Raw genomic sequence first — 72089 nt, 5'->3', positions numbered from 1 at the left:
CAGACAGTGATCTACACAGCTCTGCATTCTCCTCTACATTTACAACCGGAACAAGCAAATCCATTTTCGGAACCTCTGTATTTATGCTAGAACATGTAAATATCTGCTGAAAAAAATTCACTTCCTCCGTATGTATTTGTTCAACAGAATCAATCACTCTACCGTCCTCCATTACCATTTTCTCTACCTTATTTTTCAAATTCTTTACTTTCAATGCAGCATGAAAAAAATTCGAATTAGAGTCACCTTCCTTTAGCCATTTGATCCATGACTTTTGACAAGCCAATAATTCCTCCCGATGAATCCATAGAAGATGTGACTGCTTAACATTCAGCAACTCATTCTCAGCCTGAGTAGAGTACGCCCTTACCACCTCCTCTTCCAACATAAGAACACGATCTCCTAGCCTCTGGATTTCCACATCCACAAGGCCAAAAACATCTTTATTCCATCTCATCAGCTCATCTTTTAGATATTTAAGTTTTTTACTGATCCACACCATAGCACTTCCCTCTATGCTACCCTCCCAACACCTCCTTACTAATGGAAGGAAGTCTTTATGAGTACCCCACATCCGAAGAAACCGAAAAGGCTTCGATATATATTCTCTTTTTCTGCAAAAATTTACAAACATAGGTAAATGATTGGATGAAGTATGAGGGAGGTAACTAGAACTGACCCCATCAAAACTGTTGAGAAAAAGCAAACTGACCAAAACACGATCTAATCTCGCCCAAATTCGTCTCCACCAAGACATCCGCTGCACCATGACAAACAATTCCCTTTGAAAGGTAAATCAATCAGAGCACAATCATGAATAAATTGATTAAATTCAGCCTTTGCTCGAGGAGCCTGAAACACTCCCCCTACTTTTTCTCTATCATTACGAATAATATTAAAATCTCCCCTAACCAACCATGGAAACCCCTGAGAATTTTGCATCCTTAGATGTTCCCATAATTCGAACCTTTTTTCACGGAAGCAACTGGCATACACAAATGAAGTAAAAACACATCTCGGCCCAAAAGAGAACCACCCTGAAATGGCTTGATCCAAACAAGAAGATAGCTCGAACTCCACTTCCTCCGCCCAAAACAACCAAATTTTCCCTCCCACATCTGAGTTATTCACAAAGAATGGCAACCGCATCTATCTAGCCTGCCAGCTACATTTATTAGCATTAAGAAAAGGTTCTAAAATAGCCACCACCAACAGATGACTTTTATTCAAAATACGTCAAAGTCTAAATTTTGACGAAATCATAACCCTAAAATTCCAAATGAGAACAGACATAGAGATCAAATCAATTTTTGGAGCGAGTACGACGCTTCAAAACAACAATAGACTTTTCTTTTCTCACCCCCTTCACTTTTTTCAATGGAATATTCATGTCTGGGTAAGAATCAAAATTTTTGCAGCCAACTCATTCAACTCACCTTCTTGTTCTCCATCAGAAACTGCCCTGGAAGGTGCTACCACGTTCCTCCTATCAGACTGTACAAAAGCATCTTCTCTAGCCAATCCACCAAGCTCAAACTCGAACGCCTCATCCACCATACGTAGCATACTTCTAGCACTAGAATCTACCATATCCTGTTCCATATCAGACCCAGACGTATCCTCGTCAACCATGTCACTCCATTTTCCCGAACTATTATCATGATTATACACCGGCAAAATAACCTCCAACACTCCATCCTGTTCCACATTCTTCCTACCCCAATCCAAGATATTTTTTTAGGTGCACGAAACAGAGGGAATGATCCCTGGAAATTCCTACACCGATCCACCTGGTTCTGTTTCACAATTCTCCTCCTCACAATGATCGTAAGCCACACCTGATTCGGAAAGAAATAGAAGAGGCTCAACACCCCCGAGTCCCTCCTTTTTCCGTTTATATATTTTTTCCAAAATCTCTGCACGCCGAGACGTAGATGTCTTTCCTTTTTCAACCTGCGACTTCCACATACCTTCCTTCCTCATTATATTTGTGACCTCCTTCCAGGCCATTTTTCCAGATTTTTTATTTCCCCCAATCACCGACACATCTTTTTTCTGTTTCAAATCTCGTACACTTTTACATTTAGATTCTTGGTGTCCCTGTCTCCGACATAACCCATAGTAACTAGGAACTGTCTCATAAAACACCTCTTGAAAATGACTAGATCTTCCATGAGGAGGACCCGAATAGAACGACTGTCTCAATGGACAAGAAATATCCATTTCCACACAAATGCGAGCCATCTCAGGTCGTGTAACACAAGCCGTAGCATTGTCCCTCTTCAAGAATTTCCCAAACCCATCCCCAATACTACGTATTACACAAGCCGTAGCATTGTCCCTCTTCAAGAATTTCCCAAACCCATCCCCAATACTACGTAAAATCGATTCTTGAAAATAAATTGGAGGAAGACCAGGCAACATCATCCACACCGGGACCCGAGGCGAATCCTCCTCTTCAATAAAATCTGGAGACCAATGAAAAACTCGGAACAGAACACCAAGGATATCAGAATTTCCTCTCGCTATAACCGAAATAAAATCATCTTCCTAAACCATTCTTACCAAAATATTACGAGGATTTTGCAGTTGGCCAATAATCGGTATTGTTTTAAACCCCATCAACCTTGTATAAAGCCCCTAATCTGATCAAGAGATGGCCTTCTCCGAAGAAATTTTAAAACAATCGAGAAATGGAATGGTTCATCCGACAATTGCACTTCTGTTTTGGAAAAAACAAAGAACATTTCTCCATCTTGGAATTTCGAATCCCTATGGAATATGAACATGTGGAAGCATCTGTGGATTTGAACCCACCACTTCCGCGAAACGGCGCTCTATAGGCTTCTTCCTAGTCTTTCCATCCTTTTCTGCTAGACCCGTATGATTCTCACCTTCCTTCCCACAGCCAGCCAAAGATGCACTACAACATTTTGTGACTTTTTCCACGATAAAAAGTGGTCAGAAAAAGCTAAGATTAATGGCAAAAAAGAATTTTCCGACCAAAATTTTTCATGGGATGTTGGTGGCATATAATAAGTGGCGAATACTATTTTGCCACCAAATTTTTTTTTCATGGGAAAAAGATAGATTTTTTTCCACGAATCCAATTTGTGATAAAAACTAATTTAGTTCGTGACAAAAGCTGTTTGGATTAAGCCTTTGTGGTCTTTTAAATTTACTTACCCACTAATCTTTTGGTAGAAAATAATACAATTCCCACGATAATATTCATTAAAAATATGGTGACATAAAATTTTTTGTGATGTATATTGTTGTGCCAAAAACATGTTTGTAATAGACTTCGTGGTGCCAATTATATCACGAAGGTATACAATTTTGTGGCAAATATGCATTAGCTAGTGAGCATATAGTGGTAAAAAGTATTTTCCATTAGTTGCATTCATAGCAAATGCTCAGATATTTTACAAAAAAAAAAAAAAATTGCAAAAAAAAAAAGAAAGAAAAACAAAAAGAAAAGAAGGAAAAAGAGATTTAGCCAAAAATAATCATAACAAATAGTCTAATATAGGCTTAAATAAATATATTCCAACATTAGAGATTAAAATTGACACTTATAATAATTTAAAAAGAAAAATGGCCAAACTTATCCATTCCCAATACATTTGTTTTTACAAACTTATCAATTCCCAATACATTCAAGTTTTAGACACCAATACCAAATCCTTTACAAACTCAAAACTGCTCCATCACTTAATCCCAACACTTCAAAATAATTCATCTTTATCCAACTCCATTCCATGCTCAAACATCAACACAAATGAAGCCAAATTACCTGTAAAATAATGGGTGTCTAATCAACTTGACCTACAAATAACTAAAGTTCAGCATTTATCAATAAAAAAGAAACTAGCAAAAAATGAACACTATTGTAATATCATTCTTAATGAACACTACTGCAATGAACACATTCCAATGAATACTACTACAATGAACACATATTCCAATGAACACTCCTTCAACCACGAGTAAGCACTTTAGCAAAAGGATAAAAGGATATTATCAGTTGAATTAGGGAGCAATTATGGTCATAACCTGATAATATATATGAATTATATACATAACAAAATAAAACCATTTACAGATAATATTCATATGCATCTCAAAATAAGCTAATATACACATCAATCACAGTAATATAGATTTTAAAATAAAACAAAATAATCATGTATGTTACTATGCATCTCAAAATGAAGGAATATATGCATCCATTATAATAATATACATACCAAAGTAAAATCTCACATAATACATTTCAGTAGCAACAAATACTTGGCTGAATTTATTGACTTTCACTTATTAATATACAATCAATACATGGGTGCTAAAAATCCTCGCAGCAGTGGCCAGACAAACAGAAAGAAAAAATCAGAAGCACTGGAAATTAATTAATAAAAACAAGTTTATTAAAGAATAACTAACCAAGAAATGATGCTTCTCAAATGGTAACTGGTAATGGGAACAGCTTGTCCAGCTTGTTATTAGAGAGGAAGTGGAAGAATTTAAAAGATGGCATTCTAGCTGTCTTCACAACATGACCAGAGAGGAAGAAAAAGAAAGAACAGATGCCCAAGACACTGTTCTAGGAAATAGTAGTATGGATGACCAATGCATGCTTACCCTAACCATTAAATCTTGTAGCATGAACAAGAGCTTTGGAAGAATTCAAAGTACCAACGATCCTCAAGATTAAAAGAAAAGATATTCAAAATATTAAGGAATGTGAAACCTTTGAGGTAAACGGATCTCGAACCAAGGGAGGATGTGTGTGTGTGTGTGTGTGTGTGTGTGTGTGTGTGTGTGAGAGAGAGAGAGAGAGAGAGAGAGAGAGATTTTAGCGATTTCTTATAACTAGTTCTGTAATATCATCTTGTTCATGTGCCATCTAATTTGAAATTGAAACCTGGAGGTTATGAATTGATTTATTTTGAAATCAATCAAGGCCCACTCTGTATTTGCAGCATAAGAAATAAGACAATTGGAAACCCTCTTACACAAAAATAAAGATATTAGAGGCAATCAATATAATTGTGCAAGCAGTTTTAAGTAACACATTGCCCAGCAGGTCATACCTACACGTTCTTTCTAACATTTGAATCCTCAGAACGTCCAACTGCCGAAAGCCTCTGCAGTTTCTTCTCTGATCTCTTTATAATCCAGTGATCTCTTGTGAAAGAGACTCGATCAAACGTTGATCTTCTTTACCATCTCCAAATGAAGGCATTAAAGCCTTTGCATGAGCCTTGGCTAACTCAGCCATTCTAGTTTGTGCACGCTGGACATTTGCCGCAATTTCTTCATAAACATCAACCCAAGCTGGAGGTAGACCCACAGTAAGTGCACCCTTACTGCAGAAAAAGAAGAAAAAAACATGATTTTCCAGGCAAAATTTGATGCACAATCAAATTCGAAAAGAGGAAAGTGTAAAGCAGTAAACGCTTTTGAGAAAAATAAAGGGCCAAAAAAAGAAAGAAAAGCTTAACTGGAACCTATGGTTGCACTCTAATAACACTATTCATGCTACTTTAGAAAGCTTTTGGAACTCCCACAACATCCCTTGGTCTGCATCAGTCTCCAGATAAGCAATCCGACAGCTTACTTCAACTACTATTGGTCCTTCATTTCACATAATCGCGCTCCAATTGCTGTATGAATCAATGTATCTCTTCTACTACAATATTGAGAGGTGAGACTTACAGCCACTACAAAACTACCAAAACTTTCCATAACCTTACCCAATGATGTCTCATCACAGATATATATTGGACCAAAACCAATCATGGAAAAACTCAATACAGTGCCTTCTCCATTTATGGACCTGAAACCTTGGAACTTTCAGAACACATTCCAAGTCATTTCCCTAATCAAAATTGCGTTATTTTGTATTTTGGTACATGAGGCTGATGACGGTAGTGGAAGAATTCTTCTGTTATTTCCTTTCTTTGGCGTGCATCCATTGTAGGAAGGTACATGATTATTGATTATACCAACATGTTCCACAATAAAAAAGTACACATGGATATTTATCTTTATAAATAATTTCACTCCATTCCATTAAACAGGATTATACTAAATAGGTCCCCAAAAATATGAAACATATAGCTAATCAACAATAATTGCAATGCAAAAGTCAGTGGTTATTTATTTAAGTGTATAGAATACAAACGCAAAATTAAAGGAAATTCTAACCATGACAAAAGCGGCATAGGAGCTGTAAAATACAAACATAACGCCCCCAATCACTTTCATAGCAATATTGATTGCAACTATATGTCAAACCTATTTAGAAGTTCATATAAAAAAAAAAAAAAAAGCCAAACACAAGCTAGATGACTAAAAACAATTTATCTAGAGAGAGTGAGAACACCAAAAGGCTCTTACATCAACATCAGGCACCCAGACCCCCAATTTGGAAGATAGGATTTTTTGGAGAATAGTAAATTTCATAGCCAACTCCTTTGCAGCGAGTCCACCATTGGTACCAAATTCAAATCTGAAATACCAATTAATATAAAGGTGTTTGGTATACCCCAGTATGTCAGCTTCATAGTAGAAACAACCAATTTCCTCTTCTAAATAATAATCATAATCATAATAATAACAACAATAATAATCATAATATAAGCAATCATCAGGACTTATTTATATTAATTGGTCCAACAAATGGCACCAAAACTTGTTAAATGACAACCCCATATTGCTAACAGTTACTTCAAATCCATGTAATTTCAACAACAACTACCCAAACCTTGCTAATCAGCAGAAGGTGCTCAGCTATTACTAATATAGGGTAAAATTGTTTAGTCACAGAACAATGTTAGAAACTGCTTTACCACTGCATGACCATGCTCATGCCATCCTCTCTATCTCATATTTTCTAAAAACAACCCTTTTTATCAGTAAAACAACCATGTTTTTCATTGATGCAAGTTGACAATATAGAGAGAAAATTTAATATCCAAGCATTAGCTTTTTTAAACTACCGGGCCTAGTATTTTCAGCAATTGCAATGGCTTCTTATTTCTTCATTAAAAAAACATTATTTTTTAAATATAGATATGATAGAAAATATTAAATTAGCAAGTCCTAGTGTAAAACTTGGTTTCTAGAGATACACATCAATCAAGTTAAGTTCTCATTCTATGAAGCAAATTATGTCAAAAACCTCACCCCACCCAAAAACAAAGGCTTCATTCTCATAAGAGGAAAAGCAAAAAGTTCTCACAACACAAAAACCCATACCAAGTAACTTTTCAATGTCAGAGGAATTAACCATAGCAATGAGGAAAACAACTGAAGTGAGCATATTTCTAAGCTTTTCTTTTTGTTTCTTTTTTAATTCCATTTTTTATTCTTACAAATATGTGAATTGAATTATAATTTTTTTCAACGGACACAAAATGAGATAAATTAAAACCTAGATACAAACCAAAAATAATACAATGAAATTTTCCTATGAGGCTGCAGGAGCCCAGACGACATCATGCAGGGACATTATTTGATCTCTGTAATAGCAAGTGCAAGTTATTATCAATAGCACAAATACTTTGATATTTATATATACGGAATATTTTCAGACACTAGCATCAATTTTCATACATCAATGGCACAAATATTTTCAGACATCAATGGCAAAGAACAGAGATCCACTATCTATTGCAAATAACAAAGATTAGTGAAACTCACAAATGCCTACAAAAACTAGGGTTTTGAGTTAGTAAGAACATATCTCAGTGCAATGCAACCAAGAAGAAATTCAAATACGTACAACCAAGGACAGATCTCAAATACATACCCTAAATCACAAAATGAATCTCATATGAAAGCATATATATGACGGTGGCTTGAATGCGGGTTGCGACAACGACGTGGAGAAGTCGAGAGGGAATTATTGAGGTATCCAACCATCTACACAAAAAATTAAAATCTGAAAACCAAGCTCTTAGTTAATCAGAAAAACTACAAGGGGCTCTTATAGAGATGAGAGAAACAGAGAGATGAGGGAGAGACCGTGGGGTATCGGGGCTTGAAGAGGGAGAAACTTGAGTGGATGTGAGAGAGCTTCTTGCACGGCTGAGAGGAAATCGATGTCAGTGGCTAGGCTTGCGACAGCGCACGATGGCAAGGAGGGGGAGAAAATAGAGAAATAGAGAGGGAGTAGAGTATGTGTTAGGGCGCAATGGTGGACGGAGAGAAAGGAGGGGGAGAGGGAGAAGTGGTTCGGCGACGGCGTCTTGGTGCTGTCGACGGCGGCAGCGCGGGCTAGCTAGCGTGGTCACGGGACGGGCCGGCATAGCTGGGGGGGAGGGGGGAGGCAAGAAAAAGGAAATGAGAGGGATTAGAGTTTTGGGCGCCGGGGGGCGGGGGGGGGGGGTTTGTTTTTGTGAGTATTGGCGCCGATGCTAATTCATTGAGTATTTAAATTTTAATTGCGATTAATATTTTCATCGCTAAAAATAGATAAGCCACACTAATAAGGATACAAATTAAATATTTTTTTGTGATGACTTTATTTTATGATAAAAAGACAATCTAACTCGTCACAATAATTATTTTTTCACTAAAAATCTATATGCTGCCTATGTTTATTATTCAAGAAATAAGTTAGTCACAAAAATTACGAAGGTGGTAGGAAAAAATCTTTTGCCATTAAATATTATCGACCACAATAATCTCATGGGAAAATGTATATGTTTATTCTCTCCAATAATTTTAGTGGCAAAAGGTTATTTTTTCTTACGATATTATGCCGTAGAAAAAGAACTCGCGGCAAAAGTCCCAATTTGTTATAGTGATGGCTGAGGGCCGGTACCCAACACCATGTACAAATACCTAAATCGCCTCAAAGTTTAAGAGAAAAATCCCTAATGCCACGTCATCCCTCAAAAACGATGTTCCAAGATTTGCAACCCGATGGGTACTGATGGGTGCTGAATGGTGACGAATGGTCAGTAGGTGTACTTGTAAGCTAGACATATTCGATTAATAAAGCATAACGCCGATAATTCCGAATGTCAGATTCATTATGGACTAATCCTGCATGCAATTTAGTCAAATTTCTAATACCATTAAGTATATGTAAAAAATGATTAATTAGTTGGTATGAACTATCTACATGCAATGATGTACATAGTGCGGTGGCTCTACGACCACAGCTGGCCTTTGCTTGATTTTGTATTTTTTATATGTATTTTTTAACATTTAGAAAGATTATAATATTATTCAAAAATATTTATTTAACTCTTCAATAAAAATAAAAAATAAAAAGTCAAAGTGATTTTATCCAACAAGAAGAATAAAGTGTTAAGAGTAATTTTGTTTTTCCAAATAATAGGCCACATAGGTAGCTAGGTTTATTTGATTATAGGGAGCGGCTACTATGCTGCCTGGATCATACCTATGAGTGTGCCGTCTAGTTGGTTTTTTTTCAATATTCTTTTCATGATATTTTTTAAGCAATTTCTTTATTATTAAGTAAAAAAATATATTAATATACTTAAAATTATTTTCTTAATTATTAAATAAAAAAAATTCTTGAACGGTATACTTAGACGGTACCACTCAAGACTTTTCTCTTGGTTATATATTATATGAGTGCTGCTAGGCCCTAGGGTGCCGCCAAGTAGTGATTGGTATGCCCCCTTGACAAAATTTATCATTTTATTTTTTATTTTATTTTTTTTAGTCATATATTTTTAATATTTTTAAATATTTTTAAAAATATAAAAAATATATATCAATATATTAATAGTCACTTTCTTAATCAATAAATCACTATAAGAAAAACAGGCAATTGCGACTAATTTATAGCAATGAAAAAATTATTAACAATTAAAATTAGTTGTTAATAGTCTTTTCGTTGTTATAAATTAGTCGTAATTGTCTGTTTTTTTTTTATAGTAAATAAAATAGATTTTAAAAAAAATTAAAAACCGATTAAAATGAATGGATAAAATAAAAAAAAAATAAAGTAGCATTGTTTATATTATTTGTTGCTAATCAAATCAAAATTGAGTTGTTGTATCGATGTTGGGAACAAAATCAAAAGTACTCGATATACAAAACGACAAACAAAGGTACTCTTCTTTAAATATGTAAAGCGGTCAGCAAATTAATTTGGACATTCGGATTAGTTGGATGGGGAAGAAATCGATTAAAAAGGAATTAATATCTAGCTAGTAGATCGGCGGTATGTACCTACGTCTCTTTCTATATATGTCCTTAATTTTCGGCAGGAAAATGCTACTATATAGTTTGGATTTCTCCTTTTATTTGAACTGTTTATGTATTTATATTTTATTTAATTTTTTCCTTAATAATTAAGAAAATAATTTTAATGTATTAATATATTTTTTTATTTTTTAAAAATATTTAAATATATTAAAAAATTTTTAAAAAAATTATATTAAGCTACACGCCTAGCTGTTATTACTGGAAGTAGCACCCTTTTCTGCGTGTTAATTACAGTGTTGCAGTTAGCTAGCTAGAAAAAAGGATTTGCGGAGTGATCCACACGTCTCTTGATACATATATATATATATACTAGGTGGGAGTAACGTGCAAAGCACGTTTGTCTAATTTTATGAAATGATTATTTGTAAAAAATAATATATATTTTATAAAAATTATTGATGTCACTTAATAATTTAAGGCATATTGGAGAAAATAAAAAAATTAGTTCAAAGTATCATATAATCCAATACATGTTTATAACATCTATAATTTTAGCAAAGATGTATATGAAAAATTTAATAAAAGTCTAACATAAACGGTAGTTCAAAATATGTGTCGTTTGATGTTTGTATTATATTTCATCAATTTATGTCATCCTGTAGACAATCAATAGAGACAACATTGAAATTCTTATTTTGTTGTTGGTTGAGTCGATCAGGGACAACATAAAGTTAAAACATAATCTTTTTATAAAATTTGTGGTATAATATTTTCTATATATAGCATATATATAAATCATAAAATATATTTTGAAATTGTTGGCCGAATTTACTCTTTCTTGATTAGCTCAAGGATCACGGCGTTTGTCACGTGCCTATCATAGCAAGCCCACGTATGGAATATGACTTAGCGAAAGCTATGCCCTACTACCATGGGGAAAAAAAAACACTTTGATTAAACACACTTATATTATATATTAAATGAGATTTTTAAATTTGAAATACTCAATAATTTGAGTTAATGAAACGTATAATACACGTATATTATATTTAGGGATTCACGTCTTATGCACTTAATACACGTGTATATGTTAAGGAGAAAGAGAAAAATATAATAACTAATCTTTAATTACTTATTATTATATAAACTATTAATATTATAATTATTGAGATTAATAAATTATATAACAACATTGAATGCTATCTCTCTCAATATTTATGTCTTCATTTTATGTGCCAAACCGTTAAAACAAACGGTGTTAACTTTAACGGAAAAACAAGATTTTCCGTTTCATACACACTTTTTATATATAGAAGATATATACACACTAGAATGTTTCTTAATATTCTTTTCTTGACTTTGAACGTGTGAATCAAGTTTTCTAACTCTGCATGATGTCGACGACAAGATAGATTCCAAGCGCGTAGGTGCAACAAAAGCAGATCAACTGCAACACATATGGCTTTTTGCGACAAGTTATTCTCGCCTCAAAAAGCCTTAAAATTGTGGATAAATGTCTGAAGCCACGTTTTCTTCTTCGCAAATCAAACGCGGCAAAATCAGCGTGACACTAGCATTGAATACCGCTGCAACCTTCATCGCCGAATACACAACTCCTTTTATTGCCGATTTAGCCGTCGAGAAGTGAGCCACCCTAACTGCCGCAAACAAATGTCATCAGATCCATCTCACCGCCGCAGAATCAAGAGATCAGCTCACGAGCTGATGTTCGTCATGGCTTTCCCCAAAATCTTCCGCGCGAGTTCTTATTCGCAGAGGATGATTTCTGCAGTGCATCATCCGCCAGTATGATTCCCAAACCTACCTCGGCGTTTTCAATTATCGCAACAATTGATTTTGTTTGGGGTAATTTTCTATTTGGTTTGGGGACCCAATAGGGATGAAAATTTGACCTCGATTTGGTGCCGTGGCTAACTTGATTATCTACTAGATTCGATCTTATAAATCTAGATGACCATTGAAAACACATAAAGGAAGATCTAGGGCCGACATTTGAGCCATTTGATATCAGCATTATATATAGAAGTTTACACTCAAATGTCGATGCAATTTTCCAAATCTGTCATCAATGGTGCTTAATTCATTAGCTACATCCATATGTAAATGGAACTGGTTGAAATATTACAATTGAATTTGGCTACTTTGAAGGCTCGAGGTTTGACACCTTGAACCTTTACTACTTTGTTCCCTTTACATAATTTGTTATCTCCGATCCATTGGGCTTGCACATGGGGGTTTTCACACTATAAAACAGAGTATCCATGTCATCAACAAACAGAGTATGGTTTCCCATGACTGAATGTGGTGCCGCACATGATTTGGTGTGAATATCAATAGGCATGCATATTAAATCGACTGTATACCTAGCTTTTACATTACAGTCAATTATATATATAGCAAACAAATATATATAAATATATATTTATATCAACATTCCACCAACTCACTGTAGAGGCATGTAATGATAGTGTCAAAACAGTCTTTGTCAAATAAACCACATCTAAATTACTTTTTAATTTATATAAGGTTATAACTTAGTTTAGCAGTCCCACAATGCATTCATACTTGGATTTCCACTATATGCCAACAATCCTACTATCATATCTACATGAACATGTACCAAATCAAGATTATGATATGTCTTGAATGGAGGAGACTTTTGGGTCTGACTAGCACAACCAGTTTAGCTTTGCCCTTAGAATCTATAATATTGGTTGACCTGTTGCAAAACCAAAACAATAGCATTAACTCATCAACATGTTAAATATCAGTAGCATAAACTCAGACTATATTAACAAATTGAATTAGCATAAACTCAAACCATCAAGAAATTTTATATGAATGTTTTACCCTACATCTTGAATTACAACTAAACATAGGGAAAAAGTATAACAAGAATTATATGGCTCTTGTTCTCCCTAAAATAGAAGATGAAAAAATTTACTATATGACCTTAATGTTTTGGTCTCATTTTTTCATAACTAGCTGTTGAGATTTTATCCCTAGTTCATGTTAAAATCAATAGCCAAGTTAGATACTCAGTAATATAGCTGCTGAAATAAAATAAGAAAATTGCTAACCCACATACAGATGGATTTTTATATGATACGCACAATTGGAAACCTTACCATCACATAATTTGTATGTTTGCGAGAACACTTAATTTCAAGTCTTCTCATTTATAAAAAAAAACCAACTCAATCATGAATGCAAAAGATGCTGTCATATATTATAACATTAAAGTAAGTTATATGAGCATGCATGTTAACTGTCCTTTTTTAACTAAATTATCTCTCGTAACTATTCACTGCAACGTTAACAAAACCCATTGCTAACATCCCTTCACTATATCTCTTATATATATAATATGTATAAGTATATATACATATTACTTATGTATACATACTTATATATATTGGCAACTAACTAATCTTCATCTGAATATCTTTGGACAGCAGAATTATATATTATATTCATATAGTTAATTAGGACAATATTTGTTTATAGTCCAGTACTCCCATATCCTATGCTAAGTTGATAGAATATCTTTTCAATAGCAAGTTGCAAAGTACTAGTTTATATACAAATCATTGACTCACTTGCATGACAGACCAATTGTTTTACTAATTCATCATTTACAAACAATTGTATAAACAAAATTACCTGCTACTCCTAAACCCTTTCCAGCAAGACATCTTTAATAGGGCTGACCAAAATTCAAGACTACTAAATAATCCTCCCCCATGACCACCTCCATCAAAAGTGTAGCAAAAACTGGTTGTCAAAATTCAAAAGTTGAGCACTGCTGGCATGTTGCTAGCTAAGGCATTGTTCGAGTCTCTCTCTGAGACTCTAATTCTGTCTCAACTCCTGACATACGATTGTTTACACGTTCCTCATACTCCTCCATATGGTCCCTTATAGCCATGAAACCATTTTGTATCTTTTCAAGTCAATTTTTATATGTCTCCGCAATTTTCTTATTTTCTGCATTTTCTGTTGCAAGACGTTCATATTCCTCATTGGGCACTCTATGCAATTTAGGAAAATCAGGTAAAACAGAGTGTCCTAGCCCTCGAGAATAGCCTGACCTATGTCCCAAAACCTCTCTAAATATGGTTGCTGCATCTTCATCTATTTGATCGTCTGGCTCCTTTGCATTCATCATTTGAACCATCTCATCCTATGGAATGAAAAGCATTGGCCATTAGCATGATACAACTAATAACTCATCTTCTACCTAATTCCTACTGTCCCAAGGCTAACATATGGAAATTACATCCTGAAATGAATTATAATACACTGTTTATAAATGTCACCACATTCCTATATAAAACTAATGGCTTCAACTATTTAATTGTTTGAATATACTTCAGTCGCATGTAAGCAATCAAAACGCTAGGGAATGTTTTTTTCAATGCATTTACCTTTGTATATGCCTACATGGACATAATTATCAGATTGAACAATATTCTGGACCCATAACCTTAGATGTAAAAAATATACATCTTGACATAAGTATATTTCAGATGGTTATGCATGCACTATTAGCCACTCACATAATTCTCCTTGGTAGTTGGTGTGATAAATCTACCCCTTTTATTCAACCAATGCGAATCTCTATAGAAATCAATCAGATTCTTCTCCTTCTACATTTGAACATAAGCAAACCTTATAAATATAAGCCATCGTGTTGCATTTCAAATAATCCATTTACTTTAAAATTCACAACCTCCAGAATCAGCCATACCTTTCTTTTCATTAGTACAATAAATGACGTCCTTCCGCTTGTGTGGTATCGCCATTTCAAATAATCCCTCTAGAGTAGTACTGATCATCTATATTGCAGATGCTGATGAGGATTTTAGGCATCGCCATTGAGCTTCAATTATTATATATATGTAGAAGACTTGGCTTGAGTTGATGTCCTTGTGGCTTGCAGGCCACCAAGCCACAATGTTAGACTTCGTGTTCTAATTATCAGTAGAAGAAAAATTGATAAGGACAACAAAACAATATGATATATAAGAATTCCTACATTTTTTTTAAGAAATTAATGATTAAAGCTATTTTTTAGATGTTAAAAATATATCAAATTATCTATAAATAGTAGTAAAATAATTTGTAAATAGTTATGAAACAGTTTATAGCTGTGTGTATTTGGAAAGAAAGTGAGTGGACAAATGTAACAAGGAAAAAGTACTTTATTATTTCTTTATGAGAAATATTTTAGTCACAAAATAATTATACAAAAATAAATTTATAAATTCATTAGACTTACTGTACATTAAATAATAAAGTTATAATATATATTGTTTAACTTTCATTTAATAATAATGAAACTGGGAGCAATTGTATCTAATAATTATTAGCATTAATACGAGGATATATGTACTTAACGATGTAAGTGCATGGCTTAATTCGTAAGAGTAACTTCATCTTGTTTTGAAAATTATATAGTATATATAATTAAATAACTAACATTATTAATTTGTTCTCTTCATCATTCATACAAACTTGCTATATTTTCAACAAGTCAAATGAACCACATGATGACTTTATGACAGCCAAATTTATAAAAAATAACACGCACGACCTAGTTATATATAACGAGACTCGATCGAAAAGGATCATAGTGAAGCCCCTCCTTGACCATTCCTATAAATAACACGTAAGGCTAGGAGCACTGCAACGCCGTCACCGTTTTGACTATTCCTAAAGTTATGAAGCCCGTCCTTGCTTCTCTGCAAATTTCACAACACCAAACACCTTCTGTGATGTTACTTGATACCCCGATTCAACGTCAACTCACCACATCATAAATAATCATCGATCGTATTCATGTACTCATGTTTCACACTCGGACAAATGTGAAAAGGGTGAAATATATATAGCCATGCAGAAGATACGTAAATCACGGCCACTATGTATGATATATTGTGACCCAGACGCTAATTGCTTAAAGTGGCAGGGCATGCAATATCTTTGTTTGCTAGCTAGCATACATGGCATGGCATCTACAAAATTACAGATAAACGTTCCCATTCTATATGTTATGATTGGCATGACAGAAATTATCAACCTAGCTAGCTCGATGGCCTACGCCGCTCTAATGATCATTCAACGTCGTCTCATGTGTGCGCAGTTAGATTCTTTGCCGAGGTTTTAAACCGTAATTGCGTGCTACGTACTATACCTGCATGCATGTACGTACGTACTAGATGCAGATTGGAAAGTAGATGTACTATAAGCTAGACATGTTCAATTAATAAAACATAAAGCCGATAATTCCGCATGTCAGATTCATTATGGACTATTCCTGCATGCAATTTAGTCAAATTTCTAATACCATCAAGTATATATGAAAAATGATTAATTAGTTGGTATGGACTATCTACCTGCTATGATGTACATAGTGGGGTGGCTCTACGGCCACAGCTGGCCTTCTGCTTTGTATTTTTTTTTTATGTATTTTTTAATATATTTAAATATTTAAAAAATTATAATATTATTAAAAAATACTTATTTAATTGTTTAATAAAAATAAAAAGTCAAAGCGATATTATCCGTCGAGAAAAATAGTATTTTCTTTAGTGTTAAGAGTAGTTTTGTTTTTCCAAACAATAGGCCACATATGTAGCTAGGTTTATTGGGTTATAGGGAGCGGCTACTATACCGCCTGGATCATACCTCAGGGCGTGCCGCCCAGTTTTTTTTTTTTCAATTTTCTTTTCATGACATTTTTAATCATTTTCTTAATCATTAAGTAAAAAAATATACCAATACACTTCAAATCACTTCCTTAATCACTAAGTAAAAAAAAAAAATTCCTGAACACACTTGAGTGGTACTGCCCAGGCAACACAGGGACTTTTCTCTTGGTTATATATTATATGAGTGCTGCTAGTAAGGCTCATGTGCATGTCCAAAATTTTCGATTTCGTCCGACCTCCACTCTGACTCCGTCGGAGTTTTGGAAATCGAAGTGGTTTCAACAAGTGAATCGGAGCTCGGAGTGGGAGTCAGAGTCAAACTGGACTCCAAAATCCGAACTCCAATTAATTTTAAATAAAAATAGATGTAAAATGACGTCTTTTTGCATCTGTGTTTATTTTACAGTTTTACTCCTAACTTAAACGACACCGTTCCATTTAAATAGGAACAACATTGTTTTGCTCCTTTCCAATTCCCTTTGGCCCTTTCTTCTTCTTTCAGTCCCTCTCGCTCTCACTCTCACTCTCTCCATCTCTCATACGCACCATCGCAGACTCGCACATCTCACGCCTCTGACCATCACGCCTTTCTTCTTCGTTTCTTCTTCTCTTAGAGTCTATTTTAGCTCTTCGAGCCCCAGTGCCACCAGCCACTAGATTTCCGTCATCCTGTCGTGTTCACAGTTCACACCGCCATCAACCGGTAATTTTAGGATTTTAAATTTATGCCTTTTAGTTACATGGAATTATATTCTGTATATGAATATGGTTATTGATTTTGGATTGTGTAGATTGTAGGAATATATTTGTATTAAGGAAATGGTTGTGAATCTATGATAAATTTTATCATGGTTCTTGATTTTGGACAGTGAACAGAAGGGGTTTGTGGAAATGTCCATGGGAAAGAATTGCAAAGCATTTTCTTCATAATTCATTTTATAGTCTGTTTTCAAGCTCTAAAAACTGCCATATAAATCTATGATAGCTAGTTCTAATAACTTTTAGATCTCTAAAAGTTCACATATATGACGTTCTGACTAAATGGAACTTGACATATATGATGTTGGATGTGGCGCAAAAGTACGAAAGAGCTTTCCAGGGTCTGAGGTATGCTTTGATGGAGTATATTGGTGGGAGAAGAGGGCTTGGTGCGCCGGATGCAGTTAATTAGGATTGTGTGAAGTCTTTTGTTGATTTTTTTGAAATTATTTTATGATACAATTATGCGGATATCTGGATCCAAATATTGTACTGCGAACTTGTACTTCAACAAGCTTTCAAGGATTCATGAACACTTGCAACTGAGTTATGCTAACAGTGAGTGATTGTTATTTGCTACGGCTTTGAGGATGAAATCCAAATATGATAAATATTGGAGGATATTGTAAAGATAAATAGATTATTACTTGTGGCTGCAATCCTTGACTCCCGATATAAGTTGAAAATTATACAATTTTTCTTTATTGACATCCTTGGGAAGAGAAGACTGAAAAGTTTATTAGAGAGCTGAGAAAGAATATTGATGACTTATATAGCCACTACAACAATAATGGTCATCCTACTCCAACAAGTAGTAGCCGTAGCTCCTCACACCCCACCAGTTCGACATCTTCCTATAATTACACTACTTTTACTGCAGTTATTTCATCACCATTGGTACAGCGATATCATCAAAGGCATGCATCGAGGAATATTATACAGTGTAGGTCCGAGGTTGAGCGCTATTTGATGGAAGATGTCGAGTCACCTAGTGATGTATTTCAGTTATTAACTTGATAGAAGGTTCATTCAACCAAGTTTCCTATTCTTTCCCGAATAGCTTGAGATTTGCTAACTATTTCTATGACTACGGTTGCATCTGAGTCGGTGTTTAGCACTGGAGGTAGTGTGTTGGATGCTTATCGGAGCTCATTATCAGCTACAACTATGGAGGCCCTCATTTGCACACAGAACTAGCTATGTAAAATGCCTATTGGAGTAGATATCATTGATCCCGAGAGCTATAGGATTGAATCAGGTAACTTTATAGTTTATATACTTTTAAATGATAATTTAAATATTTGTAATGTTTTAATTATTCAACTTCTATTTTTCATGATTTTGTATATCTATTTGTGAACCCCATCATAGTTGCGGATGAGTTACAAGTTACATGGATGAGGAGTTGTGTTCATGTGTTGTAGTGATGCTATTTAAGTACTATGTTAGTATTTTTAAATCATTTAAAAACTTATTGACCATTTCATAATTCATAATATATTTCTTTAAAGTATTTTCATATGTATTATTTTGCAGATAAAAGCTTACAAAAACAAATGCCTAAAGGTAGTGGCTACTGGCTTTAATTTCAAGAATCAAGACTTTGTTCCATTCTCAATGTTCAAGAATCAAGACTTTGTCAATGTTCAATTACTAATTTACTACTCTTTGGTTTTGTAATGTATGATTGTATGGAATTTAATCAATATCATTTGTATTTAAGTTTTTTTTTTTAACATCATTTTTTTTTTAAAATTGGAAGTCAATTAGGTAGTTGGACCTTGGATTGAGCATGAGCCTTCAGAGGTGGGCCGAAGCCCAATCATACTCCAATCGGAGTTCGGATCGGATTTCCAACCTATATCTTTCTAATTTTTTTTTCATTTTTTTAGCACTTTTAAATATTCTTAAAAAATATAAAAAATATATATCAATACACTAACAGACACTTTCTTAATCAATAAATAAAATAAATTTTAAAAAAATTAAAACATGGTCAAAATAAATGGACAAAATAAAAAATAAAGTAGCATTATTTATATTATATTGTTGCTAATCAAATCAAAATTGAGTTGTTGTATCGATGTTGAGAACAACATCAAAAGTACTCGATATAAAAAGCGACAAATAAAGGAACTCTTCTTTAAATATGTATTGATTAAGAAAATTTATTAGGACATTCGAATTAGTTGGATCGGGAAGAAATCGATTAAAAAGGAATTCATAAAGCGGTGCTATCTATTAATATCTAGCTAGCAGATCAGCGGTACGTACCTACGTCTCTTTCTATATATGTCCTTAATTTTCGGCAGCAAAATGCTGGTATATAGTCTGGATTTCTTCTTTTATTTTAACCGTTTATATATTTAAATTTTATTTAATAATTAAAAAAAATATTTTAGTGTATTAATATTTTTTATTTTTAATAAATATTTAAATATATTAAAAAATAAAAAAATAAAATTTGTGTTAGGCGGTACACCAGCTATCATTCTGGGAGGCAGCACTCTTTTCTGCGTGTTAATTAAAGTGTTGCAACTAGCTAGCTGGAAAAAAGGATTTGCAGTGTGATCCGCACGTCTCTTGATCTATATATAAATATATATATACACACACTAAGATGTTTCTTAATATTCTTTTCTTGACTTTGATCGTGTGAATCAAGTTTTCTAAATCTGCATGCATGATGTCGACGACAAGATAGATTCCAATTAAGCGCGTAGGTTCAACACAAGCATAGTAGTACTGATATATATTGCGGATGCTGATGAGGATTTTAGGCATCGCCATTGAGCTACATTAATTATTATATGTATGTAGAAGACTTGGTTTCAGTTGACGTCCTCGTTGCCTGCAGGCCACCAAGCCACAATGTTAGACTTCGTGTTCTAATTATCAGCAGAAGAAAAATTGATAAGGACAGCAAAACAATATGATATATAAGAATTCCTACATTTTTTTTTTTAAGAAATTAATGATTAAAGCTACGTTTTAGATATTAAGAATATATCAAATTATCTATAAATAGTAGTAAAATAATTTACAAATAGTTATGAAACAATTTATAGTTACGTGTATTTGGAAAGAAAGTGAGTGGACAACCGTAACAAGGACAAAGTACTTTATTATTTCTTAATGAAAAATATTTTAGTCACAAAATAATTACAAAAAACTAAATTTATAAACTCATTAGATGTACTATACATTAAATAATAAACTTAAAACGAGAATGTTAAAAGAATACAGATAAGTTATAGAGATGAGAAGAAGATTTAATGCAGATTGTATGAACTTTAAGACTACTTTTATAAAGATAGCATAAAAAACAAAATAAACTATCATCAAAATCAAGGAACAATGTGATTTCTTTTTGGTATCCAATGGATGAAAATGATCATTTTTTCAACAATATAAGCCGATTTTTAAAATCTCCAGCCACACTAAATTCATAGAGTTAGTCCTCAAGGTTTTGCAGCACTTCTCAGGTAACGGACGACTCTAATTTTTCAACTCTTTATAGTTTCTACTAACACACCGTTTTCTTCAATCTATTTACTTGGTGCGGATCCTTTTTAATAATGTCAAAAGGGGGAGAAGTTTTATATTAGAACATTAACATTGTTTGAATTATTAAACTTGTTATATATGCTTGGAATTATATTTATACTTTTACTTGAAAAACTAACGCACATTCTCAGTAGGAGTTTAAGCATTAATATAAGTTTTAGGTTCTATCAAGTATTTGTCATCAGAAAAAAAATTGGAGATTATTGAACCCAATGTTTCAAATTTCGTGTAATTATATATCTACACATTGATTTTGATGATAATAAATGAATTCAAAAAATAAATGAGTCTCAAACTCAAGTTGTCTACACAATGGAGTCAAGCACATCAAGAAACCAAGCATGAACAAGAAGGGAATAATTTCACATTAAATCTCATATAGTAATGTTATAAATCTCTTAAAAATTCGAAATTAGAATTAAGACTCAAAATTAATATTTCATCATAAAACATTAAAATACATTTTTCACATGTGCATGAAAATTTTGAAAGATGATTGATTGCTTTATTTGAATATTTTCAAAAATGATTGATACTCTTTTTGACTTATGCAAAAGATAGATGATTTTGTTTGAAAATTTTGAAAAGTAAATAATACTATTTTTGTCATATCCGAAAAGTAAAAAGATTAGGTTTGAAATTTTTGAAAAGTGAATGATGTTGTCTTTGACAAATGAAAAAGAAGAAACTTTTATTTGAATTTCTTAAAAAGTGAATGATGTTGTCTTTGACAATTGAAAAAAAAGAAACTTTTATTTGAATTTTTTAAAAAAGTGAATGATGTTGTCTTTAACATGTGAATCTTTTTAAATTTGAATATGAAGTCACATATGCCTATAAATAGATCATTTGAGAGCTTCAAATTCACTACATCAAGAGCATACAACATTCATTCAAAGTTTTCATTCTCGCTTCTCTAATCATTAAGCCTTAAACCTTGTTCATTTTAAGAGATATATAGTTTGTGCTGTATTATTCTTATTTCACTTATTGATGAGTGTTCTCTGATAAACTATTTACTATCAACTCTTGTATCAGTAAAAGGGTGTGTATAACCCTTTTACGTGTAGAAAGTGTTCTACATATGGAATAGTTAAATTATCATGTGTAAGGTGATTGCAAGTAAGCCTGCAAAATACCCGTTGGGCCGCACAACCCGGTTGGGTCGAACCTGCTAAAATCGGGTTGGGTACACGTCGGTTTCAACAACCCTCCAATCCGACTAATATCGGACGAAATTTGAACCCGACTCAAAATCTGAAAAATCTCTCGTTTCTCACTTCGGCTTCTCTTACTCTGATTTGAATGGCTTGATTGAAGATCTGAACTCACAAGCCTCAGGGTTTCTCGTCTTTGGCATTTTAATCGATTCTCTGTCAAACCGAACAGGTAAATGAAGATAATGAAATCATATAGCCTACTGCATGCAACAACAATTTACATACTGATACTTGCACGGATTTTGCAACCAGAGCACAATATGGCAAAAAAGATGGTAATACCTAAAGATACGGGCACTGAAACCTAAATAACCTTATTATTTATTATATACATAATTCTTGTATACCATCTTTGAAAATTGCAGCAGCAATTCCTAGGCTGAGAAGAGAGATTTTGGGGGGCAGACAAACACGCCTCAGAAACCTTAAATCTCTCTGCAAGATCAAGATTTTTTTTTTCCTTTTCCTTCTTTTATACGTGTATTGGAGTTTTCTTTTGAATTCCACTCTCGTGTATTTCTGAATGTTCAAGGCTTGAATTTTTCATATGGAGAAGCTATGATTTCGATCGGGTATTATTAGGGTTTTGGAGAATTCTGCACAGCAAGTACCTAGTTGGGTTTTCTCAGATCTCAGTTGTAGAGATCTCCACTAGCTTGCTCGGTCTTGGCAGTCGTCTCTGGCTGCGGCATTGCGTGCACCATCTGATGATAAGGATGTTGTATATGGCTAGAAGCAAGGTCGCGATTCCTATCACCACCAGGCCATAATACAAAGTGGGTAAAGGATTTTCTTGGAAGAAGAGGATGTGGCTGTGGGAAAGGACGCAAGTAGCTAAGATAAGATATTGGGTTTTGGAACTCTGCAAATGAAGGTATCGAAAGCAGAGTAAAGAACAGGTTTGACTCGACCTGTAAATTTTGGGTCGAGTCAATCCGCATTTGTTGGACTTTCCCTGCTGTTCGAACCAAAATATGGGCCTGTCGGGTTGCTGTGCAAACCTAATTGTAAGTGTAGAGGGTGTTCTACACCAATCTTTTGTAGCGATATTGTTTAAATATGTAATAGGTTTCTATCTCTACTTAAAAAAGATTGAATAGTAAATTTAAAGATCCTCAAGGGATAACTTGAGGCGAGGACCTAAACAATGGAGCCGAATCTCGTTAATATACTGAATTTACTTTTCTCTTACTCTTACTCTTTATATTTATTATTGTTTTATATTTTATTTATATTTTATATTATATATTTAATTTTTAATTATTAATTTTTAAATATAATCCAATTTTCCCAACTTGTATTGGACATCCAACAGTATCGATGTTGAGAACAAAATCAAAAGTACTCGATACAAAGCGACAAACAAAGGGTACTCTTCTTTCAATATGTAAAGCGGTCAGCAAATTAATTAGGACATTCGGATTAGTTGGATGGGGAAGAAATCGATTAAAATGGAATTAATAAAGCGGTGCTATCTATTAATATCTAGCTACTAGATCAGCGGTATGTACCTACGTCTCTTTCTATATATGTCCTTAATTTTCGGCAGGAAAATGCTACTATATAGTTTCGATTTCTCCTTTTATTTTAACTGTATGTATTTATATTTTATTTAATTTTTTACTTAATAATTAATAAAATAATTTTAGTGTATTAATATATATTTTTATTTTAAAAAATATTTAAATATATTAAAAAAATAAAAATAAAAATTGTGTTAGGCTACACGCCTATAGCTGTCATTTATACACACACGTGGATTCTTAATATTCTCTTCGACTTTGAACGTGTGGATCAAGTTTTCTAAATCTGCATGCTGTCGACGACAAGATAGATTCCAAGCGCGTAGGTACAACACAAGCAGAGTAGTACTGATATATATTTCGGGGATGGTGCTGGAGCCACCGCCCCCGCTGCATCACCGGCAAAAATTATTTTTTTTATTTTTTTAATATTTTTAAATATTTTAAAAAATATATAAATAATTTATAATAATATTAAATAATTTATAGAAAAAATATAGTTGTAAACGTAATAGTGTACTAATCTGTACATCAACTTGATGTGATTGGTCAAAAAATAAATTTTATTAAAAACAGTATTAATTTAAATTTTAAATATGAATGAATTAGTATTGATACGTAAATTAATACGCGATCTTATTTGTATATAATAAAACTCTTTTTTATATTGCGGATGCTGACAAGGATTTTACGCATCGCTATTGAGCTTCAATTATTATATATGTAGAAGACTTGGTTTGAGTTGACTTCCTCGTGGCCACCAAGCCACAATGTTAAGACTTCGTGTTCTAATTATCAGCAGAAAAAAATTGAGGACAGAAAAACAATATGATATATAAGAATTCCTAAATTTATTTTAAGAAATTAATGATTAAAGCTACGGTTGGATATTAAAAGTATATTAAATTATCTATGAATAATATTAAAATAATTTATAAATAGTTATAAAATAATTTATAGGCGTGCATTTGGAAAGAAAGTGGGCAACCGTAACAAGGAAAAAGTTATTATAAAAAAATTACTTATTTACAACCAGTTAATTTTAGTAAAATGATTATTTTTGGCAAAAATTAATTCTAAATAGTCTTTTCATTATAATAAATTAATCACAAAAATCTATTTTTTTTGTATAGTGAGTACTTTATTATTTATTAATGAAAAATATTTTAGCCACAAAATAATTATACAAAACTAATTTATAAATTCATTAGACTTACGGTATGTTAAATAATAAAGTTATATATATATATATATATATATATATATATATAATATTGTTTAACTTTCATTTAATAATAATGAAACAGGGGAGCAATGTATCTAATAATTAGCATTAATACGAGGAGATCATATATACTTAACGGTGTAAGTGCATGGCTTAATTCGTAAGAGTAACTTCATCTTGTTTTGAAAATTATATAGTATAGATAGATAACTAACATTCTTCATTTGTTCTCTTCATCATTCATACAAACTTGCTATATTTTCAACAAGTCAAATGAACCACATGATGACTTTATGACAGCCAAATTTATAAAAAATAACACGTACGTCGACCTAGTTCTATATATGAGACTTGATCGAACAGGATCATAGTGTTATGCTTTCACTTAGTTGGTTTTACTGCAAGTTGTCCTGATCTGCCCACTTGAACCAGTAAGTGGGCTAAGGTTTCCCATCTTCACCATTGCATTGGCAAAGTCTGTTCGGAAGCTTGTTGGATTGGAGATATAAGCATTAACTTGAGCGTCTGTGGAACCCCCGCTGAAGAGCTGTTGGTCTGAGTGCAAGAGACCCTTTTTGGCCACCAAATTCTTGAAGTAAGCATTGTCAAAGGATGCCGGACTCGTAACATCAAGAGGAGAAAGGTTATTGTCTCCTCCCGTGCTTGGACATTTGGATTGCAGCGATGTTGCGAACGAGGAATCTATGTCGGTTTCATTGTAAATCCTTGTCCTGAAGGTTATGCACCTTGCTTGACCTATTGTGTGAGATCCTGCATGCAGAAAGAAATCATATATATATAGCGAATCATTGTAGTTAATTAAAAACTAATGGATTAAAATTAATTAAGTAGGGATAAACATTTAACCCAGCGCACCTGAAAGAGCCACCATTTCTTTGGCAGTAAAACCTTTGTTTGAGAAGGCACTAATAAGGCCACTAAGACTCAATGTTGGAGGAGGGAGATCGCTATTTGCCGTAGCTGCACTTGCGGTTGTGGAATCTCTTCTTCCCAATTGAACTGTCCAACTAGGTCCACCCAGCTGAATGCAATATATAAGTAATTATTCGATATTATGAGGAAAATTCAACAAAAGGATCGAACAAGATTTTGAAATGTTATAAATATTTTAGCTAGCTTTAAAGGAATAAATTTATTATTATTATTATTTTTAATTCCTTACAGCGACGACGGAGTCTCTTGCAGCAACTGCTACAATATCAGCACAAGACACAACACCAGGGCAGATTTTCTCCACTTGAGATTTGATGTTGTCTATTACTTCATATCCCCTTACTGAATTGGCATTAGGCCCCGCAGTTTTCTCTCCTCCCGCGTCCAACAGAATCGATGCGTCACACCCCTGTTACAGAAAATAATATTAATATTACTCAAACTTGTTGTGTATAATTTTCCTTGAATTTGAGGAATCCTATATATATAAGTGTTACGATTCAAGTGTCGTCTCACATATATAGTTTTATTAATGCAAGTTTATTATAAATTTGTTCTTCCGTGTGTGGCTATATTATATATATAACTTATAATAAAGTCTAGTACACAGCATAATCAAGAGTTAATCTTTATTTGATAAAAGCAATGCATGAAAAAAATAAATAGCACCGACAATATTGTATATACGCGATATACAGGGGCGCGCGTGTCCAATATTAATAGCTATATATATTCTTCTTTAAGTTCTTCTTCTTCTTCTTTTCCCTTCCTTTCTCCTTTAATTCAAAGTGTAAAATGGAAAAAGAATATTGGGAAAGCGGAGATCGATCACCTTTCGGCCGTGTCCCTGGGTTGGGACCAAAATTATTCAGCTTACCTTTTTGGTCTGTGTCTAAATTTTGGGAATGGCGTGCTGATTGAAAAGAGATATTATCATACACTAGGGATTTTTCATTTTCATTTCTTTTCTGTCAAGCTTACAAGATAGGAGCTGTATAGTTGGAAAAGTCAAAACAGATCATGAGCATGCAATTACTGAAAACAAATCGAAGGTCGTGCACTACTGCTATTTAATTACTATATCGCTGACTTTTTTAGATAAAAACCTCTTTAAGTATCAGATAGATGCAGATACTTACCAAACTTGGTGAACGGATGTAAAGACTGTACAGTGAAACTAAATAAAACAGGTTCAAAATATCTTACAGACCCAAATTTTTGCAGCTTAACCATAAAATAAAATGGTCAAGAAGTCACCAGTAGTCACTTTGTTGCATGCGCTCTCTCTCACACACCCCTCCTCACGCAACAGATCTATGCAGTCTAAAGACTTATATGCTGATAATATACTAAATAAAGTTTAAAAAAAAAAGGGAGAAAGCTGTGAGAGAGATGACTTGCATTAACAAAGCAGTCATGAAAATGAAGACGTAGCAATGATGCTCCCATGCGTTTCTCACTTGACACAGCAGAGTCAACGCCTGATTTAATGGTGGAAAGGGCTTTGGGGCACGAAGTTGCATAGAAATTAGAGGATAACTGAGCAGAAGCCATTCCCACAACAAGTGAAAAGAAAAGGCATAGTTTAGTGGCAGTGGCTGGAATGAAGGCCGAGGTGGGATGATAGCAAGCCATGACTAATGATTTGGTTGGAAGAAGAATATATAGGAAGAAGAAGAAGAAGAAGAAGGGCTTTCGCTTGGTGCGTGGATATACATGGTATAAGAGGTAACATGTATTTATAGGGGAGCTGATGATCTGATAAGACCCGCGTGGACGTGTATGCATTTTCCTCATGCATTAAATTTAAGTCAGCGTTAGGAGCAAGCAGAATTTAATTAAAAAAAAAAAAAAAAAAACTCCATAAATATTTGGTAATATATGAGCTAGGAGGTATCCATATAAAAATCAGTCTATATTGTCCCATAAATTATTAAAAGAACCGTTAAACTTAATTGTCAAAATTTTTTTTTATATTCAAGTGCTCAAAAGACATCAATTATTCTTAGAAATTTCAAGTAAATTAATGCATGCATACACTATTGGCTGGCCAATGGAATTCGCAAAAGAGAAATTGATATGGAGCTATCGAAGAACGTAGGATAGATGACTCGGTGCTAGTCACTTTCACTGCGTTATCTACTTTGTGATTAGTTTCAATATTACTGTTCCATCAAGTTAATTAATCCATGATTCCATATGCTTTATTAGGTTGGGAAAAAAACGCGTCCGCGTAGAAAAAGATACTGAATTTAGGTTCGACTGGGCCAAGCTGCCAGTGTTTGTCGAGATGGATCATAGCTAGCTAATATTGTTTGTCGGATATCCAATCAACAGAACTGTTTATACTTTATAATCCATCTTCAAACCGTATATATATAAAATAATATAGATTTTAGTACTCCCGCGACTAAGGAAAATAAACAAAATCCTTAACTAGGTTTTGATATTGTAAATTAAAGTTCCTAATTTTAATGTAAAATAGATCATATGATGTAATATTTAGGGCCTGTTTATAAATTATATATTACTCTTTTTTTAATAATTTTCTTTATGTAGACTTCCGTAATTTCTATTGTAAATCTCTCTAGCTATATATATGATGAATCTTCCTGTCCCACATGCCATTAGAGACATTCCAGTCCATAAATGAGTACTAATCATGTGTTTGCAGACAGAAACGACAACGACAAGCTGGTTAAAGCTGGTTTTGTGTCTGAATTTCTTGGCGGTGACAGTGGTCCCTTTTTTCCAGATCAAATAATTAATATATGTATAATCTAGACTGGTTTACTCATCAATGGCGTTGATCCATGCAGCTAGCGTTGATCGCGCGAGTACCTTTCCTTGAAATATTATTTTTCCTTGTTAAGTTATAAATAAGAATAAAAATATTTTATTAAAGAGAGAGTGATGAGAGAGAGAACGGAAAGGTCAATATATATATATATATATATATATATATCATTTATATATTCATTTGCAAAATTAAGTGCCCTTAATATGTTGTATAGCTAACTGTGTTCCAAGTAGATTGATCATGACTTGCTAAATTTGATGCATGGAACGAGCTGGGGATTCAAATCGATCAATGAGTATATACCCATATATATATATATATATATTATCACTAATCTCTATTTAAGAATGCCAGTACCCTTTGACATTACGTACACATGCAAGCATTTCTAAAAACAAAATGAAAACGACCGTGGATTTATTTGTAATGCTTCATGTTTTTACTCGCTCGTTTGAGTAGGAAGCGAGCACATACAAAATCTGATCAATAGATCATCATGAATCGAAAGAGACCTGTATGAAGGTTTGATCAAAAACCACCACACTTCAATCTTGATGAGTATACTTCTATATATATTCAATATGTGCATAACGGTTAATTACAACATAGGAAACTAGAATCAATTATCAATTTGTACAATATAATTCCTAGAATTAAGCTGGAAGATATGAAGCCTTGAATCAAGGCATAATTTCCTTAACACCCCCCCGCAAGCTGAGTGTCGGATTGGAGCAAACATGAAGCTTGGAGCGAAAAAATTCAAAGAGAGGGCGAGGGACACTTTTGGTGAATAGATCAGCAACCTGTAGATGAGAGGGCACATACTGAGTCCAAAGTTTGCCGGCGACAACAAGTTCCCGAAGGAAATGATAATCAAGTTCAACATGCTTAACTCGTTTATGAGAGACAGGATTAGAGCTTAAGAAGAGAGCACTTTTGTTGTCACATAACAGAAGGGGCTTGTGTGATAGAGAAACCCGAAGATCCTGAAGAAGATACATGAGCCAGAGAAGTTCAGTTGCAGTAGTCGTGAGAGCACGATATTCAGATTCACAGCTAGAACAGGAGACAATAGGTTGCTTCTTAGCACTCCAAGAAACCAAATTATCGCCAAGATAAATAGAATAACCAAGACCAAAGTGAAGAGTGCCCTTGACATAACGAAAAATGCGCTTGATTGCAAGGAAATGATCTGTAGTAGGAGCATGCAAAAACTGACTGACAAAGTTGACAGCATGAGCAATGTCGGGCCGGGTGATGGTCAAATACTGGAGGGCACCAACAAGAGATCTGTAGAGAGTAGGATCCGAGAAAGGGAAACCAGTGCCAGTCAAGTGGTGGGAGACCACCATGGGAGTGGGAACGGGCTTGCTATCAAGCAACTGAGCCCGAGTAAGGATATCCCGTGCATACTTCAGTTGACTGATAAAAAGACCATCATTAATGGAGGTGGCTTCCAAACCAAGAAAATAGCTGAGGGAACCCAGATCTTTGGTGGCAAACTCGGAATTGAGCTTGCGAGTAAAGCTGTCAAAAAGAGAGGAGTTGTTGCCAGTAATAATAATGTCATCAACATAAAGTAGCAGATAAATAATGTCTGAATGCTGATGAAACACAAACAGAGAAGTATCAGCACGGCTGCAAGAAAAACCAAGTGTAATGAGAAAGGTACTGAAGCGCTAAAACCATGCACGAGGAGCCTGCTTGAGGCCATAGAGAGCTTTTTGCAACTGACAAACATGATCAGGGTAGCGAGGATCAACATACCCGGGAGGTTGCTCCATATAAACCGTTTCAGTGAGATTACCATTGAGAAAAGCATTCTTGACGTCCAGTTGATGAAGAGGCCATCGAGTGGTAACAGCAAGAGAAAGCACAACATGAACAGTAGTAGCCTTGATAACAGGACTAAAAGTGTCAGTGTAGTCAAGTCCAGGTACCTGAGTGTAGCCTTTAGCAACAAGACAGGCCTTGAGGAGCTCAATAGATCCATCAAGTAGATACTTAGTTCGGAACACTCATTTGGAACCTACAATGTTGGTGTTAGAAGGCCGAGGGACCAAGATCCATGTACGGTTGTTCTGCAGGACACGAACTTCGTCATCCATGGCAGCAAGCCAAGCAGGATTTTTGGCAGCAGATTTAAATCTTTTAGGCTCAATAGAGGCAAGGAGGGCATGAAGAAGGCCAGAGGAGCCCAGAACACTGAGATCTGCAGGATGACGAGTCTTAAAAATACCAGCCTTGGCTCGGGTGACCATCGGGTGGGAGCCCAACGGAGGTGCCGGAATAGAAGAATCAATGGTAGTCGCAACAGGAGGCAGACTAGGCTCCGAAACTGGTGAAGAGGAACCTGCAAGAGAAGGAGGAACCTGCAAGGACTCAGCCACTGGGTCAGTACAAATAACATAGGGGTTAGATCCGGATGGAGTAATGTGTGAGGAATGATGCATAAGGGAGGAGGGCGAAGGGTCGGTATGAAGAGAATTTGGTTCAAGAAAATTAGAAAAATTAAGGGATGATATGGGCTAAGCATGAGAGCTAGAGTGAGAGGGAAAAAAATTTTCATCAAACTAAGCATGTCGTGTGATATAGAGCCTAGATGTAGAGGTGTCAAGATAACGAAATCCCTTATATGAAGAGCTATAACACAAAAAAATGCAAGGAATGCTACGAGGAGAAAATTTGTTAGGCATATAATCACGTAAACAAGGGTAAACACGACAACCAAAAGGATGAAAATTTTCATAATTAGGTGGAGAACCATAGAGAAGCTCAAAAGGAGAGTTACCGCTAAGAAGCGAGGTGGGCAAGCGGTTGATAATGTAGGCTGCAATGCTGAAGGCGTCAACCCAAAAGCGAGTAGAAAGATGAGAGTGAAAAAGGAGGGCTAGACCAGTCTCAATTACATGACGATATTTCCGTTCAGCACGACCATTTTGAGCGGGTGTATAGGGGCATGAGAGTTGATGGTGAATGCCAAAGGTGCGAAGATGCGCGGCGAAGCGATTGCTGGTAAATTCGGCACCACCATCACTCTGAAAAATTTTGATGCGGGTGGAATGTTGATTTTCAACGAATTTTTGGAATTGAAGAAAAATATCATAAAAATCAGATTTTAATTTTAAGGGATAAAGCCAAGTGAAACGAGAATGATCATCAATGAATATAACATAATAAATAAAGCCCAAATTTGATTTGATGGGGGAAGGGCCCCAAATGTCGTAATGAATAAGATCCAAGATATGAGAGGACCTATGTTCATTCCGAGTATATGGTAAGCGATGATTTTTGGCAAGTTGGCATGTATCACACAATTTTGGGGAAGGCAATAAAGATGTAAGGTGAAGATGACCTTTTTTATTCAAAATAGAAATAACGGAACGGTTTACATGACCAAGACGAGCATGCCATAAATCATAAGATGCATGAAGGGCTTTATTTTTAAGAACAAAAATAAAAGCAGAGTTGCCACGCTCCAGCACATATAGGCCACCATCACATTTACCGGTTGCCACCACCCTTCTCGTGTGACGATTCTGGACAGAGAAAGAATTATTAGTAAATATAACAGAGAGAGGAAAATCAGATGTTAATTTACTAATTGAGAGGAGATTTTTAGTGAGACGATGAACAACTAAAACATCCAATAAATGAAGGTTGGGAAGAGGAGAGATGGTACCGGTATGAGTAAAGGGAAGGGAAGCACCATTCCCTACAATTACACAATCCTTACCCCTGTAGTTGCTTGACTGGGCCAAAGTGGAGGAGTCTGAGGTCATGTGGGCCGAAGCCCCAGTATCCAAGTACCAGTCACTTGGTTCGGGCCCATTAAGCCCACAAGAGGCATTGAAGGTCTCGGCAAGGTGAGCTGCAGTCTCACCCCGTGTAATGTTATTCCGGGCATAACGTTGATGGCACCGGTCGGCATAATGGCCCTCCTGCCAGCAGATTTGACACCGTGGTGGACAGCGTGGCTGACCGGAGCGATCGCATTGATTCGGCTGCTCGTTACCACGATGGGAGGAAAAATTTTCAAATCCATTCCGAGTGCTCTTTTGCGGACTGGATGAGGAATTTCTTTGGTTGGGCCGATAGTGGCCACCATGGATGGTGGCGGCGAAGGCAGCAGAGGAAGGAGGAGCCGATTGTTCAACGGACTTTTGGAAGAGTTCAAAACTCTCAGCTTTGGAGACAAGATCGGCAAAACAGGGCAGGGGTGTTTGAGCCATTTGAGCGGTGGAAAAACTAGTGAAATCGGACCCAAGACCCCGGAGAAACCAATGGGATTTATCAGTGCCAATGACAGGCCGTCCGATGGCGTGCAGCTGATCACAAAGGGATTTGAAGGTCCGGGCATACTCAAAAACAGTACGAGTGCCGCGTTTCATCAACTGCAAATCGTCTTTGAGACGAATTTCTCTTGCTTTGGAGCGATGGCTGAAGGAATTTTCAAGTGCAAGCCAAGTTGCACGTGAGGTAGAAAGTCCCACAACCTCAGCCATAGCTTCTTCGGTGAGGGAGGAGAGCAGGAGGCTAAAGAGGCGTTGGGCAATTTGCTTCCACGCCAGGTGTTTGAGATTGGGTGTCTGAGAAGTTGGGGGATCAAACGGTGGGAGAGGGTCGAGAGTGCCATCCACATGGCCTAACAACTCTTGACTTTCAAGGAGAGGGAGTAATTGGCTCTTCCACAGGAGGTAATTAGAGGAGGAAAGTTTGATAGTAACCATGTGAATCATGGTGTTGAAGGGAAGAAGGGTGGGGTTGGGTTCGGCAGCCATGGAAAAAAATTTAGAGGATGTGAATCCGAGAGGCTCGTGACACCATATGAAGGTTTGATAAAAAACCACCACACTTCAATCGTGGTGAGTATACTTCTATATATATTCAATATGTGCATAACGGTTAATTACAAAATAGGAAACTAGAATCAATTATCAATTTGTATAATATAATTTCTAAAATTAAGCGGGAAGATATGAAGTCTTGAATCAAGACATAATTTCCTTAACAACCTGCAGTACTACTAGTCTCATTTAAGTAAACCCATCACATTTGATATATTTTGAGTTGATTTTTATAGATATTATTAGATAAAAATATCTTAAGTTGATTTTTTGTAGATACTATTGGATAGAATATTATGAGATAATCTTTTATAGATATTTTGGGTAGGAGAAAACTACACTCAACTTTCAACTCCAACCTCATCTCTTCCATATCTCATCCATAATTATCTCCAGCCACCTCTCCCCACGAAATTATCTTCATTTACACTTTCCATTGAAAGAATATCAAACACTCTCTCTCGGACAGCTTTTAGGAGGTATTTTGCACTCCAATTTCGAAGCTATTGTAAGTGTTTTATCATAAAGTCTACTTCATATAAGTTGTTCCTTTTTTAGTCTAGTTTACATGGATATCTTATTTGCCCCATTTGAAGATCATTTGGTCAGTCAAATATTGTATAAACTATAGAAAGGTCATTCTGGGAGGTAAACTGGAGAATATGTTATAGTTTGGAGTTTTTGACCAAGCTAATGGATAGATATTGGTCCGAAATTTTTATGGAGTATTGTTAACATGTATATATGACTATTGGTTGAGGATTTTTGCATGATTAAAGGTTTTGATGAAAGATGTTCTTAGATTTAGAAACTTAGAAACTGGAAGAAGAAAAACAGTTTCTGTTTTGAAAAAGTTTAACTCTTTGATGGTCTAAACCTATTCTAATGACTTTAATAATTTTATTGGAGGATCCTAAGCATCTTATATACATGTTATATTATTATTTTGAAGATATTTGATGTTAGTTTCAAAGATATGAAATTTTATGCAAAGAGATATTCAAATAAGCCAAAGTGTGGATATTCTTGGCTAAATTTATGTTTTGGTTAATTTCTAACCATGTGATCTTGAATTAGAAGCTTATATATGTTTTAGGACATCTTTTTAAACCATGTGATGGTTTGGTTTGAAGATCATATATTTATAAGTCATAGATCAAGAGATTTATCAAAACTAGTTAAGGAAAAAGTTTCTGTTTTTGGACTAAGTGTAAAACTAAAAACTCCAAATGTTATTTTGTGATTTTGGTGACTTTAGTTTGATGATTTAAAGCATGGTTGATGTTAGGATGATATTATGAATATGTTAGAAATAAGATTTGATTTTTTAAATTTTTGGAGATGTTTTGATTTAAGGTTAAAACTTGTGATTCAAGTGCTTGGATCTTTTTACAAAACAGTTTGCTGTTAATTATTAGCTTTTTCTAAATGTATGTTTTAAGTATGGTTTTGAACTTAGGATTGGAAGATGTTTGTTGCAAAATTTTGGTTTAAGCATGACTTTTGAAATTGGAAGGAATTGCAACAAAAATCAAGGGAAATGACATATGGATGTTTCGGCCATAGTGTGTTCTTCATAGTTGTGTTTTGTTTTAAATTTTTCTGAATTGATATTTAAGTTTAGGACAAAATTTACATGTCTCATGTAAATTTTGGAAACTTTTGGAGTTAGTATGCAAAATCCTTAAGTTATGGGTAAAACGGTCATTTTCCCACATGTAGAGAGTAAAATGAAAATTTTACTCTTTAAGTTAGTATTTTCCATATTTCAAATTATTAGTGATTTAGTTCTAACTTTTAGAATCACTAATTACAGTTCCTCGTGATCGCACTTGAAGTTTTATAAGAAACGCGAAGATCGAGGTAAGTTAGCTTTTAACTTACTAGCAGTCTACTGTGTATGTGTGCTAAGTAAAGGAACTACAGTGTATGTATGTGTGTTATCATATATGTCATGCCATGCCAAGTTATCACGTAATTGTCTATTATACAGAATTTATTCTGTCATCAATTTTTATCTGTTACATAATATATTCTGTTATGTATTACTGTACATTACAAGTACGTCATGCTAAGTATGTCATCTATTACATGTATGTCAAGTCATGTAATATTCACTGTTGCAAGTATGTCATATTAAATATGTTGTCTATTATATGTTATGCCATGTTACGAAATGTTTCTATCTCAAGTTGGTCATGTATTTCAAGTTATGTTCAAGTCACGTTATGTTACGTCAGGGCTTCAGTCCTTTCGTATTCCAGTCACGTTTCATCTTGATTACTTATGTATGGGGTCACAGCAATTGTGGCGCATATACTATGTGAGACACAGCAATTGTGACACGTAGAATACATGGGGCCACAACAACTGTGGAGTATGTATTTAAGCAGTTAAAGAATAAGTTTCCCTAGAATACATGGGGCCACAACAACTGTGAAGTATGTATTTACACGTAGAATACATGGGGTCACAACAACTGTGGAGTATGTATTTTTCATGTTAAGTCAAGTTTGTGTAGAATACATGGGGCCACAACAACTGTGGAGTATGTATTTTTCATGTTAAGTCAAGTTTGTGTAGAATACATGGGGCCACAACAACTGTGGAGTATGTATTTACACGTAGAATACATGGGGCCACAACAACTGTGGAGTATGTATTTTTCATGTTAAGTCAAGTTTCAGATCAAGTTCATGTCAAGTCAAGTTCAGTTCATGTTTCAATTTAAGTTATGTCAATTATGCTATGTTGTACGCCAAGTTATACTTTAATTACTTATGAATTTGATTATGCATTTATGCTTTTACTATCATGCATGCATCATTAGCTTGTGTGGAAGTTTTTTGTTAACTTACTGAGATTTGTAATCAAATCTCACTTTGGTAGTCTCAACTACCATTCCCCCCGAATGGTAGATCTTATTACTGGACCTAAAGGAGAATCAGGAGCTGATCAACTAGACACAGTTGACTAAGCGACGGTGCGACGTCAATGTTAATATAGTAGTTAACGTAAATTACTACTTGTACAATGGAGTTGCATCTTTAGTATTTTTTTGGATCATAATCATTTTGGACTAGTGTTGTGATCTACTCAATGGGTCTTTATGTATAAAGTATGTTTTAAGCAATTGGGATATTTTCAATTTGGTGCATAGTATTGCTAAAGAAAAAAATTATCCGCTGCGAATATTGCATAATGTTAGATGCATGTTAGGAACATTGCATCTTATATGTCATGAACGGGGGCAGGTAACCTTGTGTTGCATGTCTCGACACTTCAAATGTCCGTCCAATCCCAAACGAAATTTGGAGCCGTCACAACAATATTGTTAACTAATGTTGAGAAAAGACGTACAAACCAATTACATTATGACAATATTGTGATTAGTCAGGCCATGTCTAACTCAAGTAGTTGGCTTTCCACCGGCTTTTTGAATTTCTTGTTTTCGTTAATTAATACGTTATTAATTCTCGGCCGTGGATTGTCGGGTCATGTTCACATTGGGGACAAATGTGAAATGAACATACATACATAATTAGTACATGATAACCATGCATGCATGCATCCATGCAGAGTAGGAAGGAGAGTTTCGGCCACATGTTGTGAAAACACAGCGACAATAAATAAGTTAAAGCAAAGACAAGCAAATCAATCGCAAACACAAAATTAGTGTGGTGCAATGTGCCTACGTCACAAAATTATATTGAGAAATCATAAAATATACTTGTGGTGAAATCTTATTGTTCATAACACTCAAGGCATACTAAACTATTCATTAAGTATATATTTATACTGTCACACGTTAAAAATTTTAATTTTTATACTTGTACATTATTCGCTAGAATGAAGTGTCGAGTGTATCTCAAATAAAATCTCTATCAAATACTCGCTCGAACTATTTGTCGAGCAAGACTCAAACAAACTCTCTCCTTGAACTTCACTCGAATCACCTGTCACTTAAATATCGTGCAAATTTTCTACTTTGACACTTTTTCTGGGTACAAATATTGTCAAAAATTTATTAGTCCAAACTTAGACTCCATGATTCAAGCCTATGTGAAAATTTATCAAAAAATTATAACGCATCATTATTGAGTCAAATCATCTAATCGAACGAAATACCAACAAAATCAGACTCCACAAATTAACCCAACACCACGCAGCCAATATGTCTGCATGTATATATATGCTGACCCCACACGCTTATATAATATATCCTTTCAAGTAGCTAGCTAGCTAGCTAGCTAGGTAGTGGACCCATTAATACATCAATATGACAGAAACCCACCTCTCTTGATCTAGAATTATTACTAATTCAAACATGGGTTGTATTTGTCAAAGGAATACATAGCGTGATTTAGCTGCACGGACCACATGATGCAGATTGGAAGGGTACGTAATGGGAAAATGTTAAAGGGATAAAGCCGATAGCTTGGTTGTCATTCACTGATAATTAATGCCTCTCAAATTCATGCATGGCGTGTATATATATGCTGGACTTCGATATATAAATAATATATATATTTTTATATATATTCACGAGTAGAATTAAACTACAAATTAACGAGCAGTAAGCACCGGATCGAAGGCAAACTAGAATTATATATATATATATATATATATATCATTTTCTATATATTTATGATCGGTCCAAATCAAAGTTACGTACTATATAATATATTATTAATTAATTAATAATGATCTGATCTCTGATCACGAGTAATGAAAAACTTGACAAAAATTTAAAAATGTTAATTTTGGGGATTACTTGTGATCAATATCGATCGATCTCTACAAAACATTAAAGTATAACGAGCTTAATTTAATTTGTTACAAAATTTGCATAACCAACAATTAAATTAATTATAAGTATCCGATTGTTCACAGCTCTTTGAGTACTTAATTCATATATAATCGCTTCCCGCCCCGGCCCATCCGATCGCGATCAATTAATCATGAATGAAATTAAATATTCATTTACGTACCATTCGGTGATATTAACTATTACTGATGTATATAGTTGTCAAATCATGAAAGCGAATCAAAATTAAATAGATCATATATAAAGTTTTAAATTAGAATATTATTAATTTTCAATAGTCAGCTCAATGGACATATATTCAAACTTAGACGGCTAAGAAATTAAATTGATTAAGACCGATATTATTATATATACGGCGGTACGGTGCTCGCCAGCTACTTGATAATTAGCATGCATGTAATTTCCTTCTCCTTCCGCTTAAAGTTATACCGAGTACGTAGAATTTTAATAGTTAGAAAATTAGGAATATCTTAATTAAAAATAATAGGAGAAATGTCCCTCTTCATATTAAATATTCTTATTATATATCCTCGATTTCATATTACATGATTAATTTCTATTTAAGTGGAAAATATATATAACTTATATAAAATTTGACACATAAATTTAAAGATAACAATTTATTATAGACCGGATAAAGTACTCATGATTTTCCTAGAGGCAGGTTAGTTTGGCGTGTGACCCACTTCTCTTCTATTATTGACCTTTATATGATTTCCATTGTGTATATAATAATACCGGCGTCTCTTGCTTTTTTTGACTTCGAACGCGCGTGAATCGAGCTACTTTTATAAAGCATCACGTCGACGACAAGATTATTCCATGCAAGCACTTAATTTGCACGTCTTGATCATTGACTTCAACACCATCACGCATATAAGTGTGAAATCGTATTAACAAGTCGTGTTCGTATCATATCAAAATATATATATTATACTATACAGTTTAATCCTAACCCGATTCATTAAAATTATCGTATCAAAATCTCAAATCCTAACACGACCCATTAACATAACGGGTCGTGTTATGTTAACCCATTTTGACCCATTAATGAATATTATAAAATACGTTAATACGATACAATACGACCCGTTTCAAACTGTTTATGTAAATGAGTTGAATAGACCCGAAATTAATCAGTTTGACCTAATTAAATTTAACATAATTTTATATAAATTTTAAAATCACAATATTTATAAAAACTATAAAACTAATTATAAGTCCAAAATTATAATTCAAACAATAAAAATATCGAAATTGAAATTCTAATAGTTTTACTTTTAGGTATAAGGGTATAATTGTAATTTAAACTTTCTTAACGTGTCATAACGGGTTGACTCGGTATCAACCTGTTAAACAATTATATTTTAACGGGTCAATCCGTTTTGACCCGAACCCGTTAAGACTAAACCCTAACCCGCTATTATCGTATTATGTTTGTATTGAGTTAACGGGTCATATAACATATTACCACCTTTAATCATGCATATCTATATCCATGCATTAAACACGCTAAAGTGAGCCAAGTAGGTCGAAACTAATTAACTATTTTTAAATGATTTCATTATTATTTAGAAACAAATCAATACTATTTATAAATTATTTATTATTATTCATATTCCATACACTATTTTACTACTATCTACCGATGATATGGGATACTTTTAACATCCAAATGGAATACTTTAACCGCACAAATAGTTTATATTTACTGTAAAATGAATAGTATTTATTTAGTGTAAAATATGGATTATTTTGATCATTTCACAACTCACATAATGTAAAAGGACTAAAATATAATTTTATAATCTATACTAAATGAATACTATTCCTTTTCAAGTGAAATGAAGATCATTCTATTCCGTTTACAAAACATGTGATCATTCATTTTTAAGTTATGTTTAAATATTAAGGTTAGTGATTTAAGATGATCTGTAAATAGTAATAAAAAAGTAATTTGCTAATAGTAGTGCATTTGTTTTTGTATGTGGTCAAACTACGTACTTCAGTTAAAAAACACAACCTTATAATTGGACTTTTACGCATGGAGAAATATTGTAATGAAAATTTCATTTAGAATATGCAAATCATGAATATTACAATGCATGGTCTCGCTCAGCACGTACTAGCTAGCTATGTATAGGTCATTATGAATATTATATGGGCCAGAGATAGGTTCACTTTTGGCGTGAAAAACATGGATGATGCCATAAAAAGAAGCTGCAATAGTAAGTAATTAAAAATATTTCAAATTGGAAGATCATACATGAATATCATAGTGTCTGTGACTCTCTTCATGACAATATTTGAATGCACAAGTCTTTGACAATGAATTCTCCGCAATTACATTAGGCACAATATGATAGTTCCAAGGTATAATATGATAGTTCCAAGAGTATGAGAATAATTCAACGAAAAAAATTTTCAGTCCAAAGGTTTCAAGAATATGAATGCGGCCGGGGTTTGGAAATTTGGAGTTATGGGTTAGTTTTGTGATATATAAAATTAGAAATGAACGATAGAAATATATATATATATATATATATATATGAAAAATTTTATATACTATATTATTATTTTATTTTTATCCTATTAAATAAGATGTGGCATATTTATTATTATTAAATAATCATTTATTAGATGCTTCTTTATCATCAAATAATGATGAATATGTCACATCTTATTTAATTAAATGAAAGTAAAATAACAGTATGGTATATAGAATTACTCTAATATAACTTACTTACTAAAACAATTATTAAGCTATTAATCGTACATGATGATTTTCATAACTACATTTACAAAAAAAATCATAAAATAGATAAGCAATATTCATATATAATTACTAATTATAAACACATTCAACACATTGGCACTTTTCAAAATATCCAATCAAGATATATATATATAGGATTATAGTCAATAATAAAATTGATCTGGATAACTAAATATATAACCTACAATAAAACAGATAAGGGTACGTACGTAATGAAGCCTTTTTTATAATTATTTATACGATCACTATTAAAATGACGATATTTATGTAAAGCAGTATTATTTTTATAAGTTACTTAACAAAATTTTCCCTCATTTAAAATTAACAAAATTATATAAAAGACTGTAAAAATAAAATAAAATAATAAAAAATATATATTATTATTTATTTCTATTTTCTAAAACGTTTTTAATTGGGTCAGCTTAGCTAATTTGACTGATCAAACTCTATCATACTTTAGACTGTGTTTGGGTGTTGAGGTATCCTCGACATTTCTCAATTTTTTTCACTACTATCCATTACTTTATTATTATTTTTCACTTATTTTTACTACTATTTCTTATTTTTTATCTATTTTTTATTATTATTTATTACTTTATTATTACTTTTCACCTACTTTTTACTATTATTTACAACTTTCATCAACACTTCTCAACTCTTTAATATCGTGGTGCATTGGTGTCGTCAAATTAAGATAAATAAGAAAGAATGGAATTAAAGAAAATAAATATATGAAAAGATGTGTCTATTACACACTTTTTTTCTTTTTTTTAACAAACATAATTCTATTTAAAAATCTTTACACCATTCACTATTCACGAATATTAATTCTAATATTATATTGGATACTTGTCTTTCTATTTTTCTCTTGGACTCAACTTGTTTTTCTATTTTTCTCTTGGACTCGGTACTTTATAAACTGCAGTTGAAACCGCGAGATTTTACAATTTGTTTATGGGTCGATAATCAAAACACAGATGAAACTTTAAGTCCAAAAGTAAAAGCCCTACATTATTTTCTCCTTTAGATGGATCTCATTGGGCTTCAAGGGAACCCAATTAATAGCTGGCCAGCTCAGAGAGTAACTAATAATGTTACTGGGCTGGACCGAGCCTATCCCGACTCATCTTAAGATATATAGACGCCTGCACCTAATGGACCCATTACCCAGCTGCCATACTTCTTGGGCTTCGAACTTTCAAATTGGCTGCTTGTATTCTTATCTGGAGCGAGTACTGAACTTGTGTCATCCAACTGCAAGGCATACTAAATATTAAAAGAAAATTGATTAGTGAATAATTAAAAAACTACAATCATTCACATTAAAATATTATGAAAAGATTATAATTAAAAAAATTATTATTTCTTCTCGTTAAAATCCTTCGTTTTAAAATATATATTCTACAGCACTTTTCATGACTTTTTTATATGGTCGTCTCATACTGAAAACATGCCATGAATGAGATTGAGCATAAAGTCTAAACCACTTTTACTTTAAGGTGGAGTGAAAAGTCAACATTTCAGATAATAAATTAAGCTCGACACTAAAGAATTACTTCTCTCCATCAGTCACGCGGCATGAATCACACAAACACGAACGAACACATCAAACTCCTGGGCCCTCTTTGCTTAGGCTAAAAAGAGTAATCGTATTCCAGAGTCCAGACCCTTTTTTCTGTTATTACTTAAAAAGTAATGATCAAAACTTAATTATATGCTAATTAACCAATTCAAGTTTTGTTATGTATAAGTAAATTCGCGTACTAATTTATGTATTAATTCTGATATTTTTATATTTAAAATTTAAATACACATTATTTTTATTAAGATCTGACTTTCTGACTAATTACATTGATGAATGTGCGTATTGATACATATAATCGTTTATAACCATATTTTTCTTAACCACGATTAATTAATTATTCTTCCTTGGTTCATGAACTTTAATGACCATACAAAAAAATTAAAAATTAAAAAATAATGATCGATGTCGATCCATATATAGCTAATCAAAGTTTCTCTCTTAATCAACAGGCAGGAGTCATCAGCGATGGCCCCATTCAATGCTGCAATTAGCTAGCTTTTGAATTATAGACAAACATGAGATCATGACGTTAATTATTGAATATCAGTAATAATCAGCAACGTCACGTACGCGCTTTGAATTCTGTTCCCCTTGACTCCATCATGTATCGATCTGAGTGCATGCTGGTCATGATCATCATTTAAACATTAAATAATATTGCAGATCAACACTGGATTCCAAAGAAGCATTTATTCAAAGTTACCAAAAGAAATAATTATTATTTGCAGTAATAATTGGGATGTTTTATCTATGCAGGTAATCTATATATATATATATATATATATGTTTTATCTATGCAGGTAATCTATATATATATATATATATATGCACACACATAAATATCATATATATAAAAATAAAAGAAGTCATAATTCTCATACAAGATACAACTAGCTAGTGAAAATTACATGTCAACTATGTCTTAATTAACTGCTTATTAATGTTTCTATATATATATAATATATATATATATATAGAGAGAGAGAGAGAGAGAGAGAGAGAGAGAGAGAGAGAGAGAGAGAGAGAGAGTAATATTATTTTAATTTATATTAAGTTTTATCATCTTTATTTACCTTAGTTAATTTACGTACCAAAAGTAATATTCTTGTTTAATTGACTTTGGGGGCGTGAGTCAGTACCTTTCATATAGAAATGATGATGACCGGGAGGTTGAGATCAAGATTCCAATCATGTCATCCAGTTGATTGACTTCGTATATATCCATGCAACACGGTATGTAGCACGTGGACTAGTACTTGTGCTAGCCTGCTCGCTCTTGCGCACAAATAATAATTTCAGAACTGATAGATACAGTCGGTACATATAAGTGAAATGTAAACGGTTATACACGAAATAAATAAATTTTTATGTAGATTTTATATTAATTTTTTTTAAATGATTATATGCTGCTTGCATAACTATGACTGTAAATATCATTTTTCTAATAATTTAGATGCTGATGACGGTTTTAGCTAGCTTCTTAGGCCCATTATATATATATAGTCATGACATATTTTCAGTTTAGTATTACTAAATATAGATTTATCTAATTTCTTTCATAAAAATTATGCAAAATTTACTTATAGTAAGATTATAAATATTATTTTATTTTACATCAACTAGATTCTATCTAAAAGAAATAAATTAGATGCGTGATCATGATTGTAGATATCTATTAAGAGTAATGTTATATATATGCCGTGCAATCGCTTTAAAAAAAAAAATAAGGTCTACAATTAATTAGTTTTTTTTTTTATGTGGGTCTCGTATTGATTTATATTTTTCAAAGAGATTGTGTGACGCTTGCATAACTACGACTGCAAATATTATCATTTTTCATCTATTTCTAACATAGTAGAATTTGCTCCAACATACGTAGGTTCGTTTCTGGACCATATAAGATTGAATTTACAAATGATATATTGCAATATAAATTCAAAATGTCACAATGGATCGGTTTCTTGGGGAAAGAGATATATATGCATGTTACTTGGTTTTAAATTAGGTAAAACTCAAGGGTTCGACGTTTATCGCGTGGAAGAGAATGATTAATCGTGTATGGTGGCCCAGAAAAGCTAGAGAATTCAACCAAATTCAAAAGAATATGACTTATATGGTGGCGTAGGTACTTCATGTTATTAACAATGTGCTTCACAAAGCTTCAATTATTGAATAGGTAGAAGAGTAGCGATCTCATGGGCCACAAAGTCGCAATGCTAGACTTTATGAGTACCATTTCTCATGGGATATAATAAATTAAGCAGGAAAGGATCGAGAAGAAAATAAAAGTCTTGGATCAATATCAGTCATGATGCTGATCGGTCTATTGATATTGAAACATGCACGATCAGTTTGTGTTGCCAGCTTTCCAGAAAATGGGGTGACATTACACACGTATCAGTATTGTGACTATAACTTTAGTTATGGGTATCAAAAAGTTCTTTTCGGCGCACACCTCATTGGTCACCACATTGTGCTTGGTAATCTCCGTTTCAATCATGAAATTAGCTATTTTATCTTCCAAATTGTTAATTTAAGTTATTTTTTCTTTTATTGTAATATTTTGCTGCTAGGTTTAGAGATGGTCTTGATTTCGATTTAAGCCAGATTTCTTGTGAGAATCTTATTTTATTATGTATTTTTTTCATTTGGCAATAATTAAAATTCAGAATTTCGATTTTTTGTAACTGTTTGAGCCCAACTTGTAGGTTTTAGAATTAGTTTTTCGAGTTTTAGAATAAACCATATTCTTAGAATTTTCTGTGTTTCATATTTTCTTAGTCTCAATTCATACTTTATGTTGATTAACTAGCTGTCAAATAATTCTTATTATACCAACCCACGTCAGTGAATCAAAAAATTTTAAATCATATTAAAAGATATATAGATAAAAGTGAATGCCACATGTGAGAAGTATATATATTTTAAAGGGTCAAACCAAAAAGACAAGAAAAATCCGCCTTGGCGCAATTTAAAGGGGCCGGAGCCCTTACACGACTTAATAATTATCTATTTGCAATTTGGTTAATTATTAATTTGTGATTAAAAAGATCATTTTGATAGTCTTTCATAACATGCAGTAGCTAGTAATAGCAATATATATGTATATATATATATATCTATATATTATGTCTTCTATATGATGATGGGAGATGTATTTTAGTTACACACACACTGCATGCTCATGTAATTAAATTAATTCTCAGTCTGTAAACGAAAGTATCCCATCCTTACATATTTGTTCCCTAGCTTCATCATCATTCAAATTAAGTGTGTATATCTTATAAACGACACAAGCTTCGAGCCCATGCAGTACGTACGTACGTAGCTGCATACTTTTCTACTCATGACTACCGAACGAGAAAACAATTAAACAAACATTCTTTGGTTCAAAAAGTTGAAACCGATCGAATAATTAAGGATTCTTCAACCCGACATTTTTTTTTTTTAACAAGCTATATATATTATATATCTTTTGGATTACCTGCAATTGAGTATTATAGCTATATATAACCATGAAGTTAAGGATCCCAAAACTATATATATATGCCTTTAATTTTAGCAATAAAAAGGCATACTAGGTTTCTTCACCATCAATGCCCAGAGTGATTTTAATTTAGCTCAGGCATGAAATTAAATACAAAAGTTTCTGGGGCTTTTGGCTTAATTTGCTGGTGTTTTGACAGTACTACTGGTTGAAAACTTAGGATCAACGATGCCCATGGGCAATTTTGCTTTAGCTAGGCAGAAGATCGATCGAAGATCGATCTTAAAGCTTCGATCCCTAGCTAGCTGGGTGGATAAATTGAACTTTCAGGCACTACACGCAGAGGGGAGAAGAGGAAGAAATACGATTATGGGCTTATTAATCTTGCCCACTGCTTTCACTCCAGTTCTTGATAGCTTCCAGCACTGCTTGCTGCACCACTTGAGCATCCAAGCCATGAAGGTGTTCTGGATTATTCTGCAAAATCAAAGAATATCTTGTTCATCAATTTAATGTTACAGACGATGATGGGGTACCTCATAAGATTATCGCGCGTGTGTGTGTGTGTGTGGAGTTTGCTAGCAGTCATCTAAATACAAAAATGAGCGAAAAGGAAAATAAGAAAAAGAAAAAACCTATGCCAACCACTCTTTGTTGTGTAAGTAGTACATATATGCAGAAAACCTGAAATGTGGGGCTCAAACCATTTTTGTACAATCCACACGTGATGTTCCCGGTCCTTTTTTTTTTTTACCTTTCCAGACTCAAATAAATTGAATACAAACTACAAAACCGCAGCAGTTATCAGACACATATAACTGATATGTGTGTGTCCCTAGCGCTAGGTTGATATATAGAAAATCAAAAAAGTACCGAGTCATGAATTCATTCTGTTTATATATTATCCCACAGAGATCGATCACTTGGAAAAAGAAATTCTTAATTCCTTACTTCTCCTCCAACTGCTTCAAGCTGGAAAACGTCTGAACAAGAAACCCTAGCATCGTGCACATCAAGACCCAGTTTCTCGAAGGATTCCAGTATCGATACGAGCAAACCGGGACAATTTTTTCCCGAGAACACGTTAATAAGGAAACCCCTTTCTAGGGTTTCCACTGTAACTTGCTGAAAGTACAATAAAGTAGTTAGCAGAGGTTATTTTTATTAATTTGGTAGAGCAGTACTAGAATTCAGGAAAGATGGATTGAATTGAATAGGATATGCACCGCAGGCAATGGAGTTTGCGCACTCGAACTTTGTGAAGTTTCAGCATCTTTATTCAGTCTTTCGACTTTTCTCTTCAACTCCTTTATATATTTGGATGCATCTACTATAATTGAAGCATTGTTCCTCTGCCAAAGACTAAAATTTCAGTCAAGAACACAAACACATACACAACAAAATGGGGAATAATCATAGATCATAAGGTGGGTTATCGGATCCGATCGAGGAGGTGACAACCATATGGCGAGAGGTTTTGAGACTTTGAAAAGAGTAGATATTAAAAACCAAAGGAAAACTTCTAGTAAATAGCAATTGGTAAATGCTAATTACAGCACTAGAGTTGGTGGCAGCACGAAGCTGTTGCAACTTCTCATTCAACGCTGCTCTTTTACGCTCCCTAGAACCCATGCTTTCTTCTGCTGGCCTCTTATAATATTGACCTCTACTATGTTCTGTTTTCTCTTCCTTATTCTTCTCTTTGCTAGCCTCTTATGTTTGCCGTGTGCTTTGGGTGCCTTTTAAAGAGGAGATGAGCTCTCAAACCTATACGATTCCTTGTTTGTTTCTTGCATGAGTACCTGATTCATTTCCCCACCAAAAAAAGAAAAATTATACTTTATCGAAGTGATATACGAAATTGACCTCTGTTTCTTCAAAATTTTCTTACGCGGATATGCCACTTCTTTTTTTAAAAAAATAGAATCACATAATATATTTTGGCTGATAATTATAGTTGACAAAAAGATAAAATATCTGTGACACGAAGGTGAAACTCAAAATTTTATACATGATTAATGAGGAAAAATATAAGGAAAATGAGGAAACAAAAACCAAATTAATTAAGATCTAGTGGAATAATATAAGGTGAAACTCATTTTAAACAACTCTCTCTCTCTCTCTCTCTCTCTCTCTAAAAAAGTAAAACTTCGAATCTGAAGAATGTTGGGATGATCCCAGATCTCCATCTTAATTTAAAAGTTCTAGCGATCGACAACCAATACTAGTCTAGCTAGTTTATACCTAATGATTGGTCATACAACTTTTTTCCTCTTTCTTGTACAAGAGAAAACACGAAATTGTTCTTCCGTTCACAATTTGGTCAGTCATGATAAAGTTGACCTTGATGATCTGTACTAATGGGGACCGTATGAAATATATTATATATATATATATGTATGAAGAGCCTATATATATATATGCGAATCTAACTTTAATATTATTGATAATGCATGGGTATGTACGTTGAGAATCGAGATATTACTTCTATGACCTATTCTAAAAATGAAAATGCTTGTATGGCCTACATAGGGGCCAATATTATAATTTAGGAGCTCATCGAGAAATTTCAGCAGTTGATTGAGCTTAGGGATACGTTAATTAATCAAAGCACCTCTCCGATAGGGATTGATCTTACATTCTCCTGGAAAGCCAACATTAATTATTACATTCATGATCAATATAATCAACCCACGCATAATCATTTTTAAAATTTCAAGCTAGCTAGCTTCGTCCGGCACGAAATTAAGCGCTTGATCATTATCATCATGGTCGATCATCCCCATATATATTTGCATAATCATCTTATATATATAACTACGTAATATAAATATATGCATGCTTTGAGGGCATTTCAGCGAAAAGGTAGGCATGGTAGGTGAGATATATAATGTATATTGAGTTTGCAATATTAGAGAGAGGGACAAAACGGTGACGGCGAGAGAGAGAGACAGAGTGCGTGAGCAAGATCAGCCCCGTGAGAAGTGTTTTGGAGGGATTGACAGCTAAACTACCTTTGACGCTTCCTTCGCTGCTTTCGATGCCTCTCTTCTCTGAACCCCAGAACTCCCATGTCTCCTCACGTGCAGATTCCTTCTCTTAAAAACGCGTTTATTTAAGCCTGCAGCAACAAATATTAAACCCCCCCCCCCCCCCCCCCCCCCCCCCCCCCAAACCCTCTCTCTGAACGTCGACCCTCGACACGCATATCAAAGTAAGGCAGCAATATTGCAACAACCCTAGCGGCAGTGCTTCCAACTGTGCAGTAACATTTTGGCCGTTGTTTTATAGATAGGAATGACACTCGGTTCCAATGAAGTTTTGTTTTGTTTTTTGAAAGCAAGGCGACAAAGTTGACTGTACTTGGATGTGATATCGATAGATAGTAACATAGCTAGTGAGCTGTACGTACGTGTGGCTTAAAACTATTCAATAGAATATAAAAATGCATCATGCATCATTTTTCAAAAAAAATATGTGCGAAAAGTGGCAAAATTGAAGATGTTGACCTGTGGCTCTGTGCAGGTTCTATATATGTATATATATAGGAGAGAGAAAGATATCTGAATGTGCTACCATGCAACCCGAATATATGTTGGTGATAATCATTAGGAGAAGAAATTAAATATGCATCCATGGGGATTATGTCCAGCATTCCAAAAATAATTTAACCCAGATGGATTCATGATAAAGAGCTAGCTAGCATTTAATATGTCAATTGCATCTCTCAAACATCATCTCCATTGTATAAAAACAAACCACAGTGTACCCACCTATTCACATGTGTGCCCATTAATCATCACAACAAAACAATCCACCGGAAACATAACCAGCTCTGAGCTGCTTGTCTCCTGCATGCCCTAGTTTCAATTTTATTCTTCCTAGCTAGGTTATATATATTAGAGTTCCTGGTGCTCTGTTGCCTTTATTCCCTTTATAATTATGCATAAGACAAGGAAATATTAGAAACTCGTTGTTTGAATATATGTTTCCTACAGAAAGATATTGAGGAGGAACACCATTATTAAACTCAACTTTTATACCACGCACTGAACTATAATTTTATCCTCATTCATAACAGGAGTTGTACTACCTCTGCATCTTAATTAGCTAGCTAGATTTGTATCGAATTCTTAATGGCGAAAGTGCCGCTAGGCTCACTAATTAAGCCACCATACCGGCCTTCTCTCCTAGCCTAATATTATTAGGCTTGAAATCAACAAGATCAGTACTAGTACTATATTTTTCTAAATTAATATATTATATATCCCCTGCCAATCGGCCACTTCCAATCAAAACCATGATCTATATATACACAATGTCATCGACAGCTTCGTGTGTATGCCAAAATCCATGCAGGCCTTGCACTTCATGAAGGAACTGGTAGCAACGAAACTGGTGGGTGACGAAAATTATGTCGTGCGGCGGTGGGCGACGGATCTTGTGTCATGTGGTAGTCTAAAATTTGTGAGGGGCTCAAACTTTCGATTAAGGCAATTTGTGTTTTTGCATAAATTTTGATTATCCAGTGTAATGATCTTAATGTGATTTGTGTCAAATCACTGGCGTGGCGGACTATGATTGGAGGTTGTTAAAGCCTTAGCAACAAACGGAGCGGTGCAAAGCGGAACTCTATACAATATGCTTGATTAATTTCACCGTGAATCTTGATCATAATCAGTTTAAGGAGTTTCTTCCAAATCCAAGCAATTATTAGAATCACCCAGATGTTACTTGATCTATGCAAACATCTCATGTTCTTTACTAGATATGCCAAATGGATTGGCCCTAGTGCTCGGTACAAATTATACGCCATACATGATGCTGATCATTGCTGAGTATTTTGCTATCTCGCTCCAGCACTCCACGACTCCACCTTCATTAAATGGCCACCCTCCTTCCATCCTCCTAATTAAGCCACTTTTGCACCATCATATATATGCTTAAGACCACTAGTACCCTTCCATAATAAAGACCTTATAAAGGTCTGTTCAACCACCTTTTTAGGATCTTAAAAAGGATAATCATGGAGGACCAAAACGATTGGACGCCGGCATAAAAAAGATAAGTTTCAAGTCCAAGCTGTACGTAGTACTCTTGGAACGAGAGATAATCATTTCCATCAAATCTATAAAATCTGAATTTTCTTTTGTTCTTTTTTAATCGTTAAGGAATATCCCTTGGTTATGTGTACGCGTTTTACACATCAATTAACGCACTGAATTACCCAAGAAATGTTGAATTTTCCACCTAACTTTTGCAACAACCCATTATATAATATAAGTATATATATATTTACACGCACGCACGCACGCATACACTGCATGTACGTCTATATAATCTTAACTTATATACCAGTTACAATGCATGTACTTATATATAGATATTACAGCTAATTAATCATTCGTGTGTTGAAAATGAATGGACATGCAAAACTCTATACCGAACCCAGAACTACTTTCTTCCCACTTTTACAAACGAGTGAGATGCATGGCCCCATGTCTGATGCATTATGCGTTTGGATCATGCAGAAGGAGCTATTATTTGAAGAATAATCAGCAACACGTGCTTTACTTTTCCCCTTGACTAGATGTAATGATTAAGTGCCTGGCATGTTTGTAGCAACCTTGATTTAGTTTGTAGCTTTTCAAAAAAGAAATTCCTATACATATCTTACTATCCTCGATGAAGAACTCTATAATTGGACAACAACATTAATGGTCTAGCTAGGAACCTCGAGTACAGTCAGAACTGAGAGTGGCAACATGGTGTTTAATTATCAGTGAGATCATGTACAGCAGTAAATGTATTAGGTAATTAAACAACCAAAGAAACTTACTAGTACGCAACAAGAAAACCTAAGAACATTTTTTAATATATTAACGATTTATTAATTCACTCGGCATCTTAAGCGGAAATGTTTTTTTGTTTGGGTCTTTTGAAAAAGTAACAGTACTGTCTGCGAGAAAGTGGAGAATTAATGGTACTACAAAAGTATGGCCATGCATAAGCAGTAAGTTAATCAAACTATTTCACTGAAAATACAACTTATTAAGAAATTAAAGACAGTGTAAGCATAGTTCAAATGATCGATGAAGTAATTCATGTGATAACATTCACCTACTTCCTTAATATTTATTAATAATCCTCACCCATTCCTCGATATATAGAGATTGAGGTTTTCAACCCCATTTCAAATTAATTAGTTCATCTTGCTTTAAACAATTTCGGAAATTTTCCTATTATTCTTTCTACGATTTGATTGTTCTCTAGCTGACTCCTAGAATGTCCTGAAAAATTAAATTTTATTTATCAGTTGTAGCTGATCATGACAAGAAACTGATCGATCAAAAAACCCCATTTATCTGTTATGTATGGCCACTAATATTAAATATTTATTCGGGAAAATGAAGAATGTCTGCCGCCAGCTAGGGTTAGGGGGAAATATAATATTGTAGAGAGCATGATTAAATTTCCAATCAGACAATACGTACGGATGTTAATACAAATAGTGCCAGATTTGGAAACGTGTCTCGTGACAATCCCTTATATTTAAAATATAAATAAATTCTTTTCTATGCTTTTCCTGCATATATGAGATCCAATGCTTCAAATTTAGATAGAGGGGCAGTACGTACTAATTCAAAACTAACCTAGCTATCTGCCACCAACGTCGACAGATAGCTAGGTTAGTTTTGAATTCAAAACCTTCACCAGTTATTGTCTATAAAAGACGATGATGGTTTGAAGTCTAATATATATCTATAATATATTTAGATATAAGCTCAAGAAAAAGTACTTGATCTACTTTCTTCTTACAAGTCATACATGTGAGTGATGGCAGATCATTTTCACTGTTATATATATATATATATATACACACACACACACACTACTTTGTTCTTACAAGTCATACATGTGAGTGATGGCAGATCATTTTCACTTTTATATATACATATATATATATACACACACTTTTGCCTTAGAGATCAAGATATATACTTTATAGGTCGGGACTAAATAGATATAAACGCTGAAAGAACAGTAGTAGTACCGATGAAAGGGGATACGTTCACGTAGTGTTTTCTCGGTACTGTTGCAGATCAGAATGCTAGAAAGACTGTTGCAGAGACGACGTTGGGGGGAAAGATCAGAGTACCAGGGGATAGACGACAATACTGTAGATAAAAAGGGTCACAAATTATTTTAAGTACGTGCCCTAAAGTTCGCATCAACTGGCCAAGCTTTTCGAAACAATCGCTGGTGGTATATATGCAGACAAGATCAGACCGCAAGGACGTGGCAAACCATACTCACCCTTACAATCTCTCTGACAGCTAGAATTTTTTTTCCGCTTAAACCTTTATATATTCAGTCCACTTATTCATGAATTGACGCTCAAAATTAATTGCTACACCTACAAATAGATTATATAGAAATAATTTTGTGATTGTTAAATTTATTTTACAATAAAAAATTTATGAAATAAGCCAGCACTGCTAGGACCGTACGTAATATTCTAATCCTACCTAATTTAAGTGGGAATCACCCGCAATGAAACTTTAGTTAAATCCCAGCATATATATATGTGTGTGTACCCTATTTTGAAACGTAGCTCGTACCATCAAGAAATAGAGCATCTCAGAGTTCATTTTTTTATCGTTTATGAGTCAGCCCTACCCCACGAACAAAGTGAATCCAACTTTTTGGTATTAGGGGCCATATTCCTGAGTAATAATAATTATTAAGGTAGGCAGTCTTCTGTTATTTGATTAGGACAATATTATTGGAATCGTGGGGTCTCTAGCTAGTCTGTGACAACTGATGTTTAAGTCATTGGGGGTCCAGGCAGACATGCCACTCCTCTGTCGGGACGTGAGACTAGTGACATTTAAGGTTCACGGGCTAAGGTTCAAATTACGAAACACAACAATTGCATCTAAAATTGTGTAAAGAGAAAGGGAGAAAAATTATATATGATAGGAAAAACTCATTGGAGCAGATTGTACGATGTGCATGGCGCTCTTTGTCCTTTTTCCTCACATGTTGGATAGCCAGCAACATGCAGATCAGACGAGAACAACCTGCAAAGTACTGCATGCAGATAGCACAAGGATATCGAAGTAATCCGGTCCTTTAATCAAAGAGCATTTTGCACAAGACGTTTTCGACATGGGGCCGTCGGACAGCTAAGATTTTAACTTTGGACTTGCTAGATGTTCAATTGCCCCACAAAATAGGAGCTAGCCTTGAGCTAGAGATCCTCTCTCTGTGTTGAAAGGAATTAAGAAAGTGACATCAGTTCTTCTGGCCATGCATGATGACCCAATATGTTACCTATGGAAGTTGTCCATCATTCTATCAAACAGTAGTTTACAAAACGATAGGCCAAAACTCCTAGAAAATTGGCAGCAATATTTGGCCGGGTCCCTTCCTCGATCGAGGCCTTTCTGATTTTCTTTTATATTATTAGTTTTCAGTTTAGTTAACAATAGTTGTCAAATAAACGAATTATGATCATGAAGACCTTGACTAGAACTGTATAATTGGATCGATGCATTTTTCATGAGAATTGAATTAGCTCTTCACTCGATCTAGAAAGAATCTGATTTCTAGTGGGATCCACTCTGAATAAGTTGAGCCCCTAATCTATTACATTAGTATGTCCACATCGAGTATATCCTCTTTCGCATTGAGACATATAGAGAGCTCGTAATTTAAAAAATTAATTTTTCTATTTGTAAGCCAATGTGTAAAGTATATCCTCCATGCCATTAACATGGTAAAACTTGATTAGCAATAGAATTTTATAATTCAAATCTTTTACAAACTAAATCTTGTCATGTCAACGGTGTAAAGAGTACTATTGACAAATTAGCATACTTGTGTAGCAATTAGTTAGTTACTTTGTAAATATAGTTTACAATTTTTACTACACGTGTAAGCAACATTTATTTCCTTGTATACATATAAACTCTATACAAGTTTTGGTTCTCAATACACAGAATACCGCAATCTTGATTTCCAGAATATTCTTGCGAGCTCTCTCGTTCTTGTTTCTTGAATATTGTTGTGTTTTGGGTGATTGAATCATCCTGCAGTGTTTTCATACATGTTTATATATATATATATATATATATATTTAAGAAGAGCGAAGGTCACATGTCCATGAGTGACCTCCTATCGATTTTATTAAAAAAACCTTCACTTGTGGCGGAGGAATACCCTGAGAACAATCCAATACACCTGCGATATTACATCTCATATGCCAACAATTTTCAAAGCCAAAACCAATTCAAAAATTATTATAAGCGTAAATAAGGAAGCTCTCAACAATCCATTCGCAGCAAACCTTTAAGCATCCCGCTTCCAATCTCTGCTTTAGTAAACGACCAACAATTATTAAGAGCACCTTGTTTGGCAAGAAAATCCGTAACCATTTTAGCTTCTCTAAAAATATGGCAAATACTGCAATTCAAGGCATCAAACAACATTTTAATTTCTTCTCAAAACTTCCACAAATACCAAATGTTACACTCTCTGGCTTGGATCCATCCCACTAGAACTGCCGAATTCGATTCCACCATAACATTTCTAAGTCCCATATGGTGAGCCATGTGGAGGCCATCCAAAAGAGCATGTCCCTCAGTGACGTTATTGGATGCCACACCATAATGGGTTGCAAAACCCGCCATAGTTCGACCCTTATTATCTCGGAGAATGCCTCCCTCGCTAGCCATCCCAGGATTACTAAGAGAACTCCCATCAATATTTAACTTGACACCACTCCTTCTCGGTTTCTTCCAAGCAACAACCTTCGCACTTTTCTTTTTAACTGGAACAAATGGAACATTTAATTCTTTAAGAATTGCTAGATCTTGATGATGCATATGTGTAAATTTACGATCTCGAAGGAACAGATCTAACAAGGTTGTCTTCACCCACCGAACCACCCCTCGCCAATTAGTAATTTTATCATTCATTCGTGCAGCTCGCTACAACTCCCAAGTGATAATAATAGGTAAAAGCCCCTGGCACACACCTATTTGTGAAGCCACCGAAGCACTTAACCACTATATATTAATGATCCCCTTCCAATTTCGAATATGAGGTAGCTGAATGCCCAGAATACTTGCAAAATAATTTCAGCTTTTGGTGGCTAGCTCCCCATCACCTAAAACATGATAAACTGTTTCTTGTTTCGGAGACACACAACAGTTACATTTTGAGACCAAAGGGATCCCAAAATTAGCAATTAAGTCATCCACCGACAAGGCCTCTTTTTTTGCTCGCCAACAAACAAAGGACATTTTCTTAAGAATATACTTGTGCCATAGCCATTTATACCATAGACAAGTATCTCCATGCAACCTGATAACATGCCAGCAGATTTTGTCGAAAACACTGCATCCAAAAAAGGCCGCCAAACCAGAATATCCTTACCATTTCATAATGTTCCCGGCCAAGCTACAATTTTTTTTAACCAGCGACACAGGTAACAGGGCGGTTAACTTCTGCATATCCCAGCCCAACGGTGTACGTTCTCATATCAACAACCGGCAATTTTGTGTCGCCCACCACCTTTTGTGAATCAGCTAGTGCCCCGTCCCCCAGCCAATTATCGAACCAGAAATTTGCCTCTCCATTTTGAATCAACTTGCAAGTATTTCTAGCCACCATTGACATAACAGACAAAATTTGGTCATTGTTGATGGCTTCCTCTTCTGCATCACTTACTATCAATCTCACAGAAGATTCTTCAAGTCCATATTTTCTCCACAATGGAGACAATCCTGGGATTGTTTCTCAGTTATTGGATGGAGATAACTATCATTCTTAGAGTCATATATGAGGATGGCTCTAAAAGCAAGGAATAAAGTGGTTTTTATTGATCACTGTAATCTCGGTTTGCCTTCTGATCCTGTGCAATGCTTGGTTTTGATGTAATGATATGGTATTCTCATGGATTCTCAATTCCATCTCGAAGAAAATAGCATCAAGTTGCAATATTTACATATATACAACTACTGCATTTTAGGCTTATCACAAAGAACGATTTTCACAATAGAATGGGCAACGAATTTTTCAACTACAAAACGATATTTCATCCTTGCTTCGAGAAGATATGTCTGTAAGTGATTACTATACTCAATTAAAGACTATGTGGGATGAATTGATGAACTTTAAAACTTTTCTAAATTGTGGATGTTGACCAAATTGCAATTGTGGTGTGTTGAAAGGAATTATCGAATCTCAGCAACAAAAGTATGTGATGAAATTTTGTTATGGGGCTTAATGAGACTCATTCTCATGTTAGAGCCTAAATATTCTTAATAGATCCCATGCCACCCATAAATAGGTTTTTCTTCTATTTTGCAAAAAGTACGTCATCGTAGCATTAACTCTCATAAAGATCCTAATTTGAAGTTTGCTACTTTGATTTCAACAAGACAATCATTTGATTGCGCTAGAAATCTGCACCAAGATCTAAATTATCTTCACAAAAATCAAAGCCTATTTGTAGTCATTGTGGAATGATGGGACACATGAAAGAAAAATGCTACAAATTACATGGGTATTCCCCTGGTTACAAGAATACAAAGCCTAGAGTAAATTATGTTTATGGTAATTCATCTGATATAATTTCATAAGATATACAAGTAAGTGAGATACCTCAACTACCTTTTACTCAAGACCAATGCTAGCAATTACTTTCTTTGCTTGAGATACATAATTCTACTGAAAAACCTTCCTTGACTCATTTAGTAGGTCCACATCTCAACCAAAGCCCCAATCATTTTTCAATCAATCATGTATATTTTTCTTTACTATGAATCTTAATCCTTCTTTGTTCTCAACCAAAGACTACCAATCAAATCTTAATGTTCCATGGATTATCAACACTGGAGCTACTAACCATATGGTTAGCTCAGTGTCATTTTTCTAATCTTACACTATTGCTAATTAAGCCTTTATCACATTTCTTAATGGACATAAAGTTTCCATTACACACACATGAGTTGTTAAAATTTCTAATTCCTTAATTCTTCATAATATCATGTGTGTTCCTTATATCTTTTTTAATATTTTTTCAGCCAGTCAACTTACTCATTCTTCTAAATGCTACCTAATTTACTTTCACAAACTTTGCTTCATTTAGGATCTGTATGCATAGAAGACAGTTTGGGTGAAGAAAGAAGTGATCTTTACTGTTTGATGCACAATAGAGCATCAATTTCTTATGTATCCGGTTCCAATATATCTTCTATTTCCAGTTCTTCCTTTGTATCTTCTGCTTGTAGCCCTATCAATTAAGATCTATTGCATTATCGCCTACGTCATCCTTCTTCTCTCAAACAAAGTTTCTTACATAACAATTTCCTGTTGTAACTCGGCCTTCAAAACATACAAACTGTGACGTATGCCATTGTGCAAAACAGTCTCGGTTAGCTTTTCCCAAAAGCAAATCTCTCACTTTTTGTCCTTTTGAAATAATTCATTACCATATATGAGGTGCATTTCCCATTCCTACTCTAGATGGTTTTCATTATTTTTTAACTGTCGTTAATGACTTCACAAGAGCAACTTGGATATATCTAATGAAAACAAAATATGAAACTCGAACCAAGCTCATGTCCTACATTGCTCTTGTAGAAACAAGGTTCCATTGTAAAGTAAAAACTGCAAGGAGTGATAATGGATTAAAGTTTGATATGCTTACCTATTTTTGTAAGAAAGTGATCATTCACCAAAAGAGATGTGAAGCCACTCCTCAACAAAATGGAAGTAGAAAGAAAGCATAGCCATTTACTAGAGATTGTACAAGCCTTGAGATTTCAAGCAATTCACCACTTGTTTCTTGGGGAATTGTGTTTTAATAGTAGGTTGTCTACTCCTACTCTCTCTAATAAATCTCCTTATGAGCTTTTATTCTCTCAAAAACCCACCTACTCTCATTTAGAAGTGTTTGGTAGTTTATGTTATGCCAACACTCTTACTGTTCACAAGTCAAAATTCAACTCTAGAGCTAGGAAATGTCTTTTTCTTGGTTATCCTTTTGGGGTACAAGGGAACAAAATTGTATGATTTGCACTCTAAATTTGTTTTCTTGTCTTGAGATGTAGTATTCTATGAACATTTTTTTCCTCACCAAAACATCAACACCATTTCTTCATATCCTCGATCTATCTCTTTATATTCTTTTGTTTTGCTCATTTATGCATCAAACACACCAATCGTTACCTTACCTCCTGTCAATAATACTTCTTCAAAGTTTCTAATCACTCTGTTAGCCTTGATTAGTCTCAACCAATTTCAAATAATAATCCACCTATTAGAAGATCTACTAGAATCAAGCATCCACCACAACATTTACAGCAATATCATTGTGATTTGATCACTTCTTCTTTGTTTAATACTGATTCTTCCATTGCTATAGCTTCTTTCAAAGTGAGTACTCCTTATTCCTTAGCTACCTATCTCTTTTATAACAAACTTTGTTCTACTCACCGTACTTTTACTATTGCACTTTCATCTCACTTTGAGCCCAAATACTATCACTAAGCCATTAAGTTTGCCGGCCACTCATAAGAGGCTATAGCAACTAAGTTAATTGCTCTTAAGAAAAATAATAGTTGGGTTTTCACTGAATTGCCTCTTGATAAATACCCCATTGGATGCAAATGGGTGTACAAAATTAAATACGAATCAGATGGCACATCAAAAGATATAAAGCTAGCTAGGCTTGTAACTAAAAGATACACTCAACAAGAGGGCTTGGATTTTATTGATATATTTTCTCCTATGGCTAAACTTATAAGTGTTAGATGTTTATTGGCCATTGCTTCCTCACAAAACTGATATTTACATCAACTAGGTGTAAATAACACATTTCTACATGAAAATTTGTATGAGGAAGCGTATATGACACTACCTCAAGGTTATGGCAAAGAGGGGCAGACTCAAGTGTGCAGGTTATAACAAACTTTGTTCCACTCACTGTGCTTTTACTATTGCACTTTCATCTCACTTTGAGCCTAAATACTACGGCCACCAAGCCATTAAGTTTGCCCACTAGCAAGAGGCTATGGCAACTAAGTTAATTGCTCTTGAGAAAAATAATACTTGGATTTTCACTGACTTGCCTTCTGATAAACACACAATTGGTTGTAAACGAGTGTACAAAATTATATACAAATCAGATGGCACCATTGAAAGATGTAAAGCTAAGCTTCTAGCCAAAAGATACACTCAACAAGAGGACTTAAATTTTATTGATACATTTTCTCCCGTAGCTAAACTTAAAAGTATTAGACATTTACTTGTCATTGCTTCCTCACAGAACTGGTATTTATATCAATTATATATCAATAACACATTTCATTATAGAGATTTGGATAAGGAAGTGTATATAACACTATCTCAAGGTTGTGGCAAAGAGGGAGAGACTCAGCTGTGCAAGTTAACAAAATCACTCTATAGCCTAAATCAAGCTTCTCAATAGTGGTGCATGTTATAAACTCACTAGTTGCCTCTTACAACATGGTTTTACACCACCCAAGTGTGGCTATTCTTTATTTACTAGAATTTCTTGCTCTTTTTATACATGTTGATGATGTGATTGTGGCCAATAATGACCTTAAGGCTGTCCAAGATATAAAATATGTTTATCACAATGCTTTCCAAATTAAAGATCTTTGAGAGCTTAAATTGTTTCTTGGATTGGAAGTTGTCAGATTTTCTAAAGGAATTTCACTCTGTGATACCCTCATGTATTTATGTGTATTTTTATTGAAATATTATTTAAAATTATTATAATTAGTGGTTCTTTTATTTTAAATTAAACGTATTTCTCGTTGTATTGTTTTATGATTTTTTTAAGTTGTGAGATTTAAATAATGTCTTTTCTTGATATTAATAATTATTTCGCATTTAAATTAATCTTTAGCTTGAATTATTTTATTGTTGAGCTTTAACTATTTTATTTTATTAATATTGAGTTGTAGTGTTTTATTTGACTTTTATTTATTTTACTGTGCTCTTTATTTTAAATTAGTTTATTGTTGGATTTTATTATTTTAGTTTACTAAGTTATTGAATTTAAATTATTTTATTTAAATTTTTTGTTTTAAAATTTATTTCATTGGATCCATTTTGAGACACAGATTGAAAACACTGGATCTCATTTCTTTCCCCTCCTTTTATTTTTCTCTTTTTCTTTTTTCCCTTTTCTTTTTTCTTCTCTTTTTCTTCTCCCCTTTTCTTTTTTCCCCTCTGTTTTTCTTTTCCCCATCTACGTGACCCAGCCCCCCTCTTCCCTCATGTGCATCTCTCTCACTACCATCGGTGCCGCCATGCTCTACCGTCCGACGTCACCGCCCAGCCCACCATCTTCCCCACTCATTGGCGACCTCCCCTGCATCGGCCACCACCCCCACGCCCCACTCTCTCTCTCTCTCTCTCTCTCTCTCTCTCTCTCTCTCTCTCTCTCTCTCTCTCTAGCCGTGTAAAGCCTGAATGGGGTATAAGTTCACTACACCGCCGTGCGCCACCATCCTACACACCACCGTCATAGCTTCCCCTCCTGTCAGCCAGCATCCTCCACCACTCTCAACCCCTAACTAGCCGATCTTTGCTCCCACGAAGACCACCAAGCTGCACAGCTTTTGTGCTCCAGCGTCGCCACCACACTGCTGTTGGCCACCACCTCTTTACCACCGACCTTCAAGTTACCTAACACACCCATCTTTAGCCCCAATCTATCACCGGTGAAAGCCATCACTTTTTGTTTTAGCCTTTTTAATTTTCAATCACTGTTTATATCAATACCCACGGCCAACCACCACTTTCATTAGCTTCACTAACACCCTTAAGCCCCACCCTAGTCTTCCCTAGTCTTCGTTTGTCTCCATTCAAATTTGTGTATTTTGAGACCCATGGTCACAGTTTATTTTACACTATGACGTTGCCTTTCTACCACCTTTTGCAGCTCAATTATCATTCAAAAAATATTTTATAACGCTGTAAGTTTTTTCCAAACTTCTTTTAAATATATTTTTGCTTTAACAATACATTATGATTTGGTTGGTTGTGTCAGACTGAGTCCGAGTAGTAAGGGGTCGGATGGATTTGAGGATTGATTTATTTATGTTTGGATGATGCTGGGCTTATTGAATAATTTGTCATATCATTTGTATTGCATGATGCATGCATGTACATGTGTTGAAAATTGAAAACTGAGTTTTCAAGTATTAATAAATTTCTGGGTGCGTGTGTATTATGATTCCAAACTGGGATCAAACATTATCCCGGTGGAGCTCATCTAGTCATTCGGGAGCGGAATATAGTGAGTGACATCCACTGGGTTATCGTTGGGCAACAACAGGCTTGGACGATATGGTAACGTTATCATGTCGACTCCATAGCCCCTCAGCTGGCGGAGGCTAGAGGATGCCTGGTCATGGTACGCGCTGGGTGTAGAGCTGGGTATCGCTCGTTAAGATGTCACATATGTGGTCGTTACCTGCGGTGTGACATGAGAGCCAGGGCGTGCGGATGATCCATAGGGAAGATCATGGTGCATACGGATAAAATTGGACATTGGTTTTTATATTGGTTAATGGGCCGTTTTCTGGAAACATGGTGGATTGTTGCTTTGAGCTATTATCTAGTATAATGGTGAGAAAATGTTTTAAATGAAATATTGTGGGCCAAAAATAGGATTTTTGGCCTGTGTTGGAAAATGCTTATTTTTTAAAAATGTTTATTTTCAGATCTCATGTATATGGCATCACGTTCATGCATATTATTGTGGCTTTAATGTATTTTCATTTTGTGGGTTGCTTGGATTATTACTTACCTGCGGTATCGTATTTGATACCATAGATTTTGATGCAGATGAAAATGAGGCTGAGCCTGAGGAGGTGGCTCTGCCAGAGGACTGATTGGAGTTTTTGGCTTGTATTATTTTTCATCTTTAATTATGTATTTTCAGATTTATGACATTAATGGGACTTGTATTATTTTAATACGCTTGTTTTAAGCGAGTTTGTATTTAAACAAAATTCTGATACTTAGTTGAAAGACTTTTATCACCCACTGCGTTATTTTTAATGTACACATGTTGCATATACACACACTTGGCACTTTGCAATGGAATGCATGACCCGTGTTGTCATTATCCCGATACTTCGATTTTCACGTATCCGTATGTGGGAGTTGGGGGCGTCACAATCAAAGACATTGTACCTTGGAAATACTTGTTGATATTAGTTTCCTTGGTTGTAAACCAACTAAAGTACCTATGATTCCTAATCTATGCTTGGTTAAGAGTGATTCAAATCTATTGGATGATCCCACAGTATACAGAAGATTGGTAGGAATGCTACTTTAATTAACCATAACAATAAAGTTTTAAGCCAATTCATAGACAAGCCCGCCCAAATACACTTAAATGTTGTACGCCATGTGTTACGTTACCTCAAAGGTACACCTGGCCAGGGGATATTTCTTTCGTCTTCTTCTTTCTTGCACTTGAAAGGCTTCACAGATTCATACCGGGCCACTTATCCAAACACTAGAAATTTAGTTACTGGATTTTGTGCATTCTTGGGTGATTCTCTTGTTTCTTGGAAATCCAAGAAACAAAGTATAGTATCTAAATCATCAGTCGAAACTGAATATAGAGCTTTGGCTCCACTGCTTTTGAATTAACATGGTTGATTGCTTTACTTTAAGAGTTTGGTATTTCTCATCAATCTCCAATATTTTTATTTTGTGACACCAAAGCTGCTCTCCACATAGCAGCAAATCTTGTTTTTAACAAAATAGCTAAACATATAGAATTATATATATTGTCATTTGGTACATGAGAAAATACAATCCGATGTACTTCAAACTTTACATGTGACCTCTCAACTTCAATTAGTTGATGCCTTCACAAAAGCTTTGCCTTACACTTAGTTTGTTCATCTTCTTTCCAAGAAGGGTGTGCTTGACATTCATACTCCATCTTGAAGGGAAGTATGGAAACATTAGCATACTTATGTAGCATTTAGTTAGTTACTTTGTAAAGATAGTTTGCAAGTTTTACTGCATGTGTACACAACATTTCTTTCCTTGTATATATAGAAACTTTGTACAACTTTTGGTTCTTATTACACAGAATACAACAATCTTGATTTTCGTAATATTCTTACGAGCTCTCTCATTTTTGTTTCTTGAATATTGTTATGTTTCGGGTGATTGGATCATCCTGTTGTGTTTTCTTACAAAGAGCGTGTTCTCCACACATAATTCTATTATAAGTAGAAGTACTCTTCATGAAGAATTCCAATAAATATTAGCACTCAATTTAGAAGTCTCATGCTACAACCACAGATCGAAGATATATATTATATACATATATATTTTTTATGTATAGGTATAATTCATATATGCGAACAAAGAGAAGAACATATATATAGCTGATCATAACATAAATGGTTTGAGTTTTAAATGGGCGAATTCATATATATGGCATAATATATTGAATCTTAATAAAAGGAAATGATGTATTTTATTTTTAAAGGAAGAGGGTTAATACCCTGAATTTATTTATATACTCTTACTTATGGAACTATGGTGGAAGAAACTTTTATAGAAAAAAACCATGGAGGATACACAACAAATCAAATGAAGAGTGTTTTTCTTGTTTTCTTGTTTCCTCACATGCAATCCAAACTTTCTTGTTTTCCCATGTGCCGTCTGTATCTTGTATGTTTACTTTCTTGTTTTGTTGTGTGCCGTCCGCTTACACAAGGATATAAATATCTTTTAATTTATTTTTTCGATTTGTGTCAATGGACAGTAAGTCAGTGTCAATGTATTATAATTATGGGAAAGGAGATGGGTTGTGTCAGATTTTATGTATCCAAGTGTTGTGTTAGTGCAAACTTTTTTTTATTTATTTCTTTTTCTCTGGTAAGTGTGGTAAGTATCAGTGCATTATTTTAATTATGGGGAAAGAAATTGCTTGTGTCAGTGATCTTGTATCTGTCGAGTACTTGTGTAGGAAAGGGGATGGGTTGTGTGGATGGATTGTGTCAATGATGTTATGTATACGAGTGCTTGTTTCAGTGTAACTTTTTTTATTTATATTTTGTTTTCCAATAGGTGTCAGTGCATCATTTTAATTATGGGGAAGGGAATTTTTTGTGTCAGTGATCTCCATATCCGTCGAGTGCTTCTGTCAGTACATTTTATTTTTTTATTTACTTCTTTTTCTCTTCTTTTCAGTTCATGTTTTCTCCACGAGTGCATTTTGAAACTCTGAGACCAAACACAAACCTGCTCTCACATTCACGATTATCTCTCTCCTCTGAGTTCTCTCTTAACCTAACATGCTCTCTCTCTCTCTCTCTCTCTCTCTCTCTCTCTCTCTCTCTCTCTCTCTCTCTCTCTCTCTCTCTCTCTCTTCACCTCGCGGCAAGCCCTTGTCGCCGTCAGCAGCCACGGTGCATGGCTGCCCCTAGCGAAGCCTTGCTTCACCTCTATAGTTCTCTCACTCCTTGATTTCTCTCCTTCTGGCTGCCAGCGACATCATGCGTTGCATCCAACCACCAACTTAGCCACCCACAGTAGCAGCACCGCTAGACGTAACCCCCCAAACAATTGAAGCGGTGAGACCCAGCCTCAACGTCTCTCTCTCCCTTTGTTCTCTCATCTCGATCACAAACTAGGCGATTTCCAGCGCCACCACTAGGCGGCCTCCTCATGCCGGTAACCCCTTTCTATAGATCTCTCTCAGACAGCCTCTCCCTCTCCATATCTCACTCTCTGTTTCTCTGTTTCTCTCTCTAAATTTTTGTGGTTGTGGACAGTTTTTCAGGAAAGGAACTATGGCGAGTTGCTCACATTGGTTCTGCTTGCAAACCCAAACACCATGACAAGGCTGCCTCTGGTTCCTTAACTGTGGACCAAAAGGCCTTTCTCCACAAGGTCATGGCTCAGTTTTTGGACCGCAATGAGTTCTCCAAGACGCTCAAGAAGTTTCGATCTGAAGCTAAAGTCGAGGTATGTGGATATAAGGTTCTATTTGTTTGCCAATAAAGCGAAGGGGAGAATAGATGATGCCATATGAAGAAAAAAGATGCTTTTTAATTTTATTTTTTCTTGTTGGACTAAAATAAGTTGCTATGTTATTTTTTCTTTTATATATATTTGGTTGGATTTGTATATTTTCAGAAATTGTTATGTTATTTTTCTTTTATATATTTTGTTGGAATTGTATATTCTATTAAAGATGCTTCCATCTAAAAGTTTGTTTTCTAGCTTCAAATCTCTATGGCATAATTGGTGCACTTTTAGCTCTTTACTTTTATAGGCAGATATCGAATCTTTGATGGCTGTCATTTCCTCTGTTGTTGATGTTATGCAGGCAATGGGATCCTCTATAGGCTCTTTGCTCTTGAGGGTGAGATTTGCTTGATACAACCATTTATGTCGCTTATATTATATTGCAGGTTCTATGTGTGAGTAAATCTCTCTTTACCCCCACTTCTTTTTGTTATTGGACAAGTCTCATTTTTCACTCAAGTGGTTTATACGACATGTGTGTGGGACTCAAAGTTACATGTCATAATTTAGAACTTTCATGTGTTTTTGTAAATTAATTGTTTCGATGTTTGTAGTTGGATCAAATTTTTGAATATCGTACTGGATGTCGTATTGATCAAGACACTGGAACGAAATATTTCAGTATCGATACCATTTCGGGATAGTCGATATATGAATAAATTATATATATAAAAATATATATAAAAATTATATTCCAAAATAATAGTTTATATATGAATAAATTATACATAAATACATATATATATAAATTATAAATAGTCTGGTCTGAATTGGAGGTAAAAAAAAATGAGCTTATAGTTTGAAGAAATGAAGAAAAAATATTAGGGCAGAAATACCAGCTGGTACGTAGGTCAATACGAAATAGTTATAATACCTGTACCACACCAGTGTCTGGTACAGTATGTACCAGCCGGTACGGTACAATATTTAAAATAGTTAAGAGAATGAACCTAACTCTGTAAGATTATAACTTGTTTTGGAATATCTTATTGCTCTTTTGTATTTTGACAAGTTTACAAAAGTATTAGGTTGATGATAAAGGTATTAGGTGCAATATTTGCTTGTGATTTCCTGCAATATGTCTTTATATTTGTCAAAAATGTGATTTAGGGGGTTTTTATATTTCATGCATTCTCTTTAGATAAGTATTTCCTTATTTTTTGTATCTATATTTTAATGCAACTTAAGTGATCTTAATTTATTATATTCCTATACAAAAGACAAAACGTTAATTTAGTATATGTTTTAATGCAAGTCCTACAAAGACAATTGCTCCCCTGCTCCTACTTTGCAGGTCCACAATCTTCCCCTTCACACAGGGTCTCTTCCTTTCTTCTTCAAGTCTTTTTTTCAAGACTTATATATATATATATAAATTAAAAAAAAAAAAAGTATTTTCCTCAAGATAAATTTTGTATTATTATCATGTTTGTATTTTAAGATTTTGTATTATTATCTCGGCTTCTCATTTATATGCCAGTAAGTTTGCCCTTCTCCTTTCTTTGATTCATTTACTATAGTGAAGTCTTTTTTTGCCTTTTATATGTAATAGGATCCTATCAATTAGCTAAGCTAATTGCAAATAGATTAGGAATCGATGAAAATTTTATATTATCTCATTTGTCTATGTTACTCTTCTCCAACTTGTATTAAACTATAGTGTATTTTGAACTAATCTTTTTATTTTCTTATGTATCCAAACATGTAATTATTATACTTCATTTATAATTTTTTTGTTAAAAAGTTTTATTATCTATTAATAATGCTCTATTTTTTTTTATCCAACTAGACAAACGTTGCTTTCACCCTAGTGTGTGTGTGTGTGTATATATATATATATATATATGTTTACTTGTTTGGACACTCTTGCAATATATTAGTTATATAAATAATACTTGTAATGCCTATTTCACTCCAAATTGCTTCATCAGCTCATCTTTTGCTCCAAAGGAAGCCCCATTGTCTAATGCCAAGAGTCCCATGGGCCGAATTAAGGGCACCTTCGGTCCCTCCCCAAGTGGAGAGAGTCCAGGTTTTGAGTTCCAGGAGAGACATAGTCTATGGCCTCTATTGGAGGGATGTGATGTACCCAAAGCTAAGATTTATTATTTACAGATTCATTTGTTTTACTTGCCAGGCCCATAGTCAATGGGCCCAATTCGATTTTAAACTCTAATTATGGAGAATATATTTGTTGGGAGTAGCCAGTGGCCACCGCCATAGTTACTACCTTGGGCGATGGTCTTCAAGTCAAGTGCCACCTCTGAATGTCCAAAATCAGGCCACCCAAGAGTAATTTTGTCAACAGATCAAGATCAAGCTACTTGATGGTAGCTTGATTTAGCCACCGCGGAGGCAGTCGAGTAGTGGAGGCGCCATGAAGGGCCACTACAAAGGCAACCTTGCCATGGGCCACTCGTGGTTTATGCTTCAATGAGTCTCAGGGTGGCTCAGCCAACACCATGTTGACAATGAATGTTCTAAATTTTTTATATTATTTTGTAATGAGATGGCTTATGTGATATGGAGATGCCACGCGGCGTTTCACCTTTTAAAAATTAACGGAAGATTGATAAAAGAATTAAAATTGGGATTTCTCCAAAACTCGTGGATGAAATGTGAAAATAATATAAATTTTCAAAAATTTCCAATAGAAGTGCATTACTTCACCAAATGAACCCGAGTCTGTTAATAACAAGCAAAATTGTTTTCTTTCCTCTACAAACTGAATACAAAAGAATTGTAATGGTGCATTGAATTCCAATAAAAACCTGGAATCAAATGAAATCAAGTGTGGTTATCAGTAGCCTGCAAGTTTTTCCTTCTCTTTTGTATGTAGTAGTATCCAAGCCCTCCCAGAACAAGCAGAATAATCAATCCATCAAACACTCCTACCATGGCCAAGACCCATTTCTTGACATTAGTCTTACCATGATTACCACTAGTTCCCTTTGGAACCTTAACCATAAAACTCACTCCAGTTCCCCTTTGAACCTGTTTAACTCCCACAACCAGTCCATAAAGATAGCATTCTCGTTGGTTTGTCTCCCCCTTGACAGAGGAATATAATGCAGCTGCACATTTGCAGTCTTCCAAGCACAAGTTTGAGCATGCTTCTTTGCTAATATTAACCCTTTTAGGGCCATTTTTCAGAACACTGCTAACACCCTCTAATTCAAGAATCTCAGCCTGGTTACTGCCGCAAAACTCTCCGGAAATTCCCTCACTGCAGTTAGAGCTCATTGTGGTTTCCTTTGTTAAATGCCGGATGCATGAACAAGCATTGGAGAATGTACAAATGCCATAAGGTTTACAAGCCAGAGGAAGATCACAAGTGGTGTTAAGTGCCTGAAAAGCAGTCTCAAATCTTCCTTTGCTAGGGTGATAAAAGAAGAGCCCCAGATTTCCTGTTTCATTTCCCAGCGCTAAAAACCTTAGAGGTTGAGATTGTTGCGATGGAATCTGCGCGATTTTTTTATATTTATCACTGAATAACCGCAAGCCATTCGAAGCCAATCGGATAAATGTGATATTCCTGTTATTGGAAGGCTTAAATTCCCAGTAGGAATAGTTCCACTTACCAGAATGAAGGTACAAAGAAATCATGTTGTGCTGAATTTCCAAGGAGTAGAATGAAACTGAGTTTCTTGGGAAAGAAGTCAACCGAGTGGCCACATTGAGTCTCTGGCCCCAGAGCATTACGTCTGTGGGAAAATTGAAACTTTGCCATTTTATCTGGTCCAAGGTGTCAACCAGAACCAGATTGCCCGAATTCCGTATCTGTAATCTCTGCATCAAGACGAATGAAAAAGACGCAAGAAAATCCCATCAGAAAATATGTTGGCATAAACGATACCAAAATTGAGTTGGGCATATTGGAAGCTTTACCTCCACAGCTTGTCCAGAAGTCCCAGTTCGCCATCCCACTTGCTCTTTTGGACCTTTCAACCTTAAATCTCCATCCCCAGTTAGCTCTAGCACACATATATCCCATGTATAAAACCTTACGTAGTGGCCAGAATTCCAGACCTTCACATCTCCAAGGAAAACTTCCAAGGAGCATGAGTACCTCCCATCAACAGCTTCAACGCTCAATGCAGTTTTAAAGTTGGGTACCGTTTGGTTGGTCTCCAAAAGAAGAGCTCTCCCAATGAATCCCACGCTATATTCCACAGGGACAGCAAGCGTGAGTCGAAAAGGAATGCGAATATCCGATCTGCAATACCCATAAGTGAACAAAAGAATGAGAAAACTGAAGGAATATAGCTTCATGGTTGAATCTGGCAATCTTGTTTTCTCACTTTTAGCACTGATCTTTGAGGTCTCTAGCAGTTGGGTTGGACATTGATGATTAAGATCATCCCTCAGTTTTGCAGTAGTCTTTTTGGGAGTTGGGTGGATATGAGTACTATTGCAGCAACTTTACAAACCACCACCCAACTCCCAAAAAGGCTATGAACTTTCATTTTGCTCTGTGATATACAATAAGAAAGCAAAACTAATGAAGTGGGGGCATTATGCCGGGAAGGGAGTGTTAAATTTTGGAAACTAGTACTACATGCTGCTAAAGTAGCAGATTGTAAAGGACCCAAAAAGATGGTGGTGGTGGTGGTGGTGGTGTACAAGTTGTCCATGCGAGGGACCTTTTAAAGGTTTAAGCCTTAAATTTTGAGCTGCTTAGGGTGGGAGTAATATTAATTATTAGTACAATGAATTTTTGGATGTGGGGGCCATTCCATCTAATTTGGTTGGATCAATTGAGTGCCATTTTCACTAGTGGGGGGAAGCCTGAAGGCATGCTTTTGAGTGGGATTATTATGATTACAATTTTCTGTAGTTGTTGCATGCCACGTGTACATGTCTGATTATGCCAGTTGTGACAATTACATTTTGCTGACCTGATCTCACGCTTGGATGACGTGTTTCATTCCACACGGCTATGTGATCAAAACAGGTTAATTACACAGACATGTATATATATATATATATATATATATATATTTAACAACTATATTTTAAATTGAGGGTGTTTTGTAAAATGATTATATTTTTATAAATTAATTTATAAAAATATACCTTATTTAAAATAGGATTTTGTAAAGAGTAACAAAACCGGATTTAGATTTCTAAATGTTACTTATTATGCTGTTTCAATATCAAAGCATATACACTCCGAAAGGGTGATTAAAAAAATGGTAAGGGGATTTTTGCCCCCTTTGGTCTTTACAGAAAGCCAATAAGGGATCTTGGGGGAAGGGGGAGAGAGCCCAATCAGGCCCAATAACCCTCCTTTAAAAGAGTCACTGGACCTCTACAGAGTATTAGGCCAATGAGCAAAACCAACCAGTGAAGCAACCCTCACGTGGGAAAGATGGATAGTAGGGACATATAGGACTCGTTGCCTTGGCACACCCCAACGACACCTAGCCATCGGGAACCTGTATAGGTAGGTGGGCGAGAGATGCCGAGAACCTT

At 34.6% G+C, this 72089-nt stretch overlaps 3 protein-coding genes across 4 annotated transcripts; all 3 read right to left on the bottom strand.

The window, feature by feature from the left end:
• Positions 1–25399: 25399 nt before the first annotated feature.
• Positions 25400–27881, bottom strand: LOC122275182 (cationic peroxidase 1-like). The gene is made up of 4 exons (XM_043084155.1): positions 27578–27881; positions 26406–26585; positions 26099–26264; positions 25400–25993 (listed from the first exon to the last, which is right to left on the bottom strand). Exons 1-4 carry the CDS (start codon positions 27809–27811, stop codon positions 25608–25610), a joined length of 966 nt encoding a protein of 321 aa, XP_042940089.1. The 5' UTR covers positions 27812–27881; the 3' UTR covers positions 25400–25607.
• An 18635-nt stretch (positions 27882–46516) lies between these two features.
• On the bottom strand, positions 46517–48294 carry LOC122275415 (transcription factor SCREAM2-like). Its single transcript, XM_043084459.1, has 4 exons — positions 48054–48294; positions 47726–47851; positions 47451–47624; positions 46517–46976 (listed from the first exon to the last, which is right to left on the bottom strand). Exons 1-4 carry the CDS (start codon positions 48129–48131, stop codon positions 46878–46880), a joined length of 477 nt encoding a protein of 158 aa, XP_042940393.1. The 5' UTR covers positions 48132–48294; the 3' UTR covers positions 46517–46877.
• A 20945-nt stretch (positions 48295–69239) lies between these two features.
• LOC122275368 (G-type lectin S-receptor-like serine/threonine-protein kinase SD2-5) lies at positions 69240–71242 on the bottom strand. 2 transcript variants are annotated; one of them, XM_043084395.1, is made up of 3 exons: positions 70503–71242; positions 70196–70403; positions 69240–70021 (listed from the first exon to the last, which is right to left on the bottom strand). In XM_043084395.1, exons 1-3 carry the CDS (start codon positions 70884–70886, stop codon positions 69402–69404), a joined length of 1212 nt encoding a protein of 403 aa, XP_042940329.1. In that variant the 5' UTR covers positions 70887–71242; the 3' UTR covers positions 69240–69401. The 2 variants fall into 2 exon arrangements, with proteins under 2 accessions (XP_042940329.1, XP_042940328.1); XM_043084394.1 differs by having other exon boundaries at positions 69240–70403; positions 70503–71241.
• Between the last annotated feature and the right edge of the window lie 847 nt (positions 71243–72089).

The sequence above is a fragment of the Carya illinoinensis genome, chromosome 9, assembly GCF_018687715.1.
Source record: "Carya illinoinensis cultivar Pawnee chromosome 9, C.illinoinensisPawnee_v1, whole genome shotgun sequence".
NCBI classification, from domain to species: domain Eukaryota; kingdom Viridiplantae; phylum Streptophyta; class Magnoliopsida; order Fagales; family Juglandaceae; genus Carya; species Carya illinoinensis.
Note: the sequence above shows the minus strand (reverse complement) of the source record. Positions and strands in the feature narration are given on the sequence as shown.

What these genes read in the sequence shown, in the direction of transcription:
- LOC122275182 (XM_043084155.1), bottom strand. Translation starts at nt 27,811, where the DNA reads ATGGCTTGCTATCATCCCACCTCGGCCTTCATTCCAGCCACTGCCACT. An exon ending in TTCATGACTGCTTTGTTAAT is followed by an intron (nt 26,586 to 27,577) that starts GCAAGTCATCTC and finishes TTTCTGTAACAG; the next exon opens with GGGTGTGACGCATCGATTCT. An exon ending in AGAAATGGTGGCTCTTTCAG is followed by an intron (nt 25,994 to 26,098) that starts GTGCGCTGGGTT and finishes TTCTGCATGCAG; the next exon opens with GATCTCACACAATAGGTCAA.
- LOC122275415 (XM_043084459.1), bottom strand. Translation starts at nt 48,131, where the DNA reads ATGGGTTCTAGGGAGCGTAAAAGAGCAGCGTTGAATGAGAAGTTGCAA. An exon ending in CTGCCACCAACTCTAGTGCT is followed by an intron (nt 47,852 to 48,053) that starts GTAATTAGCATT and finishes AGTCTTTGGCAG; the next exon opens with AGGAACAATGCTTCAATTAT. An exon ending in CGCAAACTCCATTGCCTGCG is followed by an intron (nt 47,625 to 47,725) that starts GTGCATATCCTA and finishes TTGTACTTTCAG; the next exon opens with CAAGTTACAGTGGAAACCCT.
- LOC122275368 (XM_043084394.1), bottom strand. Translation starts at nt 70,886, where the DNA reads ATGAAGCTATATTCCTTCAGTTTTCTCATTCTTTTGTTCACTTATGGG. An exon ending in CTTCTGGACAAGCTGTGGAG is followed by an intron (nt 70,404 to 70,502) that starts GTAAAGCTTCCA and finishes GTCTTGATGCAG; the next exon opens with AGATTACAGATACGGAATTC.